Below are 72,089 nucleotides of genomic sequence, written 5' to 3' on the forward strand. Positions count from 1 at the left end.
CGCTTCAGGACACCTACACCAGGAGATGCCGGACTAGAGCAGCACAGATACTGAAGGACCCGTCCCATCCTGGCAACAAACTGTTCCAACTTCTGCAATCTGGTAGAAGGTTCCGCATCTTCCGGGCAAGGACAGAGAGACTCAAGAGGAGCTTCTATCCCCAAGCCATCCGTGCTCTAAACACACACACCTGCCCTCTCACATCATCTATAATTGACTGAGACAGGACTCTCTTCCAGACACTCTAAACCAAGGCACAATGTACATTTCAATTCCTTTAATTTTAAATATGTTTATATTGTCTATCCTGTAAAATAGTCAGATGTCTATTCATATTAATGTACAGAATTCACCTGCTTGCTGCTACTACTGCACATTCACCCAGTGTATATACTATATGTCTGTATATATATATATAATGTTCTTCCTCTACACCCCCCCCCCCAATTTTTGCACATGTCGAGGAGCGTGTCAGGCTACATTTCACTGTGTGTTATACTTGTATAACTATGCATGTGACAAATAAAGAACCTTGAAGGTCAAACCATGTCATTATTATTATTAGAGATGGCACGATACCACTTTTTTGTCCAATACCAATACCGATATCATAAATTTGGATATCTGCCGATACCGATATGAATCCGATATAGTGTGTTTTTTAATCAATAAAACTGTTTTTTTAATATCTTGCTGCTTTTTGTATAAGTTCATACTCAAGTTAAAAAAAACCCAAAAAACACTAAAGCTATTCTGTTATCCCTGTATGCAAAAAATACACTGCACCTAAAATATTTCATAGTTCAGCAATACTGATCAATCTAATGAACTTAAACCTACTCGATCCTCCCTATTCTGGTATTTTAAAGAGTAAGCAACCTAACTAATAGGGTTGCAAACTCCCAGCAAAAAAAATTAATAAAAATAAAAATAAAGATAGGGAACCACCCACCCTCCACCTCATGATGCTTAATTAACATAATCAACTTTGATGCAGTGTGAAAGAAATGCACAGAAATCAATTATTTTTCAAGAATAATTAAATAGATTCAACATCTTTCTTCAACAAAATTGCAGACTGCACAGATCGTACCTTCCCAAAGGAAAAGGTACTATAGCTTACTAGGGTATATTAGATTTAACAGTTACTATATACAGTAATGGACTTCTATACATTTTACATCAGATTAAAACTTTGGGTGTAAGATTCGGATAATTATTTATTAAAAGCTCGACATTTTAAATGAGAATAAGAAAGAAAAGTATGTCTTTGCGCCCCCTTTTCCCTGTTCATGCCCTATCGGCCCCCCTGGCTAAACTTTGCTAGATCCGCCCCTGCACAGTTACCAGCGTCAGCTACGTAGAAAAGGATCCTGGTGTACAAAGTAATATTAAATAAATTCTAACAACAGCTTATCAAGCTTAAACGTGCTGCTGTTGTTCAGCCGCTGGTTTCCTCTTTCTGGCGCGAAGTGGGCAATAAACAAACAAGAGAGACGGACTCGCAACACAAAAGCCGATCAGCTGATCATTGATCAGTTCCAGGATTGAAGTAGCAGCAGGAGAGGGAGGGAGAGAGGCAGTCGCTCCATGTATTGGTTGTTAAGCTTAACGCGGGAATGCTTTACAAACATTCAGAGATTAACTTACACACTTGCTTTACTTCTCTCTGGGATAACTTCCTGGGAGATGAAATGCCAGATTGGTAGCAAGGCTACAAATACACACAGCCGCTCTATCACGTGATGCATACTGCTGCAACGTGATAGAGCGGCTATGAGCCGAGTTACGCCATGTTGCAAGTTTTGTGAGGTGCTTTTTTGATATTTAATGGATCGGATGACATTTTTTATTTCTCTCCGATATCTGATCCAGTAATTTATGTCAGTATCAGACCGATACACAATATCGAATCGTCCAGCTCTAATTAGTATAGCAATTTGTACACGACACGTGTGTTTGTGTGTGTGTATGTGTGTAGGAGATACTTTCAAGCAAAAAAAAAAAAAAAAAGTAATATGCTGGGATTGATCTTTTAATAAATTTCATCTGAGAGGATTGGGGGAAGGCAGTGAGATAAGGCGGAGGTAAAAGCGCAGAATTAATCTTTGCTTCCATTCTGCTTATTTTAAAATTACTCTAGAAAAAGGTGATCCACAGGAAAAACTATTAATAAAAGGTTTATATTTATATCCCTTTGATCTCCAAGAATTCAAACCTGGTATTTTGTTTTGGCAATTTCACACATGGAGAAGAAAGATCTACGGTTGGCATGTCTTCTAGCCTGTGAGAGCTCAGATTTTTTTTTCTCTCAACGTGGCAGATACAACTCCTCTAATGATGTAACTGCAGCTCCGCTCCGGTCACAGGCACCATTCAGCTCTATTCTAATACTTGTTGGTACACATAAATTATGTTTGCTTTTCTGACCTCGCCTTTTCACATTATCTGAGTCCAGACGCCAAATTGTAAGGATGTTTTGGTTCTCGGGGGACCACACAAAATGAGAACAAAGTCTGTTTACCTTTAGCTATTCGGTCAGCTGAGATCCAACATATTGTAGATGATCACAGAGGAAAGAATGCATCAGAGCTTTGTCATTTATCACTGGAGCACTAACAACTCTGCAGCTGAAACAGCTTAATGGCTCAATTATTTTAGCAAAATGGTCACCACATGTTTAAATGTGTAGCTACATTTATTCCAAGATAATAGCTGCACTCAAATGAATGTCCTATATTCTGTAAACAAGTTATCATGCATGTCCAAATACAGTACATAAGTAGGGAGCTGTGAGAAAATGATATGAATGGAAATACATGTTGAACTTTTCCATAATGCATTATATATTTAAATTATTTACAGTGTGAATGACAAACACAAGAGGGGATTTTGGATCTATGCTGCAAACACTTTGAGTTTGACTGTCTTTCAGGAATTTACGTATAAATAAGAAAAGTGGCTCCTGTTTAAAAGTTTTGCTCCAATTTTTTTCACACACACACACACACACACACACACACACACACACACACACACACACACACACACACACACACACACACACACACACACACACACACACACACACACACACACACACACACACACACACACACCTTCCATCAAGGTAAGGGAAATATGGTCCTTGAGATAGGGGGAAGAAGTCTACAAGTCCATATTTATTTTGTGATGAAACAGCGCCCCCTGCGGGAAAAAGTATTTCACTCACACGAGCAGCCAAGACCTCAGATCAGTCTTCGAAACTTGAGCTATAAATAAAATATAATCTCACCTTTTGAATTTCAGATGACAGTATTAAAACTGACCATTTCGATATTGCATTGGCCTGAAACAAGAATGCAACTAAGAATATGAATGTGTTTAACTTCAAGCAGGCAAGAATAGGATTTATTTAACAATTTCCTATGGCAGTGAAAAACACAGATTAAAAACACAAAGTTTAGAATAGTTGGCCATAACTTAAAATGTCAACAAATATCAGTAAAGACAATTCACTCGTGGAGAAGTGCTGAAGTGGACTGGCGTCAACTCTTTGTTATAATTACGTCTGGTGCTGTGGTAACAAATGGATGGTAAATATGGCATGTCACAGCAGCATTTAAACAGATGCATAACTATTACAGTTTTCAGCACAGTTGGTGTGTTTTATCCTTTCCTTACCATGTCGTGGGACTTTTTTCTTCATTCTCTATGTGTTTACACACCTCTCTACATTTGATCATTAATGAAATTCATATTAATATCTGGCTCTCTTTAGTGTGTCTTTTGTCCTCTCTCCCTCCCCTCATCCCAACAAGTTGCTGTTTTCCCTCCCACTGTCTCCAAGTGCTCATAGGGGGGTCATCTGATTATTGGGTGTTTCTCTATGTTATTGTAATTTTCCTTACATTATAAGGAATGTAAGGTTGAGGCAACAGTTGAGGCAACAGTTTCTGTGATTTGGTGCTATATAATAAATAAAACCAAAGTGAATTGAATTTAAGTGACTTTATGTGTTTGTAATTATGAATCTTTATTATAAAACTCTAACATAATATCTGTGTTTAAAAATGTAAGATTATCATGGATGTTTGAACTGGCCAACTTTATTGTTTGTTTTACTGACTTGATGTTTTGTTCTCAGTTTATTTTAGTTTAGTTACTGTGGGTTTGCTTGTTTCACTTTGGTTTTTGTATTTAAATATTGAGAACTATCCTATTCATTTATGTTATCTGGAATGGACATTTGCTTTTGGTGTATATCTTTTTACTTATTTGAGCTACCTTACCTAGTCCTGTGGTACTAAATAGAGTGCCTCATGGGCTTTCCATTGATATCTCGTGTGTTTGGGTGGCCTCTTTTAGCTCCAAAGACCAAGAAAATCACACACACACAAAAAAAATTTTCCTCGGTTCTCAGGAGGATATGTATAATACATTTTATTATTATCATTATTATTATTGTTATAGCTCCATATCTTTCACCTTTATATCTAATATGTTCAGAAGTTTGGAACAGAAATCACATAGCAAATGAATTCTGTGGGGATCCCCTTCTGTAGATATTTCCTCGTCTTTGTTCACAAATTTGAGATTAAAGATTAAATTGGTTTCCTTTTATTTTACTGTTATTAGTAAATTAGACTGATGAAAAAACAAAACGCACTTTATTTATGTTGACAATCCACAGCTCAGGGACAAGCAGGGTGCACTAACAGGAAGTCGCTGTTGATTTGACCAATCACACGAGGAGCAGTCCAGCAGGATTCAGGGGAGATGGGGAGGACTTCTGCCATTAGCGTGTACTGGTGGCTGTGTTAGCTCTGTCATTAAGTTAACCTAGTTGACTAGGCTTATTCTAACCTGCAGCACGAATACAAACAGTAAAGAGCTGAAATTTTCTCAACGATACAGAGGTATAAGGCAGCAAGTGGACTAACATTTCCCTCGGGAGAATATCGACCGAGATGTGTAACGACCTGGACTTGATATCAGGAATCTACCTGGCTGCTAGTCTGTTGACTGACAGCTGGCACCTGGCTGCTTAGCTAGCTGACTAGCTAGCTAGGTGAGCTGACTGGGTTTTTCGGGCTCATAGTCCGGCTCATTGTGTAGCTAGTACTGATTTTGGTATAGAGTGGAAAGCGGCTTCTCTGCATTATTTGACTCCGCCTGCTGTTCAAACCATGAGTTAGCTGAACAGCATCAGGCAGCAGTGTTCGGGATATTTTAAGGTCCAGCTAGTTTCTCTAGCTTTTAGCTTGAAGCCAGCTAGCAGCATTCATTCAGCTGTTGAAGCGTTAACGCCAGCACCTCAGCGACTGACTCTGTCCAACTACTGTCGTTGTCGCGACATTTATACATTTTTGGACTTGGTCCTGCTTTGGGCAGTGTCAAGGGAAAATGAAGAAATTTTTTGATTCCCGTCGGGAGTTTGGGGGCTCCGGGCCTGGTCCTGGAGCCGGTGGAGGAGGCGCTGGTTCCGGCGGCGGTGGCAGCTTCATCGGACGAGTCTTCAGCATTGGAAGATATCAAGTAACCGTGGAGGAAACAATCGCTGAAGGTGAACTACGTGGCGTTCCCTTGTGTGGATTACTACAAACACTTTAATTGTGATTTGGACGGCTTCATTTAAACGATTGGGCCTGTTTTTGTTTTGTTTTTGGCCCAGTCAGAGTAATGTTACTAACACAATGATAAGCTATCATGTTTGCTATACATTACTAAGTGGAAATGGCATTGGTTAATGAATATTTACTGGTCAGGGTTTAGAGGTTACACATTTAGGCAGTCCTCTGCATGCCTGTTTGCTGCCAGGTTGCCCAAACCTGTCTTATCTGTTTATTATTATTAATAATAACAATTATAATAACAACAGGCAGATTAGGAGGAAGACAGACTAGGCTGAAATTTTAAGATGTAAAGATGATGGGCTCTACATCTCTCAGTGTGTATTATCCTTGCATTACTACACTCTTTACTTGAAGGCTGGGAGGAACATAGCAAAACTGGATTTCCTGCTGTGCTGTAAGGGGCCAACGCCATGCTGAGTCACCTGTATGGATATTTACAGAGGGACTGGCAGATGTAGACTGCACAAGTTAAAATTAACTGGAAGTTGTTGGTTAGGATGTGTTGGCACATAGAATGTGACCTTACAGTAAGCTGAAACTCAAACATAACTTCACACAAACTTTTCCAGGTGAAAATATTCTTGCATGGTCATTTGTTAATCCAAATACTTAACTTAGTGTGGTGAGGACTGATTGCACCTTTTTTAGGTCATTTCTATTAGAACAGGCTAAACGGATATTGTGAAAGAGGTAAACCTTTTCCCTGTGGTCATTTGTCTTTGCAATGAGAGTCTGATGTCCTCTGTTAGCTAAGAGGGCCTGTTACTAAATAATAGATGAAAAAAGTCTGATTAATTTATCAGTACTATAGATGGGAACCATGTGTTTGGCCGCACACTGGCTTTATGAATGAGTTCCACAGCAAACTTCAGACCCGCCCTGTACTGGGATGTTAGGGAATTTCTTTGTTTCTGTGAGCTCAGTTTGGCCTTGCTGCAGATAATAACTTTAGAAAAGCACAATTCAGGTGTGTAATTCTTAGGCCTACTAAATGGCATCACCATAGAGCTGGGCGATAGAACGATAACGATATGTATCGCGATATAACTTTTACTCGATAGAGAAATTAAGCTATCGCGATAGACCTCGCCGCTCTTGTCCTCAAAAAAAAAAAAAAAAAAAAGGTCAGCCAATCCAAATTAAGTAGCGCAGAGCCGCAGCGTCACGGCCGCAGCGTCACGTCGCGTGACTTGTTAGGTACAGCACAAGTGCCAAGCCGCACGTGTGTTTGTTTGGGAAGCAGCCAGCGGGTAATGGAGCCAGCGCGTAATGGAGGAAATGAGTGTGCCGACTAGAAAAATCACCCGAGCGTGACCGAAGAGAAAACAGATGATGGTTCCAATGCCGGAGAGATTGTCAAACGGAAGAGCCATAGAAGTTCCGTAGTGTGAAGGTATTTCGGCTATTTCAAGTCTGACAAAAATAGAGTAGCGTGCACTGTAAATTGTGCCGAAAGCAAGTCTGGAAATACAATAAACTGGTGCATGCGTCACACTGTGCGCCACGTTATTGTTTCGGTGAAATGAATTTCTACAATACTGTTACTGTTAATTCTACTCTCTGCAGTGTTTAAATGCTTACATATACACACAGTTACTGTCCCTCCACACTTACGACTCGGTTCTGCTTCTATGCCCCAGCTTTGTTTACTTTTTCCCACCGAGGCTTCTAGACTTCTGATTGGCCAACGTTTAGGCACGGTTAGGAATCTAGCGCCACCTGCTGCTTTGGCATGTTCATAGCAGCGTTTTCCTTCATTTCTGCCTTTATGTGTGGACGGGATTATTTTTTAAAACGAAAATGGAAAATCTCCGTTTTCAAAAATACCCGTGTACGTGTGGACGTAGCCTCAGTCTCTGACTGGAAGCGCTAATTCGTCATTCGGCTTTTGTCAGACTAAAGTAACTGTTAAAACTGTTTGAAAAGCTCAGCTATACAACAAGGAGAGATTGAGAATTTCCTTTTAGTTCTCAGTTTATTTGATATTGACAAAAGTTAGTCAGTTTTGTCTGTTCTTCTGTAAAACAAACTAAGATTTATTTTTAGAATTAATATTTTGTTTCTAAGTGGAATTGACAATTTAGTCTGTTTCGTTTGTCCTATTTTGAAACTTAAACGCTTTAGCGGCTGCCTTTTGTGTAGTTTGCAATATTTGCCTTTATTTATCTGAAAAAGTCTCATGTTCCTTAAGTACATCTACCCTGTTGAACTTATTATGGGAAATAAATATTTAAATAAAAACAAGCTGCTGATTATTTCACATTTTACTTGTGAGCAACGGCACATTTAAATCTTACAAATATAGTTATTTGGCTTATATCGTGATAGATATCGTTATCGCCTGAAATGAAAAAAAACATATCGTGATATGAAAAAATCTCATATCGCCCAGCTCTACATCACCATAATTATATATACAGCTTCCCCAAGATGCAAGGTTTTATTTATTTATTTATTTTTTCCTTTCACTGCATTTTGATCTGGTAGTAGAGCTGCTCTTTGTAATTCGAGTACAGCTACTGGCAATACACCTGTTTATTCAGATGCTTTTCATTGAAGTCTGGGCCTGCAGTCACTGTTATCTGGCTGCGTCATGTAGTTAATTATTTTTTCCTCCTCTTACTCCAACTCCCTTTGTTGTCACTCTTGAACTTTGTGGCAACACACTTTACCCTGTGCTGACTAAAGCAGTGAGGGTGGCGCACTGTGCTGCTTTTGTAACTTTTTTTTCTTTTGTAACTTTGGTTTGGAGGTGCACGCTTTGAACAGTGTTATCTTTTTTTAGCTTTAGGTCTTGGGTAAATCTGTGATTTATTACTGACTTACCTCTGGATTTCCTGACACACAGCTCTCTCCCTTTACGGTCAGCAGGAAGTGTTGTTTTGTATTGATGTATAGAGTTACTGCTGGTAACATTAGTGCCCCCAGATCCTGCTGTCATTAATGTGCGAGTCATTCCCTTTTTGTATACCATAATTATCACATTTTCTAACAGAGTGGGAAAAAACCTTTTCTAAGTCAGATTAGATAGTTTATGCCACCTTCTCTTTAGACGATCTCTGGTTTTTCTCCCTGTCACTGCAGTGTTGTGCATATGTTTGTAAACAGCATCGTAGTGGTGAGGGCATGTGCTGTGTCTTAGTCTAAAGCCTAGATGCTTATTATGCAAGTTCCATTACACTGACAGATTGTAACTGAACATTACAAGCATTGGTGACACTTTTCATTGCAGAGCCCAAAGGTTTATTTTTGTGTGCATTTACAACTGTGTTATAATCATTTTACGTCAAGGAGTAGTGGCTATTTTTAGCTGGACTTATTTAGTCACCCCGTCTCCTGAGACAGTAGACCACTGCTAAATGTTACTTAAGACAGCCGCTAATCCCTCTAATTTCTAACAGGCATCTCAGATTAGACTGTGCAAGACAGCAGTGGATCAGATGCCTCTGCTCTGCTGGGCTATACACACACGTGCCCGCCTAGCCTCTGCTCTTTATTCTGATTCAATACAGGCCTCAGCTCTTAATTAAACTTCATATCTCATCCAAGCAATTGCTTTTCATGTCATAACACTAATTACTGAGCAATGTGCTCTGCCAGCTCCTTTTTCTTATATGCAGAGAATTTAGCACTTCATTGTGAAACTTCAAGTCATTTAATTCATGTTGACAACAGTAAAATGACTAAGTTTCCTCATTCATGCTGACCCACACAGGATGGAGGACTGAAGCCCACATGATTTCATATTTAGTGTGGTTTCCTGTTAAAAAAAAATATTGCTGTACTCTATGAACGTCTTTAACAATGCAGCTCGTATTGAGTAATGCTGATAGTAGTAGAATAATAATAATAACAATGATAATTGAATCTAAAATATCCAGATATCTGCTGAGAGATACTCAGTTTGTGCTTTATTTATTAGTGTGGTATGATTCCTGGTGGTTTTAGTTGCTATGGTTGTCACTGTCATCATTGTGACTAAACGTGGGATGATATATTCTCTCACTTCCTGTCTTGTCAGTTTTGTCTTCTTGCATCTTTTTGGCACAGCTGCTTACTCACACAGTTTTGTTTCAAGGTCTTGTGACTATTGTGCCAGCCAGCTAACTCACCACACAGTGTTTACAGGGAATGCAGAATTATTAGGCAAGTTGTATTTTTGAGGAATAATTTTATTATTGAACAACAACCATGTTCTCAATGAACCCAAAAAACTCATTAATATCAAAGCTGAATGTTTTTGGAAGTAGTTTTTAGTTTGTTTTTAGTTTTAGCTATTTTAGGGGGATATCTGTGTGTGCAGGTGACTATTACTGTGCATAATTATTACGCAACTTAGCAAAAAACAAATATATACCCATTTCAATTATTTATTTTTACCAGTGAAACCAATATAACATCTCCACATTCACAAATATACATTTCTGACATTCAAAAACAAAACAAAAACAAATCAGCGACCAATATAGCCACCTTTCTTTGCAAGGACACTCAAAAGCCTGCCATCCATGGATTCTGTCAGTGTTTTGATCTGTTCACCATCAATATTGCGTGCAGCAGCAACCACAGCCTCCCAGACACTGTTCAGAGAGGTGTACTGTTTTCCCTCCTTGTAAATCTCACATTTGATGATGGACCACAGGTTCTCAATGGGGTCCAGATCAGGTGAACAAGGTGGCCATGTCATTAGTTTTTCTTCTTTTATACCCTTTCTTGCCAGCCACGCTGTGGAGTACTTGGACGCGTGTGATGGAGCATTGTCCTGCATGAAAATCATGTTTTTCTTGAAGGATGCAGACTTCTTCCTGTACCACTGCTTGAAGAAGGTGTCTTCCAGAAACTGGCAGTAGGACTGGGAGTTGAACTTGACTCCATCCTCAACCCGAAAAGGCCCCACAAGCTCATCTTTGATGATACCAGCCCAAACCAGTACTCCACCTCCACCTTGCTGGCGTCTGAGTCGGACTGGAGCTCTCTGCCCTTTACCAATCCAGCCACGGGCCCATCCATCTGGCCCATCAAGACTCACTCTCATTTCATCAGTCCATAAAACCTTAGAAAAATCAGTCTTGAGATATTTCTTGGCCCAGTCTTGACGTTTCAGCTTGTGTGTCTTGTTCAGTGGTGGTCGTCTTTCAGCCTTTCTTACCTTGGCCATGTCTCTGAGTATTGCACACCTTGTGCTTTTGGGCACTCCAGTGATGTTGCAGCTCTGAAATATGGCCAAACTGGTGGCAAGTGACATCTTGGCAGCTGCATGCTTGACTTTTCTCAGTTCATGGGCAGTTATTTTGCGCCTTGGTTTTTCCACACGCTTCTTGCGACCCTGTTGACTATTTTGAATGAAACGCTTGATTTTTTGATGATCACGCTTCAGAAGCTTTGCAATTTTGAGACTGCTGCATCCCTCTGCAAGATATCTCACTATTTTTGACTTTTCTGAGCCTGTCAAGTCCTTCTTTTGACCCATTTTGCCAAAGGAAAGGACGTTGCCTAATAATTATGCACACCTGATATAGGGTGTTGATGTCATTAGACCACACCCCTTCTCATTACAGAGATGCACATCACCTAATATGCTTAATTGGTAGTAGGCTTTCGAGCCTATACAGCTTGGAGTAAGACAACATGCATGAAGAGGATGATGTGGACAAAATACTCATTTGCCTAATAATTCTGCACTCCCTGTATGCTAAACCCAGGCCATCCAACAGGGTTGAATTATACCCTGCTGCAGGGCTGTTTGACACCAGTGGTTTAAACTGGATAAAGCGATTCGTTGCACATGTTTGATAGATTTTATTTTTATTGTGACTTTATCAGGCTCCTTGTAGTTTAGGTTATGATTATTTGATCTGCCAAGGTTGTCTTTTTTCCTCAGTAAAAATCAAGTCACTGTCAACAGATGGTCACTGTCCTGAGAAATAAACTCAAACCAGACTGAGCAAGGCAGTATGCTTAGCAGTGTTGTCTCATAGAAAGAACGCCCTGGGTTTTAGCACCAATGCAGTGCCACTTATAATTGCACTGTATATGGTGGCAAAAAATGCAAGAGACATAACTATGGTGGTTTTTCTATTTCTGCATTTCAATTTGTCCATTCTTCCTGTTCTTCTCTTTGCAGGAGGTTTTGCCATAGTCTTTTTGGTGAGGACTCATCAAGGTGCACGATGTGCACTAAAAAGAATGTATGTCAACAACGAACACGATTTGAAGATCTGCAAACTTGAAATACAAATTATGGTGAGTGTGATTGCCCCAAAGCTGACTGGAGAAAACTCAGCAATTTGCATTACTGTTAGCCTGCTCAGCAACAAACACAAAAATCTATCTAGTGTTAAGTAATTTGATACAGAAAATGCAAATATGAACAACCCAGAATGCCCGAAATTAAAAAAAAAAAAGTTATGCAAAAACACTATTTGACTTGTGTCAAGTGGTGATAACAAAGCAGCACTCAGGATTGTAATTAGTTCCATTTTAGAACATGAAGTTCTGTTTAAAATGTTGCCTTGTAAGCTCAGTTGCATGTCCGTTTCCTAACTGTAAGTGAAACAGACCAGTTCCTGTAGCCACTCCCTGGTGACATGCTTATCAGATGATTTTATCATCATTACCTTAAGTCCTTTGGCAGTTAAAATTAAACTGAGAATTTACAAACATTGATGTATTTTTTGATCTATCAAATAAAGTTTCTTAGGACTGCATGATATTTGAAAATTGCCTCTCTTGTTGTTCATCATTCCTGTTTCTCTCTCTGTTTGTTTACACAGAGGGACCTGGTGGGTAACAAAAATATAGTCGGCTTCCTGGACTCCAGCATAACTGCAGTCGGAGCTGGTGATGTGTGGGAAGTCCTGATCTTAATGGACTTCTGTCGAGGTAAATCACCCAACCCCCTCCCCATGCCTTTCTATCTCTGAATTCAAAGCTCCATTACCCTCGGCTCTTACAGCATCCTTTCTTTTCTTTTTTTTCCAAAGGCAAATGTTCAGCTGATAGCTGTCGTGGTCAATAGAACTTGTGTTTTACTCGGTGCTTAACTTAGCTGTGTCATTTGTAGAAAGATAAAATGTTAACATGCCTGTGCAGTTGTGAGCATCGTTAGGGTTTTTAAATTGTGTAGTGTCGAAAATGTATTAATTTTGTTATGCTATAAACAGCAATGTTAATGTGTTAAAGCAATACATTCATGATGCCCTCTTTACTTTTTTCTCTTATGTAAAAGCTGACCGCTTTGAAGTGTCATGTGAATGATAAAGATTAATGTATGTTTTTGTCATTTATTTTAGATGTGTTGGGATCAGAGTAAACTTATATTTGAGCCTTAAATATTACCTAGAAACTTTAAATAATTACATAAAAAAAAAGGAATTTATGTCTTTTTATTGACTAAATTTTTTTTCATTTAGGTGGCCAGGTGGTGAACCTAATGAACCAGCGGCTACAGACGGGCTTCACTGAAGCTGAGGTGTTACAGATCTTTTGTGACACGTGCGAGGCGGTCACTCGTCTACATCAGTGCAAGACTCCAATCATCCATCGAGATCTCAAGGCAAGCCTAATACATTTTCTGTATGCGAATACTACTGACAGCACAGATCTATCTAATGAATTATCACACTAGTAATTTGGAATATTTTTTGTTTGTTTGTTTGTTTTTTGCGTTTGTTTCACTGTACATCACATCTCACAAGTCTTATCTTGTCTTCCACACATAGGTGGAAAATATTCTTCTTCATGACCGGGGACACTATGTGCTCTGTGACTTTGGAAGTGCCACCAACCACTTCCAAAATCCACAGACAGAAGGGGTGGCAGTTTTAGAGGATGAAATCAAAAAGTTAGTTGTTTTTTTCCTCTTGATGTACCATCTACCCTATTTTCTCCCTATATTTCAGAAGCTCATTGGTCTGTTCTCATACATTACTGCTACTGCAGGTATACTACGCTGTCATACCGTGCTCCAGAGATGGTCAACCTCTATGGGGGAAATGTCATCACAACAAAAGCAGACATTTGGGTGAGGCTAACTTAAAAATATTATCTAACTACTATGACGTCATACAGAGTATATGTTTTTATATGTGTTCATTTCCTTGTCTGCGCAGGCCTTGGGTTGTCTTCTCTATAAGCTGTGCTACTTCACCCTTCCATTCGGCGAGAGCCAAGTGGCTATCTGTGATGGCAGTTTCACCATCCCAGACAACTCTCGCTACTCACATGAAATGCACTGTCTTATTAGTAAGTACTCTATTTGCTTAGATCATGCGACCGTTCTGCTTTCTGAATATGTGTAGTCTAGGTGCAGTTAAATTTAAATGCAAATTAACTCAGAATATTTTTTGTGTCTCAGGATACATGCTGGAACCTGATCCTGAAAAGAGGCCAGACATTTACCAAGTATCCTACTTTGCCTTTAAACTGGCTCGACGAGAGTGTCCCGTCCCAAATCTACATGTGAGTCATCACGGCGAGAGCAATAGTGGGAGTATTAGATGAAAATATGTGTGTGCTCAGCAGTAACTTAGATTTTCTTTTTGTTACTACATGTCTTTGATTTTACATCTCGTGTGCTGGAGTTTGAGTTTGAGTTTGAAACTTTCCTAGCTAGCTAGAAACAGTTCAGTTCAGTTCATTTTTATTTCAAACATTTCAAACATGTGCCTTCACAATCATTACAAAATATCATTCCATTATTTGTTTGAAAAGGAGTAGGCTGAAGTATTTACTTATTTGTCCCTACCCCCTCAAGTTTTACCTCTCATTCATTTAATTTTTTTTTTGTCTTAAATTAAACAAACAACATATGAAACATATAAACATATGAAGTAAAACAAAACATAACATACATAAATCAAAAACAAGAAATTAGCAAGCCCCACCACAGTATAGTTTCTTTCATATGAAAAATACAGAATGTGTATATTTGCAGATACACAAGTTATGGAAAAACAACAAACCAAAACAAAACAAAAAAACAACCAAAAAAGAACCGCAACACCATTACCAGCAACATTACCATCCTGGGTTAACCCCGTTTTCTTCATTCTTATACTTATTTAAAATTAGGTTTTTATATTTTACTTTAAACTGTTTTATGTTTTGACTGTCTTTTATTTCTTCTGTTAGACTGTTCCATAATTTAACTCCTGAAATTGAGATTGACATAGTTCTTAAAGTTGTTCTAGCACTTTGTATTTTTAAATTCCATTTCCCTCTTAAGTTATACCCACCTTCTCTTTCTATGAACAATTTACAGATTTCTTTGGGAAGCAATTTATTTCTAGCTAGCTAGAAACAGCTATCTAGAACACAGTGATATTAATGACAGTACAGATTTTGTCACTAGGCCCTTAGTAATAACAAAGCACAAAACAATTATACATTTATGGAAAATACTAATCAAAAATGTGAAAAGATTTGATCATTTTTGATAAATCTTTTCTCCTCTGCAGAATTCTCCTATTCCTGCAAAACTTCCTGAGCCTATCAAAGCAAGTGAAGCAGTGGCCAAAAAGAGTCAAAACAAAGCCAGGTGAGTGACAAGCAAAGCGTGTGTGTTATTTTTATTAATATTATTGTCATAAGAAACTTTGCGTTACTCTGCAGAGTTTTCTTCTTCTTCCATCAGGCTCACAGACCCAGTTCCTACAACGGAAACCTCAATTGCACCTCGACAGCGGCCCAAAGCTGGCCAGGCTCAGCCCCAGCCCATATCAGGCATTCTTCCCATCCAGCCAGCACTCACCCCACGCAAGAGGCCTGGTGTGGCTACTGGGGCACCCCAGGCTATAGGTACAAGGAGCTGTTTAAACTATGATTTTCTCTATATGTCAGGGTTAAAACCATTGTGATCAAAGCCTGGATTTATGATGACTGTTACCCTGCTAATAACACTATTTATGTTGAATTACTTTTGGTTCATGAATCCCTCAAGAATTTCACTATAATTCACTATATATTTATATGCTGTGTTCCTATTGGTTTAGTCTGCTCTTTAAAGGCTTTTAGTTTTTATTTAAAGTCCCTTCTGGTCAACTTGCAGAGACAGAATAGATGGTGGCATGATTCACCCTCACATTTATTTATGTGTTGTTCAAAGTCATTCTTTTGATTGGTATCGGTCCAATTCGTTTTTGCCCCTCAGCCATAAAAAGGCTGATGGGGTGTTGTGTCACCCCACTGTGGGGGCGGGTGGCGTATATACCCAAGTTTGTGAATCCAATAACTCGAGAGTGAGGTGATTTAAGATTTTCTCACTCACTTGCACAACAATGTTTGTGTGGATGACAGCTGGTTCATGTAAGAATCTGCACAAAAAGAATCTGTGTCGTATTTGATGATCAAGAATACTTTTATAATTTTCTCATATATCGTATTAACTTCCCTTACAGGTGTCGGTATCAGTGTCCCTCCTCCAGCTTCAGCTGCTGTCCAACCTGCTCAACAGGCTCCGTCTGCTAACATGCAGCCGCAGGCTACATCTCAGCATCAGCAGCTGCTTATGAAGCAGCAGCAGCAGCAGCAGCAAGCCTCTGCCTTCTTAAGCCCACAGAGCACTCAGCAGGTAGGAAGACTGTTAGAGCAAGAATGGAAATGGTGATTAGCTGCAATGTGTGCTGTTTCATGGATGACATTGAATAATGCTGTGCACGCGTGGTGAGACATTTTAATGCCTTTGTTTTCAAAGAATTAACAGCATCAGGGATTTTTCATAAAATGCATATTCACTGTGCAAGCAATAACAAGAAGAGTGTGATACCACGCAAAGGGTTTGGGCTTGATAATGAGACACACTTGAAAATACAAACTTCAGGTGTGGGCTGTCTGTGTTTTGCATGATGAACTATTTTGATTTCTGTGGATTTTAGTGATATTGTTTTTTGGCTGAGCTGCCCTGTTTGTTGTTCAAAATCAGTTTTAAGAGCTCTGTTTAGTTTCAGTGAAGCTTAAATTCAACATGATTATGTTCATCACTGGTGTGTGTGTGTTTCAAGCCAAAGCTACACATTTACACTGCTCCCAGTCTTAAGGTGGTAATCTCAAAGGTTTCAGGCCTGGTTTGATTTGGTTTCTTACCAATTAGATTGTGTTCATGGTGTTTATGCGTACAGTCACATACTTCCTATAGGTTTGTCCTATACAAATACTTTATAAATATAATCTAATGCCTCATCCTGTAGATGAACTCCACTTCTAGTTTCTTACACTACAGCTGGCAATGGTGGTCCTTGTTCTGCTCTCTAGGATTTGTGAACTTGTCGTAGTGCAACATGAAACACTTCTCCACCTGCTCCACATTCAGGCTTTTATGTTGCAATGGATCTCCACAGCTGGAGGAGGACTGTTGTCACAATCTGTAGTCCTGTAATATGTAGAAATCTGTAATATATAGAAGCTGGCATCAGTCAAGATCCGATCTTGAGAAGGAGCTGAATGATATTAAGGAATCCTGCAATAGTGTGTCTTATGTTACAGATAGGAAGAACCAGGGCCAACAGCAACTGTACTTCCCAAATAAAACACTTATGGATGCCGTCTTTTCCCCAGATGAATAAAGAAATAACAATGAGAAAATAAAGAATTAGTTGACAGGCAGTAAGTGTAATTTTCATTCATTCTGTGAGATATTGTGATTTGATTCTCATGCTGCACATAGCATGAGACTGCTAGCACCACACCTCAGTGAAAGGGTTGGAGGAAGTTACCTGGCTGAGAGGCAGGAAATGTGCTGTTTGCAGCTCTTTATTTAACCAACTTACTGTAGCTTCCTTTTCCATTCATTCTTGTAAGATTTTAACTAGATCTGCTGTCAACAAATTTTCAGTGTTATGACAGTGTCTCTCCTTTTGCCTGACTAGATCACCATAGTAACTGATGCTGAACACACAACCTATTCCTGCGCAGGTTATCTTCAGAGTTTTGGTTTAATTTTGGTCTGAATTTTGGTAAAACTTCAAGTTTCGAAACCCTAATGTGCAGTTGGAAATAAACAGCATTTATACAGCGTGTGTCAAAAAGAATCGTCTGATTTTAAAGTGGTTTTATTCCCCATTCTCCAGCAAAAGTGGAAATGCCTATTATTAGAAATAGGAGATTCGTGAGTGTCACGTGGTTGCTGGTCTGTAGCATAACAGCAGCAGTGGCAAGTTTGAGTATTGTGGAGACATGTTGTGTGTCTGGAGGGGGACACATTGAGAACTTGTTAACATTGTCTTGTTTGTAAAACTTATTATTCAGCCATGTACTTTAAAAATTTACCACAAGCTTCTATGTCCATTATTTCGATTACTGTCACTTTAAAATGATAGCTTTTTATAATAAGATGATTCTTTTTGATACACCTCACTTTATTTTAGTGCTAGGAGAGCTTGCGATTGATGATTTTCTGCCATCACTGCTCGCTTGTCTTATTTGCAGCAATAGGAGGTGTATTTTAAATTCTTTTTCTAGATCTCTACTACCTGTTCCTCTGATAATGTTTCTGATCAGAGTAGGTGGAGCTAAGTCATTTGTTTTGTGTGGAGGAAGTATCAAATGACATGTCAGCTGCCCTCTTGGCACCTGAAGCAAGCCTAGGTTAACAAAGAAAGTTAATAACCACTACCATCATACCTGTTGTCTCAGACTGGATTGTTAGGTTTCATCAAGCCAGCTAACAGGAAAAGAAAATCTTGGCTATGCTGAACTTTCTTTCTTAGTACACGCCTGTTGACGTGTTTCGTTGACACGTTCTTGAGGAATGATAGTGTGAACTACTAAGCTTATAGACAAACTCGTTGCATTTGTACTGCAAAATTACATATTTACTTATTAGGAATCATTCCTCAGAAAACTGTTAAATTCCCATTCTGTTACCTCATTTATCAATAAATGTCAATTTAACAGACATTTGTTCAAACAAACCCTTTGAGATTCCCACTTTATTATGAGCTGCAACAAATATTTCCATATTTTTATAGGTTTGTTGTAGGTTTTCTTCCGTGCATTCATGTTGTTTGCTGGTGAAGCAGAACAGAAAAAATTAATCTGGTTTAGTTTTGCAATACATAACAGAAAATATTTCAGTTGGGCCACAGTTTACCTTGCTCACGGTCAGCTGTGTGGTGTTCCTGTGTAGCATCACCTGGTACAGAACCTCTACCACCACCAACTTCAGCAGCAACAAACATCATCACAAGCATCCAGTCTGCTGCAATATAAACCTGTTCCTCAAGTTGTTACCCTGCAGCATCAACACCAACAGCAGCAGCATTTAGTCCTTGAAACTGCAGCTGCCCATCTCACACCCATCCCCGAGTCCGCAGTTGTTGGTCCTGCAGCTCGTGGTCCAGAGTTTGTGGTAACGTCCTACTCCTGCTGCTGTCTGCTACTCTTTGGGTCGGGGCTGATTATTGGCTCGTCTCTAACGAATCACATCCAGACTTTTGCTCACTTTTTCCTCTTCTCGGTGGCAAAATATTCGAAAAATCTCATTCCATTTTTACTGAATGTATAATGTATAGAATTTTCATGAGTTTCTGTCAGACTGTTTCATGTTTTCCTCTCCTGTAAATGTTTCCTGTTTTCATAGAGTTGTAGTTTGGAGCAATCTTCAATCTCTTTGATCAATTTTCTTTTCCAGTTGCTCTTACTTGTTCTAATGTTTGTATCTGGTTCATTTATTTCTTTTTTTTTTTTTTTTCTTTTTTTTTTTTTTTATAATACTGAACTGTGCAAAAGTCTTCAGTTTTTTCTTTATGTTTTGCTTCCAAGCAGCCAGACTTGCATGTAATTTTTAAGTGGTCCTGAGCAATAGTTCTCCAGGCTTTATGAAGGACTTTTAAAGTTTTTCTTTGGACTTTGGCCTTTTTCACTCATTTTTAGTCCAGTACTTGTATCTGACCATTTCAGAGGAATACTGACCTTTGAATTGTTCAAACATAGAAAAGACAGCTAACTCAATAGATGAACCAGTGTTGTATCTACACTTAAGAGACAGCTTGGCTTTTATGAGCAGAACCAATTTTAAATTGTATCTTTAGGCACTTTGTTACAGTAGCCTATTGCAAAAACATACCATTTGTTTTTGAGCTGACTCTTTGAAAAATGAAGAGCTTTAATTGTCCTTCAAGAAACTGAAGAAGTACTTCTAAAGACCAGAAATTACAAGAAAGCTTATCTAGCAGAGTTCAGGCTGTGTTGAAGAATAACGGTGGTCATACCAAATATTGACTTTCAATCTGTTTAGAATTGTACAAACTCTGTTTGTGCTTCTATATAATTTTTTTCCGTGTATGTTTGCACGTGTTTCTATAGACCACAGGAACTTCTACTATTTTTCTAGAAAAATATAAAGAAAAGACTCTAGACTTTTGAACAGTACCATAGAGAAAAGGTTTTAGTTACTAACACATTTTCACCCCTCTGCATCATTTTTTTTTCTCATTGCAGACGACTGGCAGAGGGATCCACAAAGTTGGCTCCCTGACACCCCCCTCCTCGCCAAAGACGGCCACCAAGAGTGGCCACAGACGTATCCTTAGTGATGTCACCCACAGTGCCGTGTTTGGGGTCCCCGTTAGCAAGTCGACCCAGCTACTTCAGGCAGCCGCAGCTGAAGCCAGCCTCAACAAGTCCAAGTGAGCAGAATGAACTCCCCTCAGTGATCTGAGGATGAACTGTTCTTTCATGACACTGAGTGAAGATCGACGTGCAATAGACAGTACATTCATATCACAGCACCCAGAAAGAGGACAAATAACTCTTTTAGATCCCCGAGAATATCTCACTTCAGTCTTTAAATAACTGTTCATTCTCTCTCCTTACTACTGCATACATCAGGAGGCCAGTGTGCATTGACTTAACAGCCTTTGTGTAGTTTCACTGTGTGCTCCTACTGTCTTTTATATTTATCTTTGTACTGCAGATCAGCAAGCACTACTCCTTCTGGGTCCCCCTGCTCGTCCCAACAGAGTGTATACCATCCAGGTGACGGGGACGCCTCCTCAGCACTCACTGTCCCCCACACTCAGCCCGCCTGGAATCCTTTTGGCGACGATAACTTCTCTAAGCTAACAGCAGAGGAGCTTCTTAACAAAGACTTTGCAAAGCTAGCTGAGAGTAAGTTCAGTTTGTTCACACACAGCATTAGTGAATCATTCCATGATCTAAAACCTGTTTGTTTTTTCTCCTCCTTTGGCTTGTGCACAGCTGCTGCAGCTGGAGAGAAAGCTGCGGGATCCAATGAAAATCTCATTCCCAGCCTCAATGCCTTTCCAGGTAAGTCTTTGTTTAGCTTTTCTCAGTATGCCTCTGACAGCTTTGTAAAGGATGCTTCTGAACCAGCTGGATTTGTCTCAGTGATTGAGTATATGCGTATAATGTTAATCTATCATAAGGATTTGTCTGTGGGCTTGTGTACTTCTATTAAAAGAAAACAGTTTATAACCATCAGAAATCACAGCGCAGCCATCATCTTAATCTTATTTGCATGGTGATTGTTTTTTTTTATTGTTACATCTATATGCATCCATTGTAGGAAAAGCGTCCGCAATTAATATTGAAATATTCAAGTATTAGCTGTTGATACTACTAAAGCCAGTGTCCAGGACAGCCCTAGAGGCTTGCGCTTGTTGTAAGCAGGCAAATAGTCAAGTCAGAGTATCAGCTTTAAACTGCAGATCTTCAACTGATGATTCCAAGCACTGACTTTGAGTAAGCATCCCTATTTTCTTGCATATTATTAGAAAATTTCTGTTGTGTAGGTTATAGCTGCTCTATATGTTGCTGTCTCAATTTTTAGAGTCCACTGTGCAGTATTGATCTATAGCCATCACCAAGTGTAGCGTCAGCACTATTGTCTCTCAGACCCTTTTAACTGCCTCTCACTCTATAATATTGTGGTCACACCAGGACGCACAACGAGCCATCCCTTTGATTCTCCTGGACTCTTAGCAAATATACCTCATGAGTGACTTTGTATTTGCTCAGGTAGTTTCTTGGCTTTCACACCATCCACAGGTTAGCGTCCAAGTGCCAGTTTTTGTGGTTTGGATTAGTACACAGTTCTACCTTGTTGACTTAGCGAGCAGCCTCACAGTGGCTTCTTGTCAGCGTTCATGAATAGACAGTGTTGCTACAGCTAGATCGCATCTCATTTGCAGGTCTGTGCTTTCTCCTTCTCTGTTGCCTGGTAACGCGAAGGACAAATTCTCCTTTGTTAATTGGATTGCTTTACTACTAGTGGAGCCTGCTTACCAGTGCTGCTAGGAACAAGAGAAAGCTAAGCGCACTCTCCTGTTGAAATGACGGTCCAGCTTTTTATTTTCTTCTCTGTTTAGTCTTGAGTTCTTCTGGAAGTGTATGCTTCATGCCTCTTTACCTTTTTTTTTAATTTTCTTTTTTTTTGTTTACATACTGTTTAAGGCCTGAACTGAGAGGATAAAAACGTTACGTAATAAGGGTGTGGGTAATCTTCTCTGTCCAGCCTAAGCTATCTCTTTGACTCTTTGGATCCCTTACTGAGATAGAATGCACACAAGCAAACACACTCTGACTTCTGCTAAAGAAGCACAACATCCCATCTGAGATAACGTGAAAACAGCCTTGTGGCAAGAGTGCAACAGCATGTAAAACATACTGTATGTAGCATTTTAAAACTGCATATTTTCACTGTTCCCTGTGAAAATCAAATGTTTGACATTTAGGATTTGTGAAAAGCTTTTCACCAGCATTGGCGTCTTTCCTATAGCGAAGGGGTCAGAAGGTCACATCTGCTGTGCCATTTTCTGAGCCAACACATTCCTTGTCCTAGATGCCCCCCCCAACCCTTTCTTTGCCCCTAGCAGTTTCCTGTGAGTATAAGGCTGCAGTGAAAAATTAGTAACTGCATGAAATACACTTATACTATAATAAATAGAAATACACTTCATGCATGCAGCACACTTAGTACTTAGTAAAATCAGATCTTATTTGTTTTGGTAACGACAACTTAACAACATCAACTGTGGGTTTTGTTTTCTTTTTTTGTGCACTGCTCCAAAAATGAGCTGAAAATGTTGTGGAAAATAAAAAGAAAGGTCTTCATTGGTTGCTTTAACTTGAAGTTTTTGAAGGTGTGAAAGAGCATGAGAAATGTTTTCTGCATTAAAGATCTGCTGCCATAATTTAACTTTTTTTGGCAACTGAATGCTATTGAGGAAGGAACTTATAACCCAGGGATGTCAAACTCATTTCACGTTGTGTGCCACGTATAGCTCACTTTGACCAAATAAATAAAAAATGTTTAAAATCTGCAATCAATTAGTAAAATGTATTTCTTTTGTATAGTATGACTAGTCATATCTGTAGGAAAAGCTGCAAAACTCATTAAAACACATTTAAAAGTCAAAACATTTATGCTGTTCCTTATATCTTCCAGAGGCAGTTGATTGGAGTCTTTGCTTGGCTTTTTTTGGCCCCAGGGCCTTATGTTTGACAACCCTGATATAAACTAACAAATGATTCAGTAATTTTATTATATTGACGTGAAAGTACCTCGAAATTTACATGATATCCTTAATTTTTTTTTCTTGCTGGATGAATCTTGCTTCTAAAAATGCTGACCATGAAGGCAGATGGATGCATTTGTCCTTGTTGATTTTTGCCATCATGCACCATCGCAAAGTGTAGTTTCTCTGCTTCTTTGTCATTTCTATGGAAAATCCTCTCTCATTGCCTTTTTCTCTGTTGCCATCTGTCCCTTTCTCTTCTCCCTCTTCTTTCTCTGGCTCACTCACAGAGAAGCTGATTGAGGGACAGAAGTCCCCTGATACTTCTCTTCTGCTCCCTGACCTCTTAACCCTGACTGACTCCTTCAACACTGCTGCAGAGAGCACCACAAATGGTACCAGCTATGTTCTTGTCCCATGCTTTGCCCCCAAAAATTCCTCATTTGCTCTGCATATGTCTTCCTTCCCTTTCTTTTCTCTAACATCCTTACAAAGTCAGGCATATCATCTGGGAAAGGAACAAAGAAGATGTTCTTCTTTCTTTTCTGTACTAATAACAACGTCTTTGTATTACTGTTTTACGTTGTGTTTATGTAGTAAAGGCAGAGGTGTGTGTGGACTCACTGATTCCTGGTTTGGAGGCTCCCCAGCCCCAGAGACATTTGGGCCAGCCAGAGCTCATTCCTGCCAGTGTGCCAGGTTAGCATCCTGGACCTCAGAATAGCACTTTTTCCGATCACTGTTTTACCCAAGGTTAACTAAGTTCAGGTTCTGCGACAATCCTAAGATGTAGTTTTATTGATTTATATTAACTCAAACATTTGCTGGCGTTCCAGATAGGGTTGTTCGTGTCGCAAAATAAACTGTTTACGGCAATATTTTTCACCATTTTGATGGTCCTTGTAGTGGCTATATTAATTTCTTAAAGTTCTCTCTTTCTCTTATATTTTATATAACCACACTAAAGATGGACAAGCGCCTGTTTTTATGCGTTGGTTAGCAACAACGACGGTAACAGCATCGCGTGTCCGCTTGTTTATGTTCCACATAAACCTTTCACAATAAAGCTCAAGATCCTGTTGAGACTTTTCAAAATAAACTGAATCACGTGAAAGAGCAGATTATTTACGGATGAGAATTTAAAAAAGAGCCGCCAGGTGCTAAAAAATAAACCTTAGCATCAAACGTTAGAACAGGCTTTTCCCCGCAGCACGCCGTGTAATAAATACTCACAAAGAAAACGGCGGCTGTTACAACTTATGTCTAAAAATGTGTAGTTTCATGCATCGGTTAAAACACTCGACTCCAGCTACATGACGCGCAGCTGGAAACACTTCCCGCAAGACGAGCTGCCCGAGATTCACAGATTTTACAGAAAATGTTACATTTTTGTGATTTATATCGTTATCAGGACGATAGAATTCTTATATCAGGATATGAGATTTTGGGCATATCGCACAGCCTTAGTTCCAGATCACAATCATTTTGGTCTATAACTAGAACAGTTGCTTTAGGATAGTTCAGTTATATGGACCATAACCTGCTTAAGCTTTAGGGTGTTAAGTGGTCTATTCAGTGAGATCTGCTTGCATTTTTCTGTGACCCACTTTGCCACGTTTATCTTGAAAAGTGCTATAGAAATAAAAATTGTGCTCAATCATTGAAAAAGAGACGCCTCTTTTTATTGTTTGTTATTAAATGAAGCTAACATAGCTTTTAAACTCTTTATGCTTGCACATATAAGCTATTATAGTAATACAATGCATCTTTTTCTGCTCCTTGCACTAACAGTCTTACTTTCTCATACCCTTTCTTTCTCTGGCCGCTGTCTCAGATTCTCTCACTGGGGAGGATTCTCTGCTGGGTTGTGATCTGTTATCTCATACCTGTCATGGAAACCCATCTGTTTCTGTTCTCCCTTCTTCTTGCTCCTCTGCTCCTCCTGGCGCTGGATCCTGCCTGGAGGAGCTGCCAGCTGGTCAGACTGCTTCTGGTAAGACCTTTTATTTTCCGCGTGCGTGTGTGTGGGGGGGCGGGGTTTCGGGGTTTCAGTGTTTGTGGCAACACAATTGCAGACCCCTGATCAACCACACAATAGAAAGGCCTGTTGAAACAGTAAAAAGCAAAAGTGGAAATTGAATTGGACACTAAATGACAGCCTCGCCAGACCCTTGACTCATTTGTAGAAGATGCTAAAAGCCATGTAAAACTGAATGGCTTTTAAAAACTTTGACTGCCCTGGCTGCTTCCGTTTATAATCTACTCGCATCCTCCTTTCTTTTCTTCTCCTTCTTTTTTTATTTCCTGCTCTTTTCGTTGGCCGAGTTAACCTCTTCCCGCTTCCATCGTTACTTCACTTCCTCTTCCTTCACCACAGACTCTGCTTTCCTCATGTCGTGTGGGGAGAAGGGCAATGACGACGAGTTTGATCCTATTCCAGTGCTCATCTCCAAAAACTCAAATCAAGGTAAGGCTAACCTAATTCTGAGATGAGCACTCACACCTGCTGAAACCCAGACTGTGAGCCACGAAGATGAATGAGCTAGCCCCCCCTCCCAGTTTAGTCACCATTAGCTTGTTCCTGGGATTTCTGATGTGAGAAGTCTTGTATGGGTGGCTTTTTTCTTATCTCATCGAGCTCTCACATTAGTCATCTTTTAACTCCCAGTGCTTCGCCATCTTGCAGGTGTTTTGACTCTTTTTAGTTTATCTTGAAAGTCTCCCCATGTTAGTATGGCTTTCCCTAACTCCCCCCTCCCCCTGTAATGATGCAGCTGTATAAAAGTTATCCCAGCTCACTCTCTGCTTGTTTCTCTTTCTACCCCCTATTCATGCATCTCTCTCCCCTCATCCTGGTCATCTTCCCACTCTTTAATTTCTTCATGCAATCCCTGTTAAAATGACTTATTCTTTTGCTTGTCTTTCACACTCTCCCTCGGCTCCTCCATGCCCATCTCTGTCTCTATCTCTCTTTCTTTCTGGCACGTTCCAGGTGGTCACTCGCGCACCAACAGTGGCAGTTCAGAGTCCAGCATCCCCAACTTGGCTCGCTCCCTTCTGCTGGTGGATCAGCTCATCGACCTCTAGAGGGGGTGGGAGAGGTCGAAGGGGCAGTGTGCAATCCTAACAAAGGGATATGGGGGGAGGGTTGGGGGGTAAAGATGGGCACGCAGAGACACTTAATGTAGCACCTTATGAGGACCAAGAGGAGCCAGTATTCTCTTTATGTGCCTCCTTGGCCTCAACTCCATCTCTAGTTGCCTGATAGCTGGTTTCATATGTCTCTGCTAGCCGCTGACATTCCCACACTGGTAAAAATCTTTTCATTAATGCCTGAGCATATCGTCCGCTTCTGTCTTGGCTACACCATGGTCTTCCTCATGCTTTCTTCTTACTCCCATTAACATCCTTCACAGAGTGCACGGCCATAGTCGACCATCATCGTATGCACATGTTAAGCATGGTTATATGTGTCAGGGGTCTGACTAAAGACTGTAGAATGCTGTAGATAATTTGATGCACTTTCCTATGAGAGCTTTGAACTACTGGCCAAACAAAGATGCAACCTGGAGCTGCGCTTCTGTTCGGATTGAACCAGTTTACATATAAAAGAAGAAGTGTCAGTTTTGGATAGGTTTTAAAGATTTCTCACATTGTTGGAGTGCGCATAGTCATGGAAAGTCAAATCTGTTCAAGCCATCATGTGCCATGATTCCTTTATAGATCTATTTGTCTAAACCAGCTATTCCCAAAGTCAAGAGTGCTGCAGCCCACTTAAAAACCAGAAAATCCCACGGGCCCCACCCAGTGTTAAATCTTCACTCTAATCAAAACACGAGAGGGTGGTGTGTTTTTTCTTGACATTTCTATTTTAAAAAAGCATAAACAGCCCAGGCTGTTTGCTATAAATTGCTAATGCTGCCCAATCACATGCAAAGTGTCATGGCCACCTGCCACTGGGACTCAGACTTCAAAACAAGAGCGTAAATTTAGATCAGAGTGATGAAAAACTTCACAAACTCACCACCTCCGATCACCAGTGTTAATTCACTTTTATATAAATAAATACATTTAAATATGTACATACTTGTACATACTTGAGCGTAATTTCTGTTATTACTGCAGGCACCTGTAGTACCTTTGTGGCCCACACTTTGGGAATCACTGGTGTAAACCGACCAAGTGGCTTCACAGGCTTGAGCATACCTGTATACTGTCCCCTCTTTCTGGATGTTAAGCAGCGTGTCTAGCGTATTCTAATGCTACACCTGTAAATCTGTCAGTTGTAATCATTTCCTGAAACTGCTGAGGTCAGTGTTAATACAGCTGGTGAGTTCGGCTCCATTGCCACAGCACAGCTTCCCACCATTGTCAGCATTATCTACAACACCACTAATGCCAGCTCATTCTCATACCTGTGACCCATCGTTGAGGTAAGCACAGCAGAAGTAAAAGGGAATGAAGGTATTTGACCTGTTCCGATGCCAAAGCTAAACAAGACTCTATTATCATGCTGTTTTTCCTCTGTGTTGGTCCGCTCTCAGGGTCGTATAAATGAGCAGATTTTTAGCAGAATACCACCGTCACAGAGAGGGAAGTGTGACGTAAATGTCATTATTTTGTGTAGGTATTATGTTAATGAAGGAACTTTTACATGAAAATATCCTTCCTCCCTCTCCCACTGACATCCTCTCAATCTTCTCTGGCCAATCCTTTGTTACCATATACCATAAAGTCAGTTGTGACAGTCTGTCCAGATGAAAGAGAAATGTAAATATACATAAAGTAACACTTTTTTCTTTTTTTTGCACTTGTCAGCATTGGTAAAGGTAGATTTTAGTGTGTAACATTTTATCATGTTATGATTAAAAGTGACTATTATTGATAGTGCTTTAGAAAGAATGTATTAACTGAGGACCATTATAAAATATGTAAAAATTGTATAAGGATGTATAGATAAAACATATTTGTGTATGAGGCTTTATTTAAGAGTGCAAAACTGTCGACTCTGTCCTTCTGTCTTCTCTCTTAGTTCTTGTCAAACATTTATCTAGTGCTCACGGTTTAGTTACCAAACAAACATGAGACTAAGTGCTTTTGAATCGCTTGACTGGATAGTATGTGTTGCTCTCCATTGCAGCTGTTAGGTTATACACTAGTACTGGTACATGTAAGTTACTGTATATGCCTGAATAGATTTTATTTAACAGAGCTAATGACGGAACTAACTTCCTGATAACACTGGGATACCTTTCACCTCTGTCTCCTATAGTTCATTAAATAATCATAAGAAAGGCTTGTGTGTGAGTTGTATTACATCTGATCTTAACCATTTTAAATGTCTACATCCCATTTTCTTTCCATTTAATATTGCGGTTCATATTTTTGCAGTCCACTATAATTCTGCATCCTGCAGCACTCTGCCACTGGTTGCAGACTTTTACGTGTGTTGCTGTGCTCTTTGGGTTGAAATGCAAACAGACTATCTATAATCATCAAAGTGTTAATGAAGTATCACTGATGGAGATCATCAGACTCGTCGTTCCCTTGGTGTTCTCTTAGCCATAAAAGGCTAATGGGGTATTGTCATGAATCCTATTCATATCACCCGGTGTAATGTTCATAAATAGAGTGGTTGTTGTGATCAGACCAGTTTTCAGAAACCTAAAAACTTTATTCCTCCTCACACTTTTCTAATTTGCCTTCCTAAATTGTGTGTCTGTTAATCAGGTAATATCTCAAGTTGACTGTACAGACTATGAGCTGTATTGTGAGAGATGAGAAGCTGTTTTTCTACACACTTACGTGAGCTGTCACACTGTGGGATATTTTTGTCAGCTCCAAACTGTGTCATATTCACACTTAAGTCATACGGAAAGGGCGTGGACGATTTAAAACACAAGTGAGGAGGAAAAGCTCGCCCAAGAAGTAAAACAAAACAAGAGCCGAAAGAGCTGGTCTTTTCCTTTAATTGCTTCAACTAACCTTTCCCCCTGAGCTGCACGTTAACAACTGCTGTCAACACTGCTGAGGTAAGACTGATCTGTCTTCTGTGCAGTCTGTCTGTCACTAACTATTTTTCACTTTTGCTGTGAAGGCTCTTTCCCCTTGTTTCCACAGATCTTTCTCATGCTCCCTCCTCCTCAACTGACTCAGTTTTAACCTAAAGCAAAACTGCTGCCACTGTTTTCCTGTAACACCGGGCGTTACTTGTGAAGGTTGAGTTGAGAATCGTGGAAACAAGGTTAATGTGGTGACGTACTAGTAGAACTGGTAGTGTTGTGACTGTGACCTGTTCAGAGTAGAATTGTAGTCTTGTGATGGGTTCTCATTGTTTAGTCATCCTCGAAAATCAGTGACTTACAGATTTTTAGAGTCCATCTGTTATGCGAGACGGATCTGGTAGATAAATGGGCAGCTGGACCACAGATGGCAGTTCCTTTTCATTTGTATTCTAACATTTTTGTTTACCTCCAATTTGTTTTCCCCCTCTATCTTTGCTTGCTTGAACAGATCTCCAAGGGGAGAGTAATGGCTACTCTGTGCTTGAGGAGGGACAAGAGACTGAAGCTGTAGGAGCAGATTCTCCACAGAATGAGGGCTGTGTGCACTCCAGCGATGAAGACGAAGAAAAAGAAGCACACAAGGACGAGCAAGAGGACGGTGAAGGCATTGAGAGTCACATAGCCCCCCATGACTGCAGCGGTTCTAGACCTCTGCTGCAGGACTCTGAGGATGAAGAAGACCAAGGGCCTCAGTTAGCTCTCCATCCATCTCTGCACTCCAGCACAGCAGCAGCACAATCAGCTACAACCTTCGATCAACCTGCTCCAAATACCTTTGCCCAGAATCACTTCCAGCATGTACACGAGGCAGCAAAGGAGATGGAGGGCGCTGCAGATATCTTCTCCAAAGCCCCCTTTCTGATTGCGCAAGAAGACACAAGTGACGTATTCGCCAACGCTCCATTTCCACGCGGTCCCCTCGCGGCTCAGCAGCAGCAGCAGCTCGACGTTTTCTCTCAGGCTCCATTCGGAAAAAGAAAGGAGCCCAAAGGAGCGCAGCCGAAGACCTCGTACCCCCACGCAGCTGGAGCTCACGCTGTAACCTCTGATCAAGGAGTCTTAGAACAGGTTGCCCAGCAACCTTTCCGTCCTCAAGCTCTGGCCAAATACTCCCGACACTTTGAAGGACCTGTGCCCCAGCAGCCAGCAGCAGCTCACAGAGCGGCGTCTAACGCGAGCAAGCAGGCTGCTGTAGCATCTGTCCCCGCTGGACCTCTGCACTCGTGGACCTCAGACGTGAGCGCTGTAGACCCATTTGTCTCTGCACCCTTTCACCTCAAGGCACCGCAAGAAAAGCCCTGAACGCACACTCACAGGTCAGGGCAGTGGGAATCCGCGCCTACCGAAATATGCAAAGTGTAACAGGCGTAACGCATGCTGTCACCAGCGCTGCAGCGGGACTGCAGGCCTGCATGGATCTCATTCTTAACCAACTCAAATAGTGCAAGGTCATCTTTACTTTGAGTAAACTGACATCAGTCCCACATTCACACTATTTTGTTTCCCTCTGCCTTTCACGTTTTCCTTCTTGTTCTTATTTACACAATGACTACATTATGGTCAAGCATTTGATTGTTTTCTCGCCTACCTCAGTTTTTTTTTGTTTTTTTTTTCCTTTTGGTGTGCGTCGGCGCTGAAATATCACACACAGTGAGGGAGGTCATAGACTGTCTGCAGCCGTGGCGGTTAAATTTCCTGGACAGTTTGAACTTCATTGATCTGAAAATGCCTCATTCCTTTATTTTAGTAGTCAGCTTGAATGACGTGACAGTAACTTCATAGAAGCTTGAAAGATGGGAAGACACAGCCTAGGAATATTTCATTAAACTAGAAATGTGCAAATGCCTTACAGTTAAACATTTACAGTTACTTTTTGTCTTTTATGCTTCGAAGTTCATAAAGGAGATGCTGGATGTTGATGCAAAGTGTAAATTAAACGTGTGCGTTACGTTTGCCGTCACAATCATGTCATACAAAAACAGTTTGTTCCACATCATGTACGAACTATAAGTAAATGTTAGTCATATAACATTTATTATGGTAATTCTTATGTTGTATAAATGAAGACCATTCCCGTTGTTTGTCCTCACTGTACAATATGACATCTCCAAAGCCTTAACACCCTTGCTGCACCTCAGAACCACATCAGAACATCAGCAGCATTCATCACGTTTGCCTTCGTGCCCTCCTTAAATGAAAATAAAGACACTGCTGCATTCACATATCTTACTGTACTCGTGTTCAGCACCAAATACCTGTGTACAATCATGTACAACTTCCTCTTGCTGTCTGCTGTACACGCACGCACAAGATTGTCATCGAGCACAGGAATGCGTCTTTGTTGTCGACTTCTGTATCCTAACTGTGACACATTTATGAACAACTGAAGTGAAAACTTTTGACTGCAGCTTCAAATTAAATAAATAAATATTACAACTGTCTACGGCACTCATGCTTCGCAGTTCCAGTCAGGGTAAATGTAGTGTTGTCCAAGTGAAATCTTATATGGTGTCTGATTGATGACATTCCTGTTGGATTTGTTTCCGTTGCCATTCAGACGTATTTAATTGTCTTTGTTCTTTATAGAATCATGGAAGACCTATTTGGTTCCCAAAAGGGATCCAGCCTTTCTCAACCCAAAGCTTAAATTATGTTTTTCTCCTTTGCAATGTAAAATCTTTTATTTCGAAGTGTTCGGTATTTTGATATAAATGTTTACTTTTCTCATCCCAGTTTTAAACAAGACTATTGCACATAATCACTGACAGAGTGTCACGGTTCTTGAAGAATGTGTTTTGTTTGTAACACAGCTGTAAGTTTGTTTTTGTTTATTTTGTTTGTTTGAGGAGGGGGGGGGGGTGACCGGTGTTGTGTAAGAAACATTTGGAGTAACAGTTGATAACACTGTTGGACAGGAAAGCACTCAAAATACTTCTTATGCTGCACAGCCTGCCTTTGAAAACTGTCATGAGATACTATTAAATGAATGTAAATCAAAATTGTGTGCATGTGGTTTTTGTTTTTGTTTTTTAAATGATCGTCAAAACATTCAGTTCATGATGAAGTTGGTCCACCACGAGTTAAGTGTTATCTTTTGTACCTCTTAAATTTGATATATATAATTCTAGGTTATTAATAATATACCTCGGGCATAATGAAACTTTACCTTTACCAACATAATAAGGGAGGCTAATGGGTTGGGTTTTGCTATACAATGAGGGCTTTACAATGATGACTCATTCCATACAAAAAAAAAAAAAACTTTTTTACATAAATAATAATGATCACATCTTGCCTCATAAAGATCAACTGTTTTTTTTTTCTCTCTATTGAATTAGTTATGCTGTCTTTAACAATGGTCCCCTGGGTGTTCTCATATTTGCCTACATTTTTTGCTCTTCTGGATGTAGTTCATAAGAAGGGAGAACTGTTTGTTTATTTATGCATCTATTGGTTTATTTATTTTACCAAATGAACTAGTTGTGGTCATATGGTTAGACTATGGTTGAAGTACATTCTTCTTAAATGTAGGTCCTCCAATGCTTAGTGTGCAAAAAAGATTTATTTTCATCGGTTAGTGGACTGATTGTTGGTAAAAGAAATAAATACATTATTATATCTAAGACATACTTTGGTCATCTACAGAAATGTCCAATTTGGGATTGCACGCTGTCTTAAATTTAATTTAATTTCTATTTAAACTCCGATCACATTCTTACACAACATGTTGACTTTATGCATTCACAAAAATGGCATCTTAGATGAATTTTTAAAAGTACTTTTTGTTTTGGTTATTTATATATTTTACTCAAATACATTGCTGCTACCTTATGTCATTGGGAATTTTAAACTAATTTTAAACTGTGTATATATAAAAATAAAAAAATAAAAAAAACCACCCAGCACGCCCCTGCGGGCGGTTTATCCTTCAAGCTCGGGTCCTCTACCAGAGGCCTGGGAGCTTGAGGGTCATATATATGAATGTCTGGCACATGGCAATCCTTAAAGAAACAAACATGTGGTTTATTCTCATTGTTGTATTTGCATATATGACATATATATATATATATATATATATATATATATATATATTTCTCTCTATCCATACATACACATATACACATTTTCAATAACCCCAGTAAGACCTCAAAGGATACACAACCTACAGATATATATACCCATACCAGCATACCCGTGCACCCGCACACACATGAAAATATTGGACAAGGACACCCTATCAAATCTCTACCTCCTCCCTGTATCCTGCAAAAACCATATCCTTAAACCGCTTTTTAAACTGCGCCATGCTCGGACATTGCTTCATATCTTTACTTAGTCTGTTCCACAGCTTCACTCCACACACAGAGATGCAAAAACTTTTTAATGTTGTACGGACACAAGGATGTTTTAAATTCAATTCCCCCCTCAAATTGTATCCCCGTTCTCTTTTAGAAAACAGTTTGAATGAGTTTTACTTTACTCAAAAATGAAACACTTCTTGAAATTTTGTTATGTATATGATTTATATGAGACTTCCAGTTTAATTTATCATCTAAAATCACACCAAGAAACTTATGTTCAAGTACTCTTTCAATTTCCACACCATCTATATGAATCTGCACTTGTGCATTTCTAAGGGAATTCCCAAATAAGACTATTTTAGTTTTACTTAGATTTAGCGATAGTTTGTTCCTGTTAAACCATTTTTTTAATTTTGCACATTTCTGAAGTAATTCTATCCAGCAGCTCCTTTAGATTCCCCCCAGAAAAAAATATTTGTGTTGTCTGCAAATAATACTAATTTTAATATATCAGATGCCTTACAAATATCATTTATATAAATAATAAATAATTTTGGACCCACTACAGAGCCTTGTGGAACACCACAAGCAATGTCCAAGCATGATGAGGAATGGACACCCAGCTTCACAAATTGTTTCCTGTCACTTAAATAATTTTTCACCCATTGCAGTACAACCCCCCTTATCCTGTACCGTTCCAGTTTATTAATTAATATGTCATGATTGATTGTGTCGAATGCTTTCTTGAGATGCAGAAATACTCCAGCTGCATACTGTTTCTGATCTATAGCATTTGTAATCTCCTCAATTGATTCGATTAATGCCAGAGATGTTGATATTTTTGATCTGAATCCATATTGACTGTCAGAGAGTAATTTATATTCATCTAAGAATTTGTCTAATCGTTTATTAAACAGGTTTTCTAGGATTTGGGATAATTGTGGAAGTAAAGAAACAGGCCTGTAATTTGTGAAATGGTGTCTGTCCCCAGTTTTATACAACAGCACAACTTTAGCTATTTTCATTTTGTTTGGAACTTTTCCCGTCTCAAATGATAAGTTGCAAATATATGTTAGAGGTCCTACAATTCTTTCTATGACCTTCTTGACGATTTTCATGTAAATATCATTACAATCAGTAGATGTTTTATATTTGCACATGTGTACAGTGTCAATTATTTCTTTTTCCTCCACTGCTGTGAGGAACATTGCTCTGCCCTATGCTTGTATTTCATAAGTGTAAAATGTATCCAGCTGATCCCTTACCAAAATTAGATATTGTGCAGAAGTCAAACAGCACATCATTGAGGATGATTCCAGTGCTTGGAGAGAGGAATCTGGAGCCAAATCTGTAAGTACAAAATGCTAAATGATCTACAACACATACAAGTAGAGACATTTTACAAAGCAGCTTCTAAAAATAATCTCTTAAACCTTTTCAATCTTTCAGTTTTAAAGGAAGACACATTTTTGATAGCTGCTTCCTAACAGTAAAACAGATTCATCCAGACACTGACATGTGGTTGATGTTGCTGGTGACAGACACAGCGGATCCATCTTCGGTCAGCACAGACACATGTGTGGTACCCATGCTCTCCAAATACGATGTGATGCCGTAATACTGAAGATCATGAGTATTGCTGATCAAGCTCCATATATTGTCTGCAAAGCTCTGTGATTGCAAAAACAAACGCATTAGAGAAAATAATGAGAGACAAAGACAAACAACAAATTAAAGCTGAATCTTAAAGAGATTTGAGTTCAAAAACCTCTGATACTTATTTGTTTAAAATTTTATGCCTTTTTCTAGTTTGAAATAACCATCAATTTAGTAATAATAATAATAATCATTTTTTGAAACCAGGAGCTTCACTTAAATATATTATCTATATTTAGTGTTTTGTGCTGGAATGTTGCTATTTTTACTCCAGTCAGATCTAAATACTGCTTCCACCACTGTTCAAGCCATAACTAAATCAGTTATTAAATTAAACAGCTCAGCTCAACACATTAAGATTTCAAGAAAATGTCAGTTTGTGATTTTGTGATTTCAAAGTGTACATGAGCAGCAGCTCAACAGTCTGTGTCTATTGGAACCTTTCATGATGTTGAGGATGAAGGTGAGGAGGGCTCCTCCTGCAGGGGGAAGAGGGAAGTACATCTGGTATTCTCCCAAAGACATATTCCACGCATCAGTCACTGTAACTTTACACGAGGCCGAGTCCTCCAGTGTGAGGTTTCCTCCTGAGCAAAAACAGTGAAACAAATGAATCTGTTGAGCAAAACTGAACACAACGCATCTTATAATCAATACTTTTAATTGATCCAGACAACTCACAGTGTAGCCTGTGAGGGATCATAGCAAATATTCACAGAGCCAATTGCTTTGTTTGTTTGTAGTTAGATCATTGTGCTTGGCAGACATAGAAAATGGTCAGAAAAGAGAGCAGGATGAAACCTGTCTGACAATACCTGCTTGCTGTATGTCAGTGATTAAATCCTTTTTTATTGTTCTGATGTAAAACACATCTGCCCCCTGCTCTGCAATCATCTCCAAAGTTTTTATCCAGCTTCTCAAATTTGACAAAATCATGGCTTTTAAGCAGGTTCCCAGTTATATATGAATAAAACGTCTTAAAAGACAAACGTAGTGAGAGAAAACAATCATCATTTGATCCTCATATTTTTGAACTCACATTGTGGGTGTATTTCATACCGAAGCAACAGGGTTCTGTCATTTTTAACAGTCTCCGAGTTGTGTTGACCTTGGAGTTGAGAAATAGGGAATCCTTCTCTGGCTAATTTGATGGTCGGCTGAAAGAGGTCGGCCCACGGCAACTTCCCATAAAGCCTGTGTGGTTCTGCACTACCTCGAATTTCTCCAGGAACACCAATCAATTTACTATCTGATCAGATGAATAATGGATAGTGCTGGAAGGTAACGCATACATCTGCTCGTGTTTTGAGTATACTCTAATGTCCTGTCCTCGTATAATTAAACTTCAACTGATTTCTAACCTACTACATCACAAGGAAACACTGTACTTTTTAAATGCTGTGTCCATTTATAACTAGTATGTTAGAGATAAATATTTAGTTTTATTAGTTTTACATTTATTTATTTGTTTTGCTATATTTACATATTTGCACTTTTCCTGGTTTAGCTAAGTTTTCAAGATATGATATAGTTGCCTTCCTTTGTATTTATGCAGGCCTACATGTAAGGATGAAGGAAATAACTCAGGGATCTATACATAAGCAGTCTCTGGTACTACTAAAATTAGAATTAGTAGCATTTTTTTTCAGTGAGTTTCTTACCGTTCATTTCTAAGATTTTAGAAAAGGTTGTGGCTAAGCAGCTTATAGCTGTTCTAGATGAATACAGCATTCCGCGCGGCCGGCCTCCTGAACTGCTCAGTCGTCTCCTTCGACGCCGCCGCTGCCTTCCGCGCGGCCGGCCCCCTGAACTGCTCCGTCGTCTCCTTCGCCGCCGCCGCTGCCTTCCGCGCGGCCGGCCTCCTGAACTGCTCAGTCGTCTCCTTCGCCGCCGCCGCTGCCTTCCGCGCGGCCGGCCTCCTGAACTGCTCAGTCGTCCCCTTCGCCGCCGCCGTTGCCTTCCGCGCGGCCGGCCTCCGGACCAGCTCTGTCACCTGTGCCACCCGCCCGGTCGGCCCCCCGACCGTGTGACCCGTGAACTTTTGTGCCGGTGGGCTCTGGGTCGGCCCCCTGAACTTTATTTGAACTATGGTCTTGTGCTCCTGTGTTTTCTGTTGCTCGTTTTTGTTTTCTGTTCCGAGCCCTCCGTCCTGGGCCCCCGCCGCCCGCCGCCCGCCCTGGGTTGTTTTCTGTTTGGTTTTTGTTTTCCTGTGTTTGGGCTGTCTGGAGCCAGCCCTTATGGGGGGGGGGGGGGGTGATGTCATGGTCCTGGGCCATGTTGGCCCAGTATTCTTAGTTTTCTTGTATGTTTGTATTTTGTTCCCTATTTAGGCCATGTTTCCTGAGTCGCCCTGTTATGTTGTTCCCTGTGTGCTTTCCCTTTGTGACTCTCACCCCCTGTGTGCCCCTCTATGTATTCATGAGCCCTTGTCCCCTTTCGTGTTTTATTCCATGTTTTCCCCAGCCTGTTATGTCTGTGTTCTCCCCGTGCTCTCTCCTCCTGTCTGAACCTCTGTGTACTTCCTGTTTGACTCTGCCCGTCTCCCGTCAGTGTTATGTTCACCCCGCCCTGTCTCGTTATGGTTATCTGTGTCAGCTGTGTTCCCCGTGTGTTCCCACTTTCCTCGTTAACCCTCTGTGTATTTCTGTCTGCGTCTTCCTCTGTTCGGCGTCGCGTTCTCCCTCATGTTGTGTGTGTTCCTCCCTGTGTTTCTTGGCGAGCTTTGTATTTAGTTTTCCCAGTTTAGTTTTGTATTTCCTACGTTCTGCCTCTCCAGCATTAAAGCTGTAATTTTTGAGTTCATCCCCGTGTCTGTGAGTTTTGCATTTTGGGTCCTCCTCCTGCCTGCCACACAACGAATCATGACAACCCATCCATTCAATTGAATTTGTTTTGAAGTCTTTTTCTGCTTTGATTGAGCTTGAAAGTCAAAAACACCACCAACAAAAAACTTTTAAAACTGCTTTTTGTTTCCTTTTTTCCTTTGAAGAAATCCTGAGCAGGAGGAACCAAACAGCTAAGAGCATCTTGACCACAGTGGGGGAAAAGGTGTGCACTGAGGATGATTTTGAAATATTAACTTTGTTGTCACTGCTGAGTTTTGGACACAGGAGTGTGTTTAAAATGTGTGCATCTTCAGTGGTGTTCAGGGAACCTGACATAATAGTTTTTGACATGTTTAAATATTTTGTGAGGTTCATCTCTGTCCTCTGTTGTGTGTGTAGGATATCTTATGGCTGAAGTCCGGCTGACTGTCGCTGGGAAGCTATTGGTGAACGACTCTGCATCTCTATCTGAATATGGGCTCAAGCCCTCGTGTGTGGTGCAGATGGTGGTGAAGGTCCACAGAGGCTGACAGAGACCAGCAATATGATACATCCAAAGGACAAAATGCATCATCTTTGCTAACTGGCACTGAACTGTGTCGTCTTTGATCTTTGGTTTTCTTTTACACTTAAACATACAGCTCAATGAAGCATTAAATGTAAGCGACTGTATAACTTACTTGTTATAATAGTCTTACAGAGTAGGCCTTGAGATGGAGAGGATAGATGCAGCTTCAGTAAAAGACATTTTCAGGGAAAGAACATTTTCCAATTCCTCTTTGGAAATTTGAATATTGTGAAAAATGACTTGAAAAAACATGTTTTTAATAAGGCTTTGAGCTAAATGTGGAAAAATGTTGCTACTAATTCCAGCATCATTCAGTTTACAAACGGCGTCCCATTGAATAACTGGAATCCCCCCTCCCCCATTTTCACATAATGTGAAGCCATCCAGTGGGATGGTTCACATTTTTGAAACTCCTGATATTGCATGAAATCCCTTTATGCACACTTTGACTACAAGGGGTAGCCGACAAGCATTAAAAAAGGATAATGTTTTTAAAAATGGGAAGAGCAACCAAATTATAACATAACATTAAAGTGAGCATGTGCTACACACCTCCTGCATGAATCAATAAATTCAGATATATTTAATCAGTGATGCAAAATCTTACAAAACATGCTTTGGTTTTGTCGAGTGGACTCTTGCTGCCTTTAGCAGAGAGTGCTAATTCTGGGACTGGTGGATGCTTACAGCACACAGTATATGAAGAAAACTATAAAGATGTTTACATACAGCCTATAAACATGGAGTGATGGTAATACAACCACAAATTTGTTTCACAGCTGAAATTAATCAGATAAAAAAAAACCCATTATTTTTTAATGCTGTGCCACTGGTATTCTATTTGTACTTGTCTAGATTTATACTTCTCTACACCTCTTTAGATGCTGTATTGCTTTAAAACATTGATGTGAAGATACCAGTGCCCATTCTGCTGGTTAAAAAAATAAGAAGGTAATCTTTAAATACACCAAATGTTCAGGTACATCCTGAAGGGTGCAATATTCCACACAGGCAGGAGGGGTCACTGTTTGAAAACAGTTGCAGGTCAGCTAAAGTACATACAATGGCATAACACTGCAAATCAGGGATACTGGTTAAATGACCATAGGGAGATTTTAAATGGAAAAAACTAACAAAAGATCAAAATACATATGTACATATTACTCACAAATCATATCAAGTTTGAACTCTTTTTTTTTAGGGAACAGAAGTCAAATTAACCATGGGTTCAATCTGGTTACAAAAAGCTTTCTTCACATTAATAAATACATTACTCATACGTCACCTGCATGTGGGTAAATCCTAGAGTCATACAGGAAGCAGCGGAGCCAGCTTCCTAGGCCTATACTGATATGTGTGTGAGCACATGGTTCCTGACAGTTATTTTGTATCCGTAATCATAATGCAACAATCAAAAAGAGAGGTGTTTGGATAAACTGTTATTTATTTTCAGGCTGTTTTTTCAAGATCCAGTGCATTTAACAGTGCATTGAAACATTTGATGCTGTGACGCAAAATTACCTAAACACCAATGAAAGGGTAATCAGAAACTTACAAAGTAGCCAGTAATCCTGGTGATGACTCGTGTGAACTTAAATCTTCTAGAAAAATATATGTGACCCTAGGACTTGTCATAGGATGCCAATTTAGCCTGCAGCCTGAAAATAGAGCATAAAATGTAAATCATGGATGGAAGGTTACATCGGACACCAAAAAGCATGTATTCATGCACCGCAGACGAGCTTTTCTACACTTCACCCAGACAAGCTGTATTTAAAACCACTAATGTCAGAACCAGTCATAACGTACTGCATGTAATGTGCCTAACACAGATCATCTCCTGTCTTTTGCCATGTGTGTGAAAGGGCCACAATGTCTAGCGTTCATGACAGAAAATGGCATCACACCAATCTTATATTTACCAAATTACATTCAATCTATAATTTTTGAGAAGGTTCATGACATGTAGGTAAAATATTTTCCTCTACAAAACTCTAAATGTCCTTTGGCATCTTTGCTTTTTTTAAAAAAATTAGCATACATCTTTAAATTAAATCAAAAGTAAGAAATATATGAAACTGATGTTAACGAGGCAGCTAGTGACTAGCTGAATAAAAAAAGTGCTGATGAGTCTTTGTGGTCACATGAGGCTCAGCTGAAGGAGATGGTGAGGAAAAGGTAACGGAAGGAGAGATGATGCAGAAAGGCACAGAGTAGGTTTCCTCCATTGTGTCTTCACTCCTGCAGTTTGAACTGGAAAGAACTGGTGCTCCATTTGGTTGTGTCACAGTCAAGCATGGTGCGCTCTGTGAAGATCACATTCCCTTCTGCATCTATCAGGATAATTGTATTGGTTCTGAATGGATAACAATACAGAGAAGAAAACAATTGTAAATTTAATATCTAATAAGTATGACAGTGGTTATGAAAAGTCACTTTTCAGACACTGTTTGCCGCTGCCCTGCTAAATGATGTTTTGATAGCTTTGGAAAGGACTAACCCTCTGACCTTTTGGCTACAAGAGAGTGTCTGTACCCAATAATCCAGTGTTTCATTGCTGTGGAGGATTGATTACACTGGGGATTTTTTGTGTGTGCCAAGAGTTCACTGTTCTGTGATATTGCTGTCTAGCACAGTAGTGTAGGTGGAGTTTGGGTGCCCCCTCGAATCCAAGAAATATATTATTATTTGAGGTCTGTCAATTCAAAGCTGCTTTTTACCTGTCCATTTGGAGACAGTAAAAACTAATATTCTTAAAATTCTATTCCTAAAATTAAAATCACAATTCAATTTCAAGTTAATAATATACAATCTTTTGATTTGACTAAAGCAGAACAATATTTAAAGAAATTTAAAAGGCCTTCTGGGTTTTGTTTGTTTGTTTGTTTGTTTTTTTGCTGTATTATGCTTTTAAAAACATCAATATCCACAGTCAGATTACAACAAAAACAAACAAGAAGCACTCTGAGAGCGCAAATTGTATTCAATTCAATTCAATTTTATTTATATAGCGCCAAATCACAACAAAAGTCGCCTCAAGGTGCTTCATAGATATAGAGAAAACCCCAACAATCATATGACCCCCTATGAGCAAGCACTTTGGCGACAGTGGGAAGGAAAAACTCCCTTTTAACAGGAAGAAACCTCTGACAGAACCAGGCTCAGGGAGGGGCGGGGCCATCTGCTGCGACCGGTTGGGCTGAGAGAAGGAAGACAGGATAAAAGATTGTATTTTATCTCTATTAATATTCATTGCAGATGCAGATATGGAAAGCTGGAGTCTGTGTCGGGATCACCAAGTAGCTGTTCCTGGTTCTTGGTTCTCCGGCTGTTGTACCTGTGTAGTTGGTGCACTGTCCCACAACATCACTCATGCTCAAGATTTACACAGGGCCAGATACCTACATTCAAGCTACCTTCTCGTAACAGCACAGTGATACAGAATTTTAGGATTTGTTTTAATAATGCACAAAAGTATTACAACTTAACTCTTAAAAATGTTAATCAAGAAACTGGGTTTTATGACGTGCAGCATGTCATAGCACGTAAAGCACGTGCAGTGCTTTAATTTGCTTCTCTTGCTATCTATGCATTTTTTCTCAGTAGCCGATTTCTGATACCTTCACAGGTGTTGAATAAACAAATGTTTGACCCTCACACAGAGCGGCTGTGCACGTCAAATAATGAGAAGTGCCACAACTTCCAATGTGTTAATAATGGACTGGATTTATATAGCGCTTTTCAAGGCACCCAAAGCGCTTTACAATGCCACTATTCAGTCACTGGTGAAGGCAACTACGGTTGTAGCCACAGCTGCCCTGGGGCAGACTGACAGAAGCGAGGCTGCCATATCGCGCCATCACCAGTAGGCGGTAAAGGGTAAAGTGTCTTGCCCAAGGACACAACGACCAGGACAGAGAGCCCAGGGATCGAACCGGCAACCTTCCGGTTACAGATGTGCTTCCCAACTCCCTGAGCCACAGTTGCCCTCAACTTCACTTGCAGCACAGGTGGTGGACTTTAAAGAAGGGTAACAAGATTGAATACACGGTTGTGCAACAATGCTGATGAAGTGAAGAAGCTTCTCGGATGAGAGGTGAAACGTCTTCAAGCAACTTAAAGAAGTCCAGACGCTTTTCTTTACAAGCTCCTTTGACTACGATGACCTGAATGACTGAGAACCTTCACAGACAACAATGCTGATTCTGTAGTTTATTGTATGACACCGTTATGTTTCCTTTACATGAACTGTGGGCAGTAGTAGCACTGATGTTGGTCGCTATGGTATTTGTAACTGTGGGTGTTCCTGTAGGGCTACGCGTGAGAATTCACAAATGTGCTGTTGCAACTTCCTCAAAAGCTGCAGTTGCTGCAGCCTCTGAGAAATGCTCACAGATTGATAGGTATGTTATGGAGCCTCGCAAGGCACATTGAAGAAAAAAAATTTGAACATGTATTTTGCGAGATGAAGATAGTGCTCAGTGGAAGGGGAAACACTCGTGGCTAGGTGTACTTTGATCTGGTGGTCTTTGTTGCATTCATTAACAACCAGCTGCAGTACTCTGTACAGCTTTACAGGTATTGATGGAAGCATGATAAATGCAAAGAAAAAAACTCTCAAGATCTTGCAAAACATTTGTGGGATCTTGCAAAAGTAAGTTTTGACAGAATTTGTTCTGTTTAGTGTGGTGCACAATAGCAATTTTCTAAGATCACACTTTAGCAATAAATTGACTTTGTGAAGTCCTTTATCATTCTTATTGTCATGGGCATATCCTATTATCTTTTTTCTATACATTAGATTTTATTTGTTGTCCCGTATACCAATTTGTCATTCTTTGTGAAATGCAGATGCATAAAACAGTTCTATGCAAAACATGCATGCTACTTTCATGCTGCACATTCTACAACAAACACTTATTTTGTGTGCATTTGTCTCTTTCAAACAGGTGCCGGTCCTCACCTCTGCAGTGCTGCCGTCTCCTGTAGCGCTGCATGGTTCTAAGCTAAGTTTCCTTTCCTTTTTCTGTTCTCTTAGATTTGTCCTCAGGTTGGAAGTGTCTGTGTTGTGCAGCTGGTCTGGTCTGTCTCTAGACAGTTCAGGCTGCACCCACTAGTTAAATGGTGGAGGCTCACAGCGACATACTCAACACAGAAGTTTCTGAACTCTGCATGAGGGTTTCTCCGACGAAGTGAGGGCCGTGAGGCACAGCTCCCCGTCTCCCGGTGACCCTGCTAGGTCCACCTTCTTAGGGAAACCCTCTGCAGAGGAGCTGACAGAGCCAGGAACTTGTGAGTTGTGTGTGTCCACTCAGGCATCATTCATGCTTGTTCTGTAGGCAGTTCCTGTCAGAAGGAGGAGGCGCAGCAGGAGCATCGGGGGGCGGAAGACGGTGCCTCAGTGCCTCTCTCCTTCTGACATTGTTAAAGAAAACACAACAAACTTATAATTATTTAGATATTTACATGTAGGTAAGGTCCTCAAGTTCTGTATAACCACTTTTTCCTCTCTCTGTGTTTGTTTCTCGTTCGTTGTTGTGTGTGTTTGTGTGCATTTGTCTCTTTCAAACAGGTGCTGGTCCTCACCTCTGCAGTGCTGCCGTCTCCTGTAGCGCTGCATGGTTCTAAGCTAAGTTTCCTTTCCTTTTTCTGTTCTCTTAGATTTGTCCTCAGGTTTGAAGTGTCTGTGTTGTGCAGCTGGTCTGGTCTGTCGCTATAACGCGGCCTCGCTGTTTCGCACATTTTTTTTGTGCAAGTTTGCATGCTTTTTTTTTTTTTTGCGCACAGCGCTTTGTGTTCTGCGTCCTGATTGGCTTCAGACTATTGTTGCAGTACAGAATCGCTGATTCATTGATTCATTAATGATTCATTGATGTTGAATTATCTCTCAGCTGCTCTGTTCTCATGTGCTGGACCTGAAAACACGGTTTGATCTTTGGTTTCTGTAATACTGGACTTATTTGTCTACGAAGGTTTGAGCTTTGAGAGCTTAAACAGGAGAGAAACGTGTGAAAATGTTCATGTCGGTCTGAGTGTATAAAGTGTGTAGTGACGGGTTTTACAGCCTTAAAACATTGATAATAACTGTGAAAAATAAAGTTGGCTACTTCAGATTTCACCAATCGCAGGTTATTTTTAGAACGTAACTCCCGCGATAAACGAGGGAGCGCTGTTTACAGATACTGAGAAGTATAAAATCTGAATCCTTTCTCTCGTTTGCTCTGAGGCGCGGGGGGGAAATATCGACAAGTCGATCAACATCATCTACAGATACATTCGACATCTCGAAAAATGTAAATTGCCACTTGATTCGTCCATTTGGTTGAAAAACCCGACTGTGAACAAGGAGCGAATATCACACCGGAAACTAAGCGCTATGCGCCGGAAGTAGCATATGCTAAGGCGCACACAGGTCTAAGTTATAGGTCTAAGTTCCCCATAATGCACTGGGTGTTTCTTCTTCACTCAACATGTGTTAGTAGACCTCTCTGCATTCAGCCCGTCTGCCCCTCATCTATCGATGGATGTTTGTTAGAGGCTTTGGTTCCCACTGTCGCTCACAGACGGTCACCTAATGTTTCCCTGTGTAACTGCAGGGTCTTTGCCTTATAACATAGAAGTAGCTTGAGGTAACTGTTGTTATGATTTGATGCTGTGTGTGTGTAATAAAGCTCCCTTACTGACAGTGGGTCACCACAGCTTGTAGCTCCATGTATTTGATGTGGCACGTTTGCCCTCGCTGACACAACCCTAAAGGGATTTGTGTGTATGAATAAAGTTTATTGTTCATACAGTTCATTGCCGTATGTCTATGAAAGGCTGAATGAGGGTTGTAGCTCCCTCAGCAGCTGTGGAGCGATGGCTCGTGGTCACCTGATTCAGCCCTGGAGATGTGGTTGGTTAGACACGCTGCTTTAGTTGGACACTACAAACCACACTCACCTGTTTACACAAACACATACACACCTTTTGTGTTACAACCACCTTGTTACACTCAAACACCAGATGATGCATCTGAGCCAACTAAGGATTCACTGAGACTGAAGCTCGAGATCATAAGAATTTGAGGCTCAGCTGATACAGTATCATAGGACAATCCAACCATTGTATGTCAAGAGACTATAGGCAGTAAAAGCTCCATCTGGAGGAGGAACGACGTGGTTCAGAGCGTTGCCTCCTGCAGCTGGTGACATGTTCAGATTTCAGCTCTGTCGGTTAGAAAGTCTGTTTTTGTTTTTCCATCTGTGTGTTGCTCTTTCATCCTTTTGTTCTTCCTCTTTCTTGCATCAAGCTGGCTGACTTCACCACTGATGAGGTAACCATGAGCAGTAAGCCTCGTGTCGCTCACAGTTACATTTAACATAGTGCGATAAACACACTCAGTCATCCTCTCAGGTACATCCTCTAAAGGTTCACATAACAGACAAACAGGATAATAAAAATAATCTGGTTCTCTGCAGCATCCTCAGATGAACAACACACAACATTATTAGACGTCTCAGTATTTGTTACACTGAACACAAATATAAACACAACACTTTTGTTTCCATGAGCTGAACCGGATCCTGACTGGTTTTGCAACATGTGTGTCATTGTGCTACACATGTACGGCATATTTCAGAGTGGCCTTTTATTGTGGGCAGTCTCAGACACACCTGTGCAATATTCATGCTGTCTAATCAGCACCTTGACATGCCACACCTCACAGGTGTGGCCTCACAGGTGTGGCATGTTAGACTACTTTTAATTAACTGCTTCAGCCCACTTACAATGAAAATGTAACAAAAAATCTTGTTCCTGACCTGTGCAGTATGTTAACACTATTGGAAGTAAAAATAACTCTAATTTTGAAAACACAACTTTCTTTCTTTCTTTTTTTTTAAATAAAGCTCTGACTTGTATTATGAGTCTGTGGTCTGGGAGAGAGTCTGTAACTCTGTCTGCAAAATACAGGATATAATGACCAATGTTGGGCAATTAATTATATAGTTACTTCTTCAAAAAAGTAACCGAGTTATGCAAACAAAGTTTTTTGCAGCTGTTTACCTAAAAATGTAGCCAAGGTGTTTTTTAATTAAACATTTCAAACTATTTACAGAACAATCAGCTGTTCTGCATCAAATCCGATGCCACACAAATTATTTGTGCCACTCCAAAAAATAATTTGTGTCCACTATGAGATGAAGGAGAACAACAGCCTGATACCTGCAGGACAACAGCAGATGTATCACTGCTGTAACACCTGTAACATTCAGCAGTCGCCTCATTGTTCTGACACACACAACAAAACTGCTGACTACACTACACACTCACTACATAAGATTTGCGCTAAACGTCGCAAATCTCTCACATCTCCAAGCACCGCCGTCACTCCTAAAACTTCCTCCCGTTTCTAACCCTTGCCATATAATTTTTGATTGGTCCACATGGTACATTTTTCCACCAATAGGAAAGGGTGGTGGGGTGTTGTTTTTGCTCACAGGCTTTCGAGCGTTTTCCTTATAAAACGGCGTTTTCACCGTTTCTTCCCGCAGTAAATATAAACAACGACAGTATTCAGGAAGAAAACCAAACATTGCAGATATTTTTATCATAACTCTGGTTGTACGCGGCCGATCAACACAATTTAAAAACTGGTATAAAGTCCACACTTTTCCTGTCAGTTGTTCCGTCGGTCCTGCTCACATCTCCAATGGTTGTACACGTTGTCATTAACGTGGCTTCACTCCACATCAGCCGCTTTGCTAAAACACCGGTGTCGGCGCATAAGGACGCGTCAGAGCCTGACAGCGACGTTGATTAGCTGCGTATATACGAATGTGAATCGCGTGATTGGCTGGACTACGGGATAAGGTGGCCTCGTTCTAATCCTATACGGGAGCAGCCAGTCACTGACTAACACTGCAAAACAGGATTGTTAAAGTTTTCATTTTAATTTCAATTCAGGTGAATTTTTTTTTTTTTTTTTTTTTTTTTTTTTTTTTGTGCGCGCAACGCAGATTTTCTGTGCAGAGACCGTGCCAGCAGTGCGCAATTGTGTACGCGCGCAGCTTAGAGGGAACATTGCTTGCGAGTGTCGGGTCTTTTGTGTTTGTAGAAAATGTTTCATATCTCTGAGTTCAGCTCATGGAAAACAGGAGCAAAAGCAAAAGTGTTGCGTTTATATTTTTGTTCAGTGTAAATGATAAAACATCAGGTTTGACCCAGAATACAGTTTGGTCCACATGGTGGCGCTGTGAAAAGTGCGCGCTGTACTGGTGGCACCAGTGTCCCCAGCCCACAGACCAGTGCTGCCACTAATCGAGTTTCATTAGCAGCATCTAAATGCTGTTTAAAGGTGGACTTCATCTGTCACACAGGAGCAGTTTGGCTTCGCTTTGCTTAAATAATGACCTGGTGTATTTCTGTATACACACCTGCTAAGGATCAGGTGACTTTTATAATAAAAGGTTAATACGTAAAACCTTAAAAATAAAAAGGGCTGTTTTTAGCAGTATTTAGGCTGCAGTCTGTGTATTATGTCCATGATATTCTACATTACAGTAAAAACAGTAATTATATAAAGAACAGATGGATCAGGATCCTGTCTGTGTCTTTACTATGATCTCAGCTGATAATGAGGCTTGAAAGAGACATGTTTGAACTTTTGCATTGATCAGACAAATAAGCCTGCATGTTTGCATGAGCTTTACCTTTAACTGTAAAACATGAAGCCTTTATTATTAAAAAAACAAAACCCTTTTGGTGTCATACAGGTAAGAAAGCAGCGAAGCGTTTTTCTCTCTAACAGACCTTTCATCTGTTTTCTCTGCCATTGCTCTGATGGGACCTGCAGGGTGTTTTTGGTGACGTGGAGGTTTGCACAGTTGATCACAGTTTTAACTGTACCACAGAGATCACTCCCTCAGCTACATTAGTTTCTTAATCTTTTAGACGCCTGTTGAAGGCCAAATGGTTTGTTTCAGATTTCACTAATGAAAGAACTCTTCGTTTTGTGCCTTGAAAATATGTCGCTGAGATAATCACAATTGTAGCTGAACTAATAAACTACACAAAGGATGCTTCTTCACCCAAGGGCAGGAAGACGCTCCCTTATCTTGGTCTGTACTGGTTTAAACTGATAAATCTGCTGTCTCATGAATTTTACCCTCTATATAAACTGTTGTACTTGTGAATAAAGTTGAGTCACTTTGGGAAGACAATCTAAAGCAGTCTCTGTTTTCTTGTTCTCCCAAGCTGCTCCCGAGCTGCTCGTACTAACACGCTGAATGGCATGCTTGAATATTACTTGAGAATATATTTGACTGTGTTACAGACTAAGGGACATTCTCTGCTGATAGGTGAAGGTACATTCTCTGCTGATAGACGTCCACGCCTCGGAGGAAGCCGATCCACGGAGTAGGCCCTGGAAACAGTTTCCTTCAGTGAGAGTGTGAAATTGTGAAAGCCGCTCCTAGTGAATTAGTTGAGCGCTTAGGCACTCTTGGGTTGAAGCGGAAGGGGTGAGCTGCCTTTTCTTTTGGAATCGTTTTCTCCTGTTTTCCGGGTAGGGAGCGAGGGATAGCTCTGTCATTTGTTTGTTCTGTTTTTCTTTCCTAGGGTTTAGTTAGTTTTCTCTGGGCCCTGTTTCAGGAAGCCGGTTTAGTGGAAAAACTGAGTAAGTATACCCTGAGTTAACGAAAACTCTGGGTTTTCGGTTTCACAAAGCGAGTTCAGCTGAAGCCTGAGTGAGTCACTATGACGACACACGCCGTGAAGCTAACCTGCCCCCTAGCAGGTTTACTACAACTAACCCTGACTGTCTCCGCCCCTTTGTCGGAAACCTGACAGTAGGAAGTGTCAGACATGGCGTGTCCCTTCCTTGAAGAGCCAGTAGATCGTGAAGCCCAAATTCTCCGCAGAGCTCTCCGCCGGGAGAGAGTGATCAGAGCGCGTTTGGACATTTTATAATTTCCTGATGATTGTCTGTGCGAACGTTACCGTTTCTCAGCACAATCTATAATTTATTTGGATAACATCCTCAGGCCATATATTACGCATGTGACACATCGCGGACATGCTCTCAGTTCTGTACATATTATTTGTATTGCACTTCGGTTTTTTGCAAACGGGAGCCTTCTGTATAATATTGGTGAAGCTGAGCACGTTTCCAAGGCTACCGTCTGTCGGGCAGTCAGGAATGTTACAGTTGCACTGAAACGTCTCCTGTACACGTTTGTGGTGTTCCCCGGTCATAGACCCACAAGATTCATCAAAGAGGGATGCCACAAAATTGCAGGTATCAGGATGACCAAAACTTAATTTATGATGTGGTGATACTTGAACTACTACTTAAATTTTACATTTATTTTCAGGGTTCCCAGGCGTGATTGGCTGTATAGATGGTACTCACATTCCAATCATTGCTCCTTCAGTAAATGAAGGAGACTATGTGAACAGGAAGTCTTTCCACAGCATTAATGTGCAGGTACATAGTTCCCTGTAGCATTTCAAACTAACAAATTATTTCATCATAGTAATGGATGCTAATTTGTGTTCTCTGCACTGTGAAGATCATATGTGATGCTGCCAACATTATCACAAATGTGGAAGCCAAGTGGCCAGGCTCTGTCCATGACTCACAAATATTCCGTGAATGTACACTGAGCACAAAATTTGGACATGGTGAGTTGAAAATACTTTAAAATATATAAAGACCAATTGCTTCAGGGACATTTGAACTGAAGTGTATCCTTCTGTCTTAGGAGAGTTCACTGGCTACTTGCTTGGTGATAGGGGGTATCCATGTTTACCCTATTTGCTTACCCCTTACTCTGACCCTGAACCGGGCCCACAGCAGCGATATAATCTGGCTAATTGCAGGACAAGAGCCAGAGTTGAAATGACTATCGGAATGCTTAAGGCCCGGTTCCAGTGCCTGCAAAGACTCAGGGTCACCCCAGAAAGGGCATGTGACATTATTGTGGCATGTGTGATTCTTCACAACATTGCCACAATTAGAGGAGAACACTGTCCTTCTGAACCAAACAGCAGTGATCCAAACCATGAACATCCTGACCCTCCCACGGACATACAAGATGGAAGAGCAGTCAGAGACACCATATGTCACAATCATTTCTTTTGACCCATCACCTCAACATGTTGAAAGAAGAATAAACAGATTTTTTGTTCAACTGGCTTTATTGGTCACCTGTGTTTCCTGTACACAAAGTATTAAAAGATGTAAACCTCATAAAGTGTCTCTGTTGCTTCCTCCTCTGTAACAGCTGTCAATGTTTCTTCATTATTTTCCTGTAGTAAAGAAGTTAACAACATTGCTGTTCTACTGTAAACTCATATAATCTGTGGAGTATTACTCACAACTGCATGTTGGTCTGGCTCAACAGGAGGCTGCACCAGATGCAGTACACCATCACCATCAACTGATAGAATATGAGGTTTATACAGGTCACTTATAACATACAAGGGACCAAATGGCAATTAACAAACATATACCAATCACCTTACACTTCATTGTCATTATGCTCTCAAAGACAACCAAGACTGAGGGAAGGCAAAATCAGTAGGAAAATAACTTCACTACAAAATAATCCATTATGGTAAAGAGTTTATCAAATGAATGAGTAGCACTGCAAAGGTGACTGTGAAGAAAGGATGTATGCACATCATGTATTATTTTGAATTTACCCCCTATGTAGGCACTTGTGTCTTGCGGGGTTATTGACTCAGAGGATGTCCCCGCAGAGATGCCTTCGGCCACAGGGCGCCCACTGTTTTGGCTGAGGGCCAACTGCTCAGCCTCTGTGAGTGGTGGTGGTGGAGGACCCCCACCTGTTTTTCGGGCCTCCGCTTTTTTTCTGTTGGCTATAACGGGTCACATTTGAGCATACAGAGTAAGCAAATATGTACTTGTAATGTGCTCAGATAATTTCAATAAGTGCTTACAGACAGAAAATTAATGTAGCCTCTAACTGCAATTGATTTACATGGGACAAACAGACCAAGCACTATGGCTCATAATACAATTACACCTTACCTGTTTGGACTATATTTTTCTATTTCATTTTTACTTGCTGCCAGGCACGTTTGGGGCCTGTTGGGTTGCACCTGCGCTCACATCACATCACATCACAACATAAAATGTATAAAATAACAAATAAAATAACATATGATAAAATAACGTGTTAAATGGGTGGAAATCCCTAGATCAATGTTTAAATTAACACTCACGCATTGACTCTGTCGGCTATGTTTTGCCATGCATGCTCACTTTCTTTTGCAGCTGTGGCTGTGTTACTTTTTTCCGCGGAATTTGCATGTTATCGGCATATGCTGCCATCAGAATTTCGGCCTCAAGCGCTGTAAAATACATTGACCGCGCCTTCTTTCCCTCCGTCTCCATGGTGACTCGCTTAATCTGTGCTCCACTGATCAGGGCTTTATGTATCCTCGTCCGCGCGCTTCACTTGGGGTTAAAGCAACTCCGCGTTGACTGAACTACTTGTTATCAGCCTTTCTGAAACCGAATATTCCGAGTTGGACAGTTTGGGGTTACTCAACCCTGCGTATCGTTTTTCACTCTGAGTTTTCTAAACCGGCTTCCTGAAACAGGGCCCTGGTGGGACTTAGTTGGTTTTGTTTATTATTTTGGCCTGGGCTCACCCTGGAGCTATGCTTCTTTTCCTTAAATAAAAACACCTTTTTACTCACAACTGGTTTGGATGTTTGGCTTGGGAACCAGGGCGGGGATTTGTCTCTCTCTCCTCCAACCTTATGTGCGTCCCTACCCGCCTAGACTGGGGGCGTAACACAGGTTACATGATTAACTCTTACCAGAAGGACAGAATTGAGTATCTCGGTGTTAAGGGGCGACTCATCGATGCGTCGATGGCGGCGAATGTGCTTCCGGGCACTGTGCACCATGTTGGAGACAGACAGTTTGGAAATGGGCACAGTTGCTGCTGGCTCGGTCAGCTTGGACAAAGCAGAGCTGATATCACTGTTTTCTACAGACGACAAACACATCCAAGAGTTTCTGTTCAATTGCTGAGGCCCGGGTCAGCACAGATGCCCAGCTCTCCCAGTAAGCTACGCACGTTTCCAGAATGCAGTATGGTCACTCAACAAGTAAAGCCAGGAACCCCCTTTCACAGTGAGAATCTCTGGTTTGTCTGTGAGTGGTTATCTGTAACAAAAAAGGCTGGTGTGAATAATAATCTGCTTCCTCCGCCCTCTCCAGGTCCAGCACAAAGCTCCCCCCAACCCCCCGAATACCCAGAGAGCTGCGGTGGTACCATCCGACCCGTGAGTAAAACCTTCTGTGGTGACGTAAATGACAGCAGACCTTTTTTAATCTTCGTTTTAACTGAGCCGGTGGATTTTTACAGGTACGCGCCGCACCTCCGCCCCCGAAGCAGCATCCTCGCAGGCAGGTGAAGCGGCGAGAGGAGGTTGAGATCACACTGGTGTGAAGGCGGCACCCCCTCGAGCAGGGACTCGTAAAAACACTCCCAAAGGAAACCCAAGGAAACTTAAAAACTCCTGAAGACGCCTGGAGACGGAAGAAGCCCCCCCACTCGGAGAAGGAACACCGCTGCGCCTTTTTCTTTTATCAAATCAAATCAAATCAAATCACTTTTATTGTCACATCACATGTGCAGGTACATTGGTACAGTACATGTGAGTGAAATTCTTGTGTGCGAGCTTCACAAGCAACAGAGTTGTGCAAATACAATAACGTAAACAAAGCAAAATACAAGAATGGCTAATCTGAAACTAATAAATATATGTACAATATATAATAGTATATGCATTTCTGGATGTGTATACTAAATGTTTTTCTGTGTGTGTGTGTGTGTGTGTGTGTGTGTGTGTGTGTGTGTGTGTGTGTGTATACACATTTTTACAAATTAAATAGAGTAAAAATAAAATAAAATATATAAAAATATACAGAGTTGAGACATGTGCAAAACAGTGGCATTACTGTACAGTGTGTAGTGCATAATGTTGAAGTTCCAGTAGTGAAGCTGAGGTGTCTATGACGTGTTTTAACTTCCCGTTCAGTGTTCTCGTTTCTCAACACTACTTTACCCAGAGTTTGTACAAGGCTTCATTCTCACCCCCGAACAGTTAATAAGGTGATAACGAGCAAAAGAAGTTGATAGAAAAGTTAACATCATTTTATCCATTAGTAAAAATCAGTGTGTTTGGACTCGCTGGCTGATATTTTAGGGAGTCGAGCTCATTCGTTCCCTTGCAGAGAGCTCAGTGTGGTATCATTCATCAGTTCGAGCAGCCAGTTTGGTTCTAAAGAACATGCAGCTGACTGAATGAGGCGTTTCATGATATTTAACCCACCGACAGCATAAAACAGAGTCGTTAGCTGATGAGCAGACTCTGGATTTTCTGTTGTTTGAGACTCGGTCATAGCAGCGTTTCATGTTAAAGTAAAACATGTTAGACTGGACTGACCTTGACCTTTGAGAGGTCAAACTGAAGGAAGCCTTTGTGTTTTACCTTCATTTTTCTGTTGATGAACAAAGACACGAGTCTGCAGAACATATCGTCGATCAGGCCTCTGTTCCCTAGATTTAGACACATTTCACACCCCTTCAGTGAGTCTTGATCATTTCAGCTGTGTTCTGAAATGAGAAACTGAACCCTTGAACACATCAGGGAACTGTTCACAGAGGTCCCAGAGACCTCTATAGGGCCAGAAGTCTTTTTCAGACGCAGGGGTCGCCCCCTGGTGGCCTGTAAATGGAGTACAGTTTTTTTTTGTTTTGTTGCTTCACTTTTCCAACCTGGCAGCTGTGTCAATGTTCTGATGTCTGTGGTCCTTTTTGGCAGTGACGTCATTCCCGAGTTTGTGCATTCCAGCAGGAAAGTCAGAAAAGCAAAGTAAGATGGGATTTATTTTAGCTGCAGCACGTTCATTGATAGAATGTGGTAAGTGCTTAGCGTGTGGCTTATATCATGAGTCACAAATACAGGTGAGTGACAGAGCAGATTATGTTTATGTTCTCTGTCACCATCTTGGATTGTTGAGGCTGCCTGCTCTGACTTTCCAAGAAGGAAATACTAGTTGAGGGGGAGTTCCAGATGAAAATTACTACTGGGAGCTCAGGAATTCCGACTTCCGACTCAATCTGGAATGCACCGTAAGCCAAGGGCCAACAAGACAACAGCAGATATTTTGACGTCGCCCCCTGGTGACAGGACAAGGTTACAGCACCATTGTACAACCACACCGCTGCCTTCAGTGACCTTGCTTTTTAGGTGTAACCACTTTTCTGTATCTCTGTTGACACTTAATCGCAAAAAAAAATGTTGTTTGAAGTCAAAATACAAAGAAATTGTGAGCAGTAATCGGCAAAAATAGTCTGATAATTATGGGGCGCCGTTTGTAAACTGAAACATGCTGAAATTAACGGCAACATTTTTCCACATTTAGCTCAAAACCTTACAAAAACATGTTTTTTCGAGTAATTTTTTACAACATTTAGTAAAATATTTGTAACTTTTCATCAAATGTTAAATATTAAATCTAAATGTTAAATATTAAATCTAAATATTATATTTAAATCTAAATGTTAAATGTTAAACCTAAATGTTTAGGCTAATATGCAAATTTATTGTACGAATCAACGGAAGTACCAAAATAAAAGCTTCCTGAAAACCTCCGGTGCAAAATTGTGTCTGTTCTCACCCCTCATTTCTCCCCGCCATGTGCTGCTTCACTTCTTGCCTACGAGCATGTCCAGCGATTTTGCTGGACATGCGCTGCAGCGATTGTGAAGTGGAGACTGCAGCTGCTAAGAGTGCATTACTGCTGAACCTTTGGATTGCCGACAAAACGGATCTTCCGATGTTTTCAGCTAAATCGCCGGACGTGCTTTCTCATGGTCCGTGCCAATGAATAGAATAGAATAGAATAGAATAGAATAGAATAGCCTTTATTGTCATTGTACAGAGTACAACGAAATTGGAGTGCCTCTCCCTCTCCCAATGACTGTATACTGTAAATGTATATCAAGTCAAGTCAAGTATTTATTTATTGTCATTGTCAAAGAACAATGAAATTGTGTTTGGGGCTTCCGTGCAACCCGTAAAAAAAAACAAATACCCCTTAAAACCCAAGTGTAAATATTTAACCCAGTGTGACTTCAGTGCAATGAGACAATCCTTAGCAACAACATGAGAACAAGACAGGTAATGTTCATAGGACATTCAGACAAAGACCTGAGAAACATGACAAAATGCAACAATGCAACCCGTTCAATATTATTGTACTGTGAGATATGATGGTTGTCTATTTAAGAAAGAGGGGGGGGGGGGGGAGAGAATAAAGATATAATGCACCAATGCAAACCAGTTCAGTGCTATTAAGAAGTTGGATATGGTTATTGTCCGTGAGAGGGGGGCAGAGAGGGGAGGGGGGCAGAATTCAGGAGCCTCACAGCCTGTGGATACAGGCTGTTGGCCAGTCTGGATGTTCTGGCCTGTATAGACCTGTACCTTCTCCCTGAGGGCAGCAGGTGGAAAAGGTGGCGCGCAGGGTGATGTTGGTCCCGCAGGATACTGTGCACCCTCCTCAGACAGCGAGTGGGGAAGATATTACTAATCTCTGGCAGAATTGTTCCAATAATTCTGCCAGCTTCTTTCACCACCCGCTGGAGTGCTTGCTGATCGGCCTTGGTGCAGCTGGGGAACCACACTAGAAATCCATACGTCAGAACGCTGCTGATGGCACAGTTGTAGAAGTTCAGCATCAGAGGTCTGGGAATGTGTGCGCTCCGCAGTCTCCTCAGGTAGTAGAGGCGCTGTTGGGCCTTCCGTGCAACTAAGGTGATATGGTTGCCCCAGGACAGGTCCTCAGTCACAGTTACCCCCAAGAATTTAAAACTGCTCACCCTCTCCACCGCCTCACTGCCAATGAAGAGAGGCAGATGGTTGTTATGACCCTTCCTCCGGAAATCTACAATGATCTCCTTGGTCTTTTTGGTGTTTAAGACCAAGTTATTGTCGTGGCACCATGACTCTAGTTGTTGCACCTCTGTCCTGTAGTTTGTCTCATCGTTGTTGGATATAAGTCCGAGCACTGTGGTGTCATCGGCGAACTTAACAATGAGATTGGACGCGCAGGAGGAAATACAGTCATGGGTGAAGAGAGTGTATAGCAGAGGGCTCAGAACACACCCCTGAGGGGCACCGGTGTTGACCACAAGGGTGGAAGAGGTGTTCTTACCCACTCTGACACTCTGTCTGCGGTTAGTGGGTCTAGTGGTATCAAACAGACGGACAGCCAGGAGGTCGACTGAGTGATGGGCCCCGAAATAGGAGGTAAGCACCACCTGTTGATGTATAATAATTTATACATGTATAAATGACTTTTATACAGTCATTGGTCCGTGCCGGGTTATGGCTGAATTCCAGTGGAATGACGGTCCCGCCATAATAGACGTTCCAGCCATGTGTTCCAGCACTAAACCTAACCTTATCCCTAACTATAACCTTATTCCTAACTTTTACTAGCAGTTAAATGACGTAAAATAGTGTTTTCCAAAGCAATTTTTAGAAAATGAACAAACATGTGTAGATTGAGTCCAAACGGTTCTCATGTGCTCTCCTTTTTCCGATGCCGTAATTTAGGAACGTGTTGGGTACCCGAAAGCATAAAATGTTGACAATTTGTCACCTAGCGAAAATCATTACGCTTTGGGAGTGAGAACGTGTCTGACCACTACCCGCACACTTTTGCACCGGAGGTTTTCGGAAAGCTTTTATTTTGGTATTTCCGCTGATCCATGCAATAAATTTGCATGTTAGCCTAAACATTTAGATTTAACATTTAGATTTAAATATAATATTTAGATTGAACATTTGACATTTAGATTTAACATTTAAAATTCTGTTTTAAATATGAAAGTTACAAATATTTTACTAAATGTTGTAAAAAATGACTTGTTTTGAGCTAAATGTGGAAAAATGTTGCCGTTAATTTCAGCATGTTTCACTTTACAAACGGCGCCCCATACTCACAAGCCAGTCATGTTGAATGGTCACGGTCGGGTCGCACCCTGTCGGTCAAACAATGCAGTATAAAGGCAACCAACGCTAGATTGCCTAGCCTGTTAACGGGAGTCCGAATCCCCGCGGAAGGCCACTCCGGGCTAAAAAATAACCACGCGTCCGCGGCTATTGGTCGGTGCCAAACGCTGAACAAAACTGCATTCCTCGGAGCCGCGCTCCGGTCCTAAATCAATATGTTTACATGTTTTAAAAGCATCACTGTGGGCTCTCAGCCCTCTAGTTATTACCTGATGCCCGAACCGCGTTCTGCTGGTCAATCTGACCAAATACCCTAAACTAAAACTTGCCTGACTGGCATCACAGTCAACGAATATAACATCAATTTAAACACATAACATCTTAACATAAACACCCCAAAATCCCCACGGACACAAACCAGAAGCTCATCTGAGTGAACATTTAATTTACCTTACATTCCAATTTAGCACCTTTGGACATTATTTTAAATCAACAGGTGGTGCTTACCTCCTATTTCGGGGCCCATCACTCAGTCGACCTCCTGGCTGTCCGTCTGTTTGATACCACTAGACCTCAGCCAAACCCCATTAGTCCCTCCTCAAACTGGTTTCGGCACCAGAAAGCACAAGTCATATTAGCCTACTGTAAACACAGTATACAACAATTATCTACACCATTTAGCATTTTTTTAGGTTACTGTGACAAGCTTAAACTATGGATTACAGCTTTAACTTTCATGTGCTAGTGTCTTGTTGTTCACCTTTTCAATCCACGATGGTTGTCACTGGCCAAATATTTGTTGTTGTTGTTTTGTTTTTTGTGATCTTGAGGATTTTGTTTAAGTGTGGTAATGAGATGATGATTCTTTTTTCTGTATAGCTGAACAGGCTCTTGAGATCCTACATGTGCTGCCATCACTGTTCCCATCCACCTCTGCTCCTCCAAAGAGGGCACGGGATGCGAGTGAGGCTCTGGTGCATGTCCTTGAGGTGAGTTGTGTAAAATGTAGTAGTTGTTTTTTGTTTTTGTTCTTTTTGGGACAACAGTATTAAAAAATGCTTCTGATGAGTGCCAAAGTATTTTATATTCACATATTATATGTTCTAAGCCTTCAAAAGGCACCTAAAACACATTTTTGGAATGAGGGTTCTCACAGGTTAGATCTCTGTGACCAGTAAATACAAAAATGGATGCATTACGTGGTAGCACATTTTTATCACCTCAATGATACCTAATTAAATGTAGCCTTGGTTTTCTGTTTTTCAGGAAGGCTAGACAGATGTGAACAGTAATTCCATCGAGAATAATTAAAAGTAGCAATTTCAGATGTGTTTTCTCAGAACCTCAACTTTTGTTGTAATTTAGCTTTAGTTATGTGTTTGAAACAAAAGTGCATCATCCTTACAAAAGTATGTCTGTGTTATGTGTTAAAGGACCAAGAAGACCCTAATACCTATCTGATGAAACGTCCTCTCTCCTGCCCAGTCCTGATTGTGAGTCCATCCAACTGCATCCTAGCGGTAGGAGATGTGCCAATAACCACATTTCCAAAAGACTTGGTTACAGAGGGTGCTTTATACCTTATGGCCTACTATTACACCCTTCACTTTACATACCCAAAGTGTGTAGCCACTCTGCTTTCCGTCATACAGACGGAGGTTCTCTTGGACAAAATCCATGAGAGAGATCTCACATCATCTTACAAGAAGAGCATGGCTGAGTGGACTGCTTTTATTGGCCAGTAAAGCCAATATGGTCAGATGGACTATAGGAAAGGACTTCCTCTCTCGTTCCACGGCTACTACAGTCCATGTTGGTTGTGATTGATTTTTGTTTGTAATTTGGCCAGGTTAGCCCAGTGTTATAATTAAGGGTGCACGATAATATTGGCTAACATGCCGACATTTTGTGTTTGGTTTGTGCAGTGCAGAGACAGCCTCGCTTTTAGTTAATTTTAAGATTTTTTTTTTTTTTTAATCTTGAGTTTAGACAGAAGACTATTCAGAAAATAGGCTCTACTGTGAAAGAGTAAATTGACTAAGCTGAGACTGACTAGTTTAGTATAAAAGTAAGAATTGCTTTATTGGGTATTGGCTAGTACAACTGTAAAATATTGGATACATCCTTACTCAAACCTATAGACTGTTACCAGACAGAACCGCAGCTGAAATAACAAGGGAGAGTGAAAACTTCCCTTTATTCTTATGGTGTTTACCTAGCAAGAGTTGAAAAGTCCGACATGCGGCTTATTGTGATCTGGTCACCCTGTGTGCATGTCTGGTATGGCTGCTCAGCAGCCATACATTACAGGGAATGAAAAAATCTTTTCAATTTGTTATTGTTGCAATTGCATTCTCTTAATAAAACCCAGTATCTACAGTGCAGGCTCTCCTACTGAAAGTTTTTGAGATACATACATAAAATGTCCAGTTCACCAGCAGTTTAATGCTCTAAAGATTTATTTCAGTCCTTCATGTTGGAGACTCACATGTTGACACATGGCAGTACTGCACTTTAAAGATTTTACGTGGACTCTGCTGACTCCATTGCTAATTGTAGAACGTTTTCAACTGGCAGGAAGTCACGAGGAAAGGTGTACTCAGTCAGGTTGGAAAGTCCGGACATCACACAGCAGCTCAAGTCTGTGCGGAAAATATCCATGTCGCACGCCTCATACCACTCATTGGTTAAAGCGGTGTAGTACTCGACGTCCGAAGTGGTGGTGAAGCCGTTGAAACCCCCGACGACAAAGAGGCGATCATCAATTACCTCAATGCCAAAGTTGCTGCGGGGGGTCAGCATAGAGAACACGAGGTTCCACGTGTTGGTATGCGGGTTGTAAGCCTCAGCGGTGCGCAGATAGTTGTTTCCATCGAAGCCACCAACCTAAAAGTAAATACGTGGCTCAAATGATTGAATGTAAGTGTAACCAGCTTCACCGTACCCCTGTAAGAAAATGCACCTGCTATATGTCTTTAGCTGCTTTTGCACAGATACTCCAGAAAGTGACGGAAGAATTAAGTTGCAATATTGTCCAAAGTTGCCCTTAATATGTAGCAGATACAAGGAAATTGTTTACCTTAGGTGTGATCTGACTACTGGAAATACTCTGATTGGTTTAGGGTTTTACCTGGATAAAGCGAACAGCTACCTGACATATTCTCATGCTGTTATATGGAGTTTACACATAAAAGTTGTTTAAAAAAGGCCCATTAACGTCCCAGTATTTGCATTTTCACAGGCCCGCATTTGTTGGGAATGTCTAGAAAAGATCAGGGTGCAGTGGTGTGTGAAAATGACTTCTGAATTAAAAGGAGAAAGTAAAATAAAGTAGAAGCCAGCTCTTGTGGAAGTCTGTATGAGACCTTTTTTCACTCAAGCCTCAACTACAGCTATTAAAGTGCTGTTGTCTATTACACCACGCTATTATCAACAAAGATGAATAGCCCTCGACAAAAAGTATTTGTGTTTTCAGTATAAATGTCTTCACAGCTCTTTTGCCTTTAGTCCAAAAAGGAACATTGAGTTCCAGTCCTTTCTTCCTATAACAGATTAAAGTAGCCCTGACAGGCCTTGGTGCCTATAAGCCTGATCAAAGACCCTGAGGTCAGCACCAGGGTAAGGTCACTGCATTCTGCTGATGATAACTTTTCCTTTTTTTGAATAGAGACTTAGTCTGAATAGAAAATAAATACTAAACGGTAGCTAGCTAAATAAAGAAGTGTGTCTCAGAAGGTGAGACTAAAATCTTTGCTTTTTACCAAAGGGTGCAGCTGCAAAACAACTAAATAAGTGGTTTTAAGGCAAATAGCAAGATAAATTTACAGCTAAAATGCCTACCGTCCCCAGAGGATGAGTTCTAATCACTTGGCTTATTCCCTCATTTTTCTAAAGGTATTGCAGGATAAGTTTGAAATTGTCTCTAACATATGTCCTCTATGGAACGATGAGGATGACAATGTTGGTTTTGAATAAGTATTTCTGTTGTACTGAGTGAAATGTGAAATCATCAAAGACACAACATTTTGGGAATGAGGCACATGAAAAAAAAAAGAGAGGCAGAGACATCACTAATCAGTTAAATTAATACATAGAATGAGTAAGAATGCCTTCTCTGAACCTGTGGTCAGGATAGGAATCTGATCATTGATAAATACAAAACAAAGTTAGCCAAATTCTGTGTCAGCCAAATCTGTGTTAAACCTTGCTGATCAAAGCACATTACAGATTTGATTTGTATGTTACGTGAGTGTCAGCACTACTTTGTGGTCTTACTGCAAAGACATGATCCGCATATGCAATGACACCTATCCCGCTGCGGCGGCTGTTCATGGGACTGATCATCGTCCACTGGTTGCTCTCTGGGTTGTAATATTCAGCTGTCTGCAGACACTCGTTGCCATTGAGTCCACCACAAATGTAAATCTGAAAACAAAAAAGGGACATTAAAAATTTTTACATTTCTTAGATTTCAGTTGGAAACAATGTTACCTGTAAGTGAAATGTTTCCACATCATTTGTGAAGTAAGACCGATACTCAGTACCCAAGTGTCCAACTGAAAAATATGACAATTAACAAATGTGTGTGTTTTACAATTTTTTTAATATCTGTTATATTTTAGTTGACAAGTCAACTCAACTAAAGTACTGTACATAAATGCAAAGATGCACTTGTGATCAGTTAGAAACAAAATAGATATATATTAGTATATTTTTCAACTTTTTAAACTATACTTTTAAATTTGAAAACATGAACATAGAAACCAGTTTGTGACCTATCTTGCACCTCGCTTCACTGTAAAAATGTGTATTCCCTGACTGGTTGGCAAGTGGTTGCTGGAGGTTGATGGCTGTCACTACTGTGAAATTGTAACCAGGAAGGTTTTGCACCACAAGCCTCCTTGTGTTTCCTTTGGTCGTAAGCAGACTGTTGAGGTTTGCATGGAGTACTCTGACTTACTGCAAATACTCAAACTATTTGCTGTAGAAATCTGTAGAGTCTTTCATACAACCACTGCCTAACCAGCTGAGGAGTACACATTTTCCCCTAGCAACTGGTTGTTACCAAAGGTTTCTGACAGGTCTCTAGGCCTGTGTGCCTTAGACCCTACTCTATTTCTCTGCTACTGTTTTACTTCACCCACCCGGTTGTTAAGTGTTGTGCAGCTGGCGTGGCTCCTCTGTTCGTGCATCGGTGCAATAAGACTCCACTGGTTGATTTCAGGTTGATAGCGCTCTGCACTGCTGAGTCGTACATGCCCGTCGTGGCCTCCCAGGGCATAGATGAACCCGTTCAACACAGTCACGCTCACATAGCAGCGGCGGGAGTGCATGGGCGCCACCTCATTCCAGGCGTGAGTGGTCAGGTCAAACCTACGGACGCTGTTGAAATGCCCCACCCCGTCGAAGCCACCAACGGAGTAGACGTACCCGTTGAGGAAGGCGGCTCCATGATAAGCACGAGGACACTCGAGGTTGTTCGTTACGTTGACCCAGCGGTTAGCCCGGCAATCGTAGGCCTCGATGCCGTTAGTTGGCTCACCACCACTCCACCCCCCAATGGCCAGCAGGATGGAATGAGGCAGGCGGGGACGAGCAAGAGGGTGATACAAGGCAGACATGAAGGGTCTGCTTCCTAGATCATGTATGTCTAAGATGGCATTACTTATCATGGACAGGCACTCAGAATTGGCCTCCACCAGCTCACTAGACAGCACATTGTCCTTTAGGTAGTCTGACGTCATCAATCCCAGTCGGACCTATAGAGAGATGACAGAAGAGAATGTGACTATGAATTTCAACTACATCAGTTTTAGTAAACTCAAGCTTCTTTAGGATAATGCTCCTAATGTTGTTTAATTTTCTTATTGCTAGCAAGAGAGCGACCAAAGTCAGACACCATTAGCCTTTTCGTCAACAGGGACAGTTTTTAGTCATAGCCCTAGCAACTATACTTAATAAATATAATTTATTCTATAGTATGTGTGTAGAGATCTGATACGGTTTTAATGCTCTTGAAGAGAATTTCTTAAATGTGGTTTGGCTACACCTGAAAAGAGCAACATCTCAAGATATTAAAGCATCCTTATACCCAGATGGATCGACTCAATCTATGACTTAAATGCTGAAGATTTAAGTCCAAACTAAATGTAGTAATGAAAGTTTATAGACCTTGGACAACAGAGCGGTGAGGTGTTGTTTCCGTTGTACAGGTACATGGCTAATCCACTTTGTAAGCGCTTCATACACAGTGGTCTCCAACTGCACATTGAGGTCCTCTCTATCAAGGATGTCAGCAAGTTCCTCCACAGTTAGCTGCAGGAACTCCTCCTCAAGAACAACCTGCTCAAAGTTACTGATGATGTAGTGGTAGGCCTTGGTGCGTAGTTCGGGTGATAAGCATACTTTTGTGAACTGCCAAATGCCAACGCAGTTCTCTGGGCACAGTTGCTCCCCGAGGAAGTCAGAGCAGAGTTTCACAATGTCCATTGCATTGAATTGATCAGCTGCCATGAGAAGTTCCACTACATTTTCCCCCGTTATGGAAACTGAGCCGGTGTATGCAAAGTTAATGATGAGTGCCATCATCTCAGAAGACAAGCCAGGTATGTTGAAGACCTGTTTGTCTGGGTCGCTGCAGTGGGTGAAAAGAGCCCTGAGGGTAGAGATGGAGACAGAGTAGAGAATATTAAAAGGTGTGGAGGCAACAAGATAATAAACTATGTCATGCACAAGTACTCCAAGTAACTCCAAAACAGAGTTTGTACATGTTTAGTGCACTTGATTGTTGGGTTTTCAATGTCTTTATTACATTGGCAGCATGTTTATGAAGCTATTGCCAAACACAATGCAGTCCCACACCATGACAGAGCCTCCACCGTGCTTTAAAGTTAACTCTAAACACTCACTGTTGTACCTCTATGACAAATATTGAAATCAACTCCATAGGGCCAGTTTACCCTGATATTTAGTCTAGTTATTGCGTAATTTGGCATACCTCAGTCTGTTTCCTTTCCTTATGGAAGTTCCAGTGCATGTTGCTTAATTACAGTCTCGGTTTCCCTTCCACAACCATTTCTTTTCTTTTCTTTTTTCTTAACATTTATTTATTGGTTTTAACAGGTTTTACATGAACCATGAAACCATTTCTGATGAGGATGAGGAAACCATTCCTCTGAAAATGATCGGGTACAAGCACTGGACTAAAAAGTGTGAAAATCGTCCAAACGAAACCTTTATAAGTCTTCAAAAAAACACTATTGCTCAAGTAGACTTTTAAAAAATCATCTGTTTCAAAGCAAAATAAAAAAAAATGAGAGGCAACTCAAAACTTTTGCTCAGCGTATAACTGTATAACACAGTTCAACCTTTTTAGTATCAGGAAGTCTGGTGTGTCTTACTGTCTCAATAACAGTGGGGAAGATATTAATGTAACTTAATAAAACACTTCAATTAGACTTCACACAATCACCAAGTGATTCACAGTGCTTTTTAAATGGCACATTTACTGAAGTGGAATCTGGAGCTCTGTGAAGGTAATGATGAAATCTGCAAATGTTTGCATTATGTTTTGGGTGTATCTGTCAGTTGACCGTGACAAAGTCTTTCTATCAGAAAAGTTTTATGATTCAACCTGTTCCTTTTGGTTGGCACTGTTTCACCAACTAAGACCATGAATTACATTTTTCACAGGTATAAATCAGTCAACTGTCCTTCACATTATCAGGTAAGCAACTCACCTGAAGTACGGCGTACAGTTACATAGGATGATCCTGTGGACCGGAAATTCAACATCCTCCACTTTGATGATTGCATCACAAAATTGTCCCTCCAAACGGAGTTCATTATACACTGAGCTCGACTTGTATGGCAGCTGGCCTTCTTCACTCATCTTGAGTTTTGTGACTGCTTTTCTTAGTTTTTTTTGTCTGCAGTTTGTCTTGAAGTGTTCAGATCACAAAATCAAACCTAACTGAGGAATTTGGGGAATGGAGCCCATGACATCATCATGACTTGGCAACTGTTGCCATGAATTGTTTTGAAATGTATATTTACATTGTTTTAATGAACCTTTCATTGCATAAAAAAAAGCTTTGTTTTGATTTGATTTGGATTTAAGAAATTGCATATGAGCCTCACAGATAGCATACAGCATTTTGTATGTTTGCCTCACAGAGGTCACCTAGTAAAATAAGCACTTCAAAACACTCTTACGAATGGACTACAATATCATATTTAGCTCATATTTAACCTTAATAGGCCATTTTGTTTAATAAAATCACTTTGTAATATCCAAACACAGATATTACAAAGTGTGATTCATGGCTAAGCTGTTTTCTTGGGTTGTATTAGACTTTTATCTAGTTGGAAAAATGGGCTCCTGCACTTTACTGATGTACAATAGTAGTAAGAAAGAAAGAAACAAAACACATATATACACTGTATGTATAGTACAAGACTGTTATAATGACGGTGCTTGACAGTATTACCTCAGACAGGTGCAAGCAGTCACCTGTCTGAGCACAGACTGCAGATCTGTTGTTGAGCAATTTCTTTCCATTCATAGATAAATGCAGCATCCAGCTGCAATGGGTTCTGGTTGCCTCTAATGAACATGCCAGCCCAAAATTACCCAGGCATATTCAGTGGGAAAGACATCAACACTAAATGCTGGCCAAGGAAGTGTCTGGATATGCTAGTGATCTCTGGCAATGTGGAGGCGACACGCAAACTGCCACAGGCCAGGTTGTTGTACAGGTTAGAGAACTTCATCTCGATAGCTCTGTCAAGTCACTTCCACCAAGAACAGTCAGATTGATAGGTTTGTAGCTTGAACCCATCCGCTGGAACGTTGAAGACAATATAATTACACTGCAAAGCAAGACACAAGTAGGCAAGCTTCTTCATGTTTCTCGTGCACGGGAGAGAACCGGACAGGCACCGTTCCTTCGCTTGACCCCAGTTGCTCTCGTCCGTTCTCCCGTACCACTGTTCTTTTATTGAGGTTACATGAATATGCATAAGTTCATTAACATATGACGTCTACATACACACAAAGAGTACCTTGCCTGTGTGTGTGTGTGTGTGTGTGTGTGTGTGTGTGTGTGTGTGTGTGTGTGTGTGTGTGTGTGTGTGTGTGTGTGTGTGTGTGTGGACTGCTGATCAAAGGGTCAAACATCCTTGGTCAGGAAGAGGGTAGCCTCCCCCTCACCCTAGATGGTTCATCCTAGATAACACGGTGAGGAAGTCCTGCAGTTCATCTAAACAAAGAGCACTTAGACTAGAACAGACGCAACTACGTTAATCCTACCATAAAACAATAAGACACGGTATGACCTCTCATGCTCCCAAAGTGCTGTCTAATACACACAAAGTTTGCAGACTATCAAGGATCAAAACCTCTACCAATCTACAACTAATTACAAAACTCTAAGCATATATAAGTAAATATTTCTAAGCATAAATGACAATCAACAATACAAATCTAACACAGATGGTCATGCAAGGGATCACGCGGGATCATGCGTCATGCATGCTCAGCCTGGCATCAGGATTCTTCAGTCAGTTGCAGCAGGGTGGCAGTGATGACAGTATAAGGCATAGGTGTCAAACTCTGGCCCGCGGGCCAAATGTAATTGTACCAAATTATTATTAGAGCTGGCCTACTGGTATTATACAACTAATATACATATTGTTTAGTATTAAACTTTGCTTGTTCCATATTCAGTTTTTCAGCAAAACTTGTTTGAGTCCATAAGAAGAGATTCATTCTTAAATCTGGAGGAAGATTTTTTTTTTCAATAAATATTAATGTTAGCCCGCGACCTTGTTCCAGTTTTGAATTTTGGCCCACTGTGTATTTGAGTTTGACACCCCTGGTATAAGGCATACACCAGAGAAGTCATTCCTTTGTCACTATCAGTGGCTTCATCCACCTGCAGAGGAAAGCAGCTACCATGCACCTTATCATTAAGCACTCGATAGGCAACTTTACAGGGGTAGAGCACAGACGCAGTTTTAGCAGAGACACTGTTGAGCACGACGGTTTAGAAGTGTGTGTCTGAAAAAGCCCTCTGACTTGTCTTTGTGCTCTGGATGTTTGGCGTCTTAGCTTGTTAAGCTTTAAACTGTCACAAACTTGCACTTTAAGACAGACACGCTGCGGCCTCTCCTCATCACCCACCGCTGCGCAGGTATGCTTCAATTCAATTCAATTCAATTTTATTTATATAGCGCCAAATCACAACAAAAGTCGCCTCAAGGCGCTTCATAGATACAGAGAAAAACCCAACAATCATATGACCCCCTATGAGCAAGCACTTTGGCGACAGTGGGAAGGAAAAACTCCCTTTTAACAGGAAGAAACCTCCGGCAGAACCAGGCTCAGGGAGGGGCGGCCATCTGCTGCGACCGGTTGGGGTGAGAGAAGGAAGACAGGATAAAAGACATGCTGTGGAAGAGAGACAGAGGTTAATAACAGATATGATTCAATGCAGAGAGGTCTGTTAATACATAGTGAGTGAGAAAGGTGACTGGAAAGGAAAAACTCAATGCATCATGGGAATCCCCCGGCAGCCTACGTCTATTGCAGCATAACTAAGGGAGGATTCAGGATCACCTGGTCCAGCCCTAACTATATGCTTTAGCAAAAAGGAAAGTTTTAAGCCTAATCTTGAAAGTAGAGATAGTGTCTGTCTCCCGAATCCAAACTGGAAGCTGGTTCCACAGAAGAGGGGCCTGAAAACTGAAGGCTCTGCCTCCCATTCTACTTTTAAATACTCTAGGAACAACAAGTAGGCCTGCAGAGCGAGAGCGAAGTGCTCTAATAGGGTGATATGGTACTACAAGGTCATTAAGATAAGATGGGGCCTGATTATTTAAGACCTTGTATGTGAGGAGCAGGATTTTGAATTCAATTCTGGATTTAACAGGAAGCCAATGAAGGGAAGCCAAAACAGGAGAAATATGCTCTCTCTTTCTAGTCCCTGTCAGTACTCTTGCTGCAGCATTTTGGATTAGCTGAAGGCTTTTCAGTGAGTTTTTTGGACATCCTGATAATAATGAATTACAGTAGTCCAGCCTGGAAGTAATAAATGCATGAACTAGTTTTTCAGCGTCACTCTGAGACAGGATATTTCTCATTTTAGAGATGTTGCGCAAATGGAAGAAAGCAGTCTTACATATTTGTTTAATATGTGCTTTGAAGGACATGTCCTGGTCAAAAATGACTCCAAGGTTCCTCACAGCATTACTGGAGGCCAAGGTAATGCCATCCAGGGTAAGAATCTGGTTAGATACCATATTTCTAAGATTTTCAGGGCCGAGTACAATAACCTCAGTTTTATCTGAATTAAGAAGCAGAAAGTTAGCGGCCATCCAGGTCTTTATGTCTTTAAGACATTCCTGCAGTTTAACTAATTGGTGTGTGTTATCTGGCTTCATGGACAGATAGAGCTGGGTGTCATCGGCATAGCAGTGAAAATGTATGCTATGTCTTCTAATGATGCTGCCTAAGGGAAGCATGTATAATGTAAACAGAATTGGTCCTAGCACTGAACCCTGTGGAACTCCATCATTAACCTCAGTGTGTGAAGAGGACTCTCCATTTACATGCACAAATTGGAGTCTATTAGATAGATATGATACAAACCACTGCAGTGCAGTACCTGTAATACCTACAGCATGTTCTAATCGCTCTAATAGGATATTATGGTCAACAGTATCGAATGCTGCACTCAGGTCTAGCAGGACAAGCACACAGATGAGTCCACTGTCAGAGGCCATAAGAAGATCATTTGTAACCTTCACTAAAGCTGTTTCTGTGCTGTGATGAGCTCTGAAACCTGACTGAAACTCTTCAAATAAACCATTCCTCTGCAGATGATCTGTTAGCTGTTTGACAACTACTCTTTCAAGGATTTTTGATATGACAGGAAGGTTGGAGATTGGCCTATAATTAGCTAAGACTGCTGGGTCTAGAGATGGCTTTTTGAGTAAAGGTTTAACTACAGCCAGCTTGAAGGCCTGTGGTACATAGCCGATCATTAGAGATAGGTTGATCATATTTAAGATCGAAGAATTAATTAATGGCAGGACTTCTTTGAGCAGTTTTGTAGGAATGGGGTCTAAAAGACACGTTGATGGTTTGGAGGAAGTAATTATTGAAGTTAACTCAGAAAGATCAATTAGAGAAAAAGAGTCTAACTTAACATCAATGGTACTAAGAGTAGCTGTAGATAATATTACATCTGTGGGATGATTACTGGTAATTTTTTCTCTAATGATAAAAATTTTATTTGTGAAGAAGTTCATGAAGTCATTACTAGTTAACGTTAAAGGGATGGTTGGCTCAAAAGAGCTCTGACTTTTTGTCAGCCTGGCTACAGTGCTGAAGAGAAACCTGGGGTTGTTCTTATTTTCTTCAATCAGTGATGAATAGTAAGATGTTCTGGCTTTGCGGAGGGCTTTCTTATAAAGCAGCAAACTATTTCTCCAGGCTAAATGATGATCCTCTAAATTTGTGACACGCCATTTCCTCTCCAGATTACGAGTCATCTGCTTTAGGCTACGTGTTTGAGAATTATACCACGGAGTCAAATACTTCTGATTAGAGACCTTAGTTTTCACAGGAGCTACAGTATCCAGAGTCGTACGTAGTGAGGAGGTGAAATTATTAACAAGATAATCGACCTCTGTTGGGGTAGCGTTCAGATAGCTGCTCTGCTCTGTGTTGGTACAGGGCATTGAAGATGATAACAGTGGGTGGATTATATTCTTAAACTTAGTTACAGCGCTTTCAGAAAGACATCTACTTTGATAAAGTCTACTCTCCACCGCTGTGTAATCAATTATTGTAAATGTAAATGTTATCAGGAAATGATCAGACAGGAGAGGGTTTTCAGGAAACACTGTTAAATGTTCAGTTTCTATGCCATATGTTAAAACAAGATCTAGAGTGTGATTAAAGTGGTGGGTGGGTTCTTTTACATTTTGAGAGAAGCCAATTGAGTCTAATAACAGATTAAATGCCATGTTGAGGCTGTCATTTTTAGCATCTACATGGATGTTAAAATCACCCACAATAATTATTTTATCTGAGCTCAGAACTAAATTAGATATAAAGTCTGAGAAATCAGACAGAAACTCTGCGTAAGGCCCAGGTGGACGATAGATGATAACAAGTAAGACTGGTTTCTGAGTTTCACAGCTGGGGTGGACAAGGTTAAGCATCAGGCTTTCAAATGAATTAAAAGTCTGTCTTGGTCTTTCATTAATTAATAGGCTGGTGTGAAAAATTGCTGCCACACCGCCCCCTCGGCCTGTGCTTCGAGATTTCTGGTAGTTAGAATGACTCGGGGGTGTTGATTCATTTAAACTAACATAATCATCCTGCTGCAACCAGGTTTCTGTAAGGCAGAGTAAATCAATTTGTTGATCAATTATTAAGTCATGTACTAACAGAGACTTGGAGGAGAGAGACCTAATATTTAATAATCCACATTTCACTGTTTTACTCTTTGGTTCAGATGTGGATACTGTATTGTTCTTTCTTTGTAATTGTTTATGTTTAAGTCGTTTGTTGCTGGTTTTTAGTTTGTTTTTTGTCTTTTTGGAAGCTGACACAGTCTCTATGGAGATGGGTTTTTGGGGGGGTAGCAGGAGGAGAGAAGCTGCAGAGAGGCGTGTAAGACTGCAACTCTGCTTCCTGGTCCCAACTCTGGATAGTCATATTTTGGGGGGTTTAATAAATTTGTCCATATTTCTAGAAATGAGAGCTGCTCCATCCAAAGTGGGATGGATGCCGTCTCTCCTAACAAGACCAGGTTTCCTCCAGAAGGTTTGCCAATTATCTATGAAGCCCACATCGTTTCTGGGACACCACTCAGACAGCCAGCAATTTAAGGAGAACATGCGGCTAAACATGTCACTCCTGGTCTGATTGGGGAGGGGACCAGAGAAAACTACAGAGTCCGACATTGTTTTAGCAAAGTTGCACACCGATTCAATATTGATTTTAGTGACCTCCGATTGGCGTAACCGGGTGTCATTACTGCCGACGTGAATTATGATTTGCTTGTGATTATGCTTCATCTTATCTTCTTTGGTTTGGAAACTGTAAGAAACTCCATTCCGGGTTTCTCTGAGGCGTGGGCTTTCATCATCAGAGTTCATCCTCCTATAACAATTAAAATATTCTCAAGCATGATCAACGGTTAATTACGGCACCGGCCGGAGTACCGGGAGCAGTTTGGAAGAACAAAAAGACGCGGAGCAGGTCGCAGAGAATGGGGGTGAGGGAAGACTCCAAACCTCCCTCCACCCGCTCATTGTAGTGTTGATGCATGTGTGTTCTAAGGTGCATTTAAAACCCAGGAGGGCATGGAGCTACCTGCCAGAGAGCAGCAGGTAAGCGCATGGTCCCTCCTGCTAGCCCTCAATGTCTACCGGTATGTGTATTTAACCTTGAGAGCACTTTGTTACTAGCGGCCTGTCACAAAAACACATTTTGTATAG

At 40.7% G+C, this 72,089-nt stretch overlaps 2 protein-coding genes across 2 annotated transcripts; one reads left to right on the forward strand and one right to left on the reverse strand.

Annotated features, from left to right (window-relative positions):
- The first annotated feature begins 4,759 nt into the window (after positions 1 to 4,759).
- LOC146656890 (AP2-associated protein kinase 1-like) lies at positions 4,760 to 32,142 on the forward strand. Its single transcript, XM_085424679.1, has 20 exons — positions 4,760 to 5,566; positions 11,761 to 11,879; positions 12,410 to 12,518; positions 13,049 to 13,191; positions 13,358 to 13,479; positions 13,578 to 13,659; positions 13,748 to 13,880; positions 13,993 to 14,096; positions 15,095 to 15,174; positions 15,271 to 15,434; positions 16,034 to 16,206; positions 18,760 to 18,981; positions 20,073 to 20,260; positions 20,548 to 20,741; positions 20,832 to 20,900; positions 23,401 to 23,505; positions 23,708 to 23,809; positions 24,945 to 25,103; positions 25,488 to 25,577; positions 29,624 to 32,142. The coding sequence occupies exons 1-20, from the start codon at positions 5,407 to 5,409 to the stop codon at positions 30,475 to 30,477; spliced, it is 3,372 nt and encodes a 1,123-aa protein (XP_085280805.1). The 5' UTR covers positions 4,760 to 5,406; the 3' UTR covers positions 30,478 to 32,142.
- Positions 32,143 to 60,093: 27,951 nt separating this feature from the next.
- Positions 60,094 to 65,536, reverse strand: LOC146656891 (kelch-like protein 10). The gene is made up of 5 exons (XM_085424680.1): positions 65,315 to 65,536; positions 63,747 to 64,230; positions 62,720 to 63,334; positions 61,851 to 62,000; positions 60,094 to 60,461 (listed from the first exon to the last, which is right to left on the reverse strand). Exons 1-5 carry the CDS (start codon positions 65,464 to 65,466, stop codon positions 60,099 to 60,101), a joined length of 1,764 nt encoding a protein of 587 aa, XP_085280806.1. The 5' UTR covers positions 65,467 to 65,536; the 3' UTR covers positions 60,094 to 60,098.
- Between the last annotated feature and the right edge of the window lie 6,553 nt (positions 65,537 to 72,089).

Source organism: Rhamphochromis longiceps, linkage group LG12, assembly GCF_057381845.1.
Source record: "Rhamphochromis longiceps isolate RC_006_pf linkage group LG12, R_longiceps_female_GT1.1, whole genome shotgun sequence".
NCBI lineage: Eukaryota > Metazoa > Chordata > Actinopteri > Cichliformes > Cichlidae > Rhamphochromis > Rhamphochromis longiceps.

Excerpts from the sequence above, each read along its gene's own strand:
- LOC146656890 (XM_085424679.1), top strand. The coding sequence starts at position 5,407 with ATGAAGAAATTTTTTGATTCCCGTCGGGAGTTTGGGGGCTCCGGGCCT. Across the intron at positions 15,435-16,033 it reads TGGGGCACCCCAGGCTATAG|GTGTCGGTATCAGTGTCCCT; the intron begins GTACAAGGAGCT and ends CTTCCCTTACAG. Across the intron at positions 25,578-29,623 it reads CTCCAAAAACTCAAATCAAG|ATCTCCAAGGGGAGAGTAAT; the intron begins GTAAGGCTAACC and ends TTGCTTGAACAG.
- LOC146656891 (XM_085424680.1), bottom strand. The coding sequence starts at position 65,466 with ATGAGTGAAGAAGGCCAGCTGCCATACAAGTCGAGCTCAGTGTATAAT. Across the intron at positions 63,335-63,746 it reads TCACCGCTCTGTTGTCCAAG|GTCCGACTGGGATTGATGAC; the intron begins GTCTATAAACTT and ends ATCTCTCTATAG. Across the intron at positions 62,001-62,719 it reads GCACAACACTTAACAACCGG|ATTTACATTTGTGGTGGACT; the intron begins GTGGGTGAAGTA and ends TTTTGTTTTCAG.